This window comes from Strongylocentrotus purpuratus, unplaced genomic scaffold (assembly GCF_000002235.5).
Source record: "Strongylocentrotus purpuratus isolate Spur 01 unplaced genomic scaffold, Spur_5.0 spur5_scaffold_8, whole genome shotgun sequence".
Classification (NCBI taxonomy): domain Eukaryota; kingdom Metazoa; phylum Echinodermata; class Echinoidea; order Camarodonta; family Strongylocentrotidae; genus Strongylocentrotus; species Strongylocentrotus purpuratus.
The window spans coordinates 20,321,698-20,382,645 of record NW_022145614.1 but is presented as its reverse complement, the minus strand read 5'-3'; the positions used below and the strand labels follow the sequence as shown (position 1 = coordinate 20,382,645).

Genomic DNA, 60,948 nt, shown 5'->3' with positions numbered 1-60,948 from the left:
CGGGTGCAAATTGAATTTTTTTTTTGAGGATCAAAAAAAAAAATGTGCTCACTACCCCCCCCCCCCCCCCCCACTGAGCGAATTTTTGGCCGGCGCGTTTTTAAAATTTTCGGGAGCAAAAAAAAAAAAAAAAAAAAAAAAAAAAAAATGGGCTCTGTCATCCTCCCCCCCCCACTGAGCGACTTTTCGGCCGGCGCGATTTTCAAATTTTCGGGAGCAAAAAAAAAAAAAGTTGGGCCCCCTCCCCTAAGAAATCCTGGATCCGCGCCTGGTTGATGCCACAAAGAGTCTACGTTTGTTGACCTTAAATGACCTTTGACCTTGACTTAATGACCTGAAATTTTACTCACATGATTGAGGATACTTGATAACCCTATAAGTCCAAGTTTCATTAACTGAGAACTTATACTTTAAAAATTATATCAAAAATTCAAAAACTTAACCTTAGGTTAGGTTTTTGACGTTGACGCCGCCATCACCGGAAAAGCGGCGCCTATGTCTCGCTTTTTGCTACGCAGGCGAGACAATAAAAGCTTTTATCAACAAATATCAAGCAAGCAACATTACTGGCAGTTTACAAAAAGAGAGGATGTACCACATTCACAAGGTATATTAGTCTTCAGGTACATGGTACTGACAAAGAGTACATTTTTACAGACTTGCACCTAATTGATACTGACTGTGAAAGACTAAGTTAGAAGAATATTACAAATCACGACAAGATATGTAGAATACCTTTAAAGTACAGAATATACATGTAACAGTTTTGGTAAGCTAGGCCAATTTTAATTTTTCAATTAGCATACACAGTTCGATATGTACAAAACTCTGTAGTGAAGGTTCAGGTATGGCATTCTTAACACATTTCCATTGGTGGTCCAAACCACTCGGCAACTATTAGGACTAAAGATGATCTACTTTAACAATTTTCAAATTTGATTTTTGTATGCTTATATGCAGCTAGTTTCTGTTTTTACATAATCACTAGCTTAGAAGATACCCGGCAAACAGATGAAAATCAAAATATAAAGCAAATATAGTATTAAAACAAAAGTATTTTAGCACATATGCATACCGGTAGTACAAGCATTGACAAATATATCTTTAAAATGAAACAAAAATGATCAACTTTGTTACACCTTTTAGTAAAAAAATCGAACACAAAAATATATTCAAAGCACTTTATAATGAAGGAGAGAAACTCTTTTTACAGCTACATGTACATCATACATCAGTTGGCAAGCACAGAGTTGATACTATGTTTTTCTTACATTAATCAAATCTAAAACAATCTAGCCATTGCCACGTAAAAACATACATTCATACATACATACACTCTCAAAACGGTAAACTGAATATAAATATACCCCACATCAGAGAAGAACAGCTGAGACTTAGCAGTTTTAAAAAGTAAAAAAGTATTAAAAAAATGAGCAAATCAAAAAATATCCTCTTTCATAACACATATATATCAATTCAACTGCTTAAGAAAAAAAAAGGAAATATTTATAGAAATGAAAGAATGGCTAAAAAATTCTGCATATATGCAGGAGGAAGAAACAAAAATTTCAGTCACCACATAACAAAAACGCCATCTATTATCTACTTTGAAAATATGGCAAAGCACCATTTATAAAGATTTAGACACAATGTAAATCCACACAGATGTAATTAAAACCCACACTCAGATAAATTAAGAATAATGTGAAAACTGCTCTAATTTACATTGACTGCGTTCTGGCCTGTCTCCAACTCATTGTGACCAACGTGGAATATAGTACGTGGGCATGATTGAGTAACCAAGTACTGTACCTGTGATTAAACTTAACAAGATGATATTCAACAATACACCTTGTTATCCTCAATCAATTCGTGACTGCATTGCTAGATTCATTGAATAGTAGTAATTCATATATTTTTTGGATTCATTGGATAAATTTAGAATCAAGAAAATTCAATCCATCCTCTGTACTCTGTAATATACAAACAATTCAGGTTATCCATGATTTTTATAGAAATAAATAATATATACCAGTATATATATATATATATATTTATAAATTTTCAAGAATTTTACTAGAATTATAGTCATTTGTTATTACATAATACCACATGCATACATATTTTGTGCGTAAAACCTGTAGCACAGCCTGATGTGTCAAAAAAGACAATCAAATACTTGTACAAAATTCATAACAGATTTTATAAATGATTTTTCTCATTTATTATAAAGAATAAGTGGAATTTTAGGCATATTAGATAGGATAAATACAGTCAGTACTTAGAAAACAGTAAGCCTATGTAGAAGTATATTTTCCCCCTCTTGGATGAGTATTTATATCCTGTCCTTCTTGAGATCATTGAAGATTGCAAATTTAGTACAAAGGTCATGGAATATATGATAAATATAAATGTATGTTGTATTGGTACATTTACGTTAAAAAAAGGTAGTTTAATGTGTTTTTATATGCTCTAACTAAATCCTTTTTTAATATTCATCGGAAATGATTTTGAGAGTTTGTGACTGAAGTTCATCCTAGTAATAATTCCCCAATGAATTCATTATCGTATGACACATCCATGTAGGCGTAAATGTTCTGTGAAAAAAGAATGTCATTCTTAGGAAGAATGGCTTTCTTTCCATTCGTTATTGATTTCAAACATGATTTCACCGACTGCTTTTATTGCGCACTTTTTTTCTCGCAGAACCTGATTTGTGCAAGAGAAATGTTTTGAAAGTTAGCGGACAGGTTTCCATGCAGTTCCACAATATATACATTCACACACTTTCGCATAGCAGGACATAGAGCCTCCTATATTCCAAAATAAATTTGTTATACCCTGTATACATCACGTATATACATGTGATAAAATGATTTAAAGATTTAAAGATAACTTGATCTCAATAATGTAGTAACATTGGAATTTAATATGAACAATATCTGTCCTAAAAAGCACAACTATATAAACATATAGCTACATGAATATCAAATACAGTACAAGATTTCGGCATAACTAAATGAATCCTGCATTAAAATTTGACATCATTGCAAAGAAACATTTCCCAATATTCCCAAATATTCAATATTACATGCAAAATAGTAAACTGTATATAAATGACATGTAAAATGAAAGATAGAAGACTTAAATGTTTTTACTTACATGAATGCTAGACGCTTCCATAGGTTCTGAACAAAGTATCATTACAGCATACAGAAAGACTCCAAAGCAAGAATATAAATCATGCTGCTCTGCATTTTATCTCAAACCATTTTTCATAATATCTTATTAAGTAATAATCTCTAACAGATGTGCGTAAACTTACGATACACTTGTAAAAATATAGCCATGTAATGTTTGCACAATACAAGCCTTTTTTCTGGCACAGAATGGCATGCTATCCGGTTTCCTATTTTTGATGGGGGGAAGGGGGACCAGATCTGCAGAATAACGGGGAAGAGAGTCTTGAAAGGATGAAGGGTCACCTAGCAACGCATCAGAAGTTGGTCCGACTCAGTCTACTGGAGGCAGGCCTACCTCATGTCAGTCTTCCTTCTTACCCTGCACCGGACCATGCTGTGGCGATAGATTGGAGGGTGCATCTTCCGCCTTGCTCTGTACCGTTCGTTGCCGTGGTGATAGATCGGAGGATGCTTGACTGGGCATCCTTTCATCGGAGGATGAGGATGAGGAAGGCATCTCCATGTAGCGAGTGAAGAGGGTAGCGTATTCTGGCTTCTTCATGGCGTAAGCTTTGAATTCATCTGACAATGACACATAAACATAGGGAAATTAATTGTGGTGGTGGTGGTGAAAAATTGAGAAACTATATCAGAATATACTGGTACCGCAATGACACGGTTTATGTAATTCCTTTGTCATAACATAGCTTAGTGAAATCTACATGAAGTAGCAGGTAAAAGTACAGCTTCTAGACAAGAGACTGCATCTGGCTAATTTACAGCCATCTTTAACATAGAACATTAGTAGTAGCCATTTGGACTGGGTGCATGTGTGCCCCAGTTAGACAGCTCATAGATAGGGGAAAGATGAATGTTAACTGGCCAGATGAGCTCCTCTGTCAAGACATGGTTTCAATGTGCCAGTATGTGTTGCTGAGCCACATTTACATTTGTAGAGGACAGCCAGGAATCTAAGTAAGACAAGACTTTCAGTTGTAGTGTTGTTTTTTCTTCCTTTCTATTTTTTTTTTCTTGAATCAAAAAGTTTCCATTGAAATTCTTAGTAAATGTACCCTTGTGTACATACATGTATTTTGTCTACTAGTATAAAAACCTTGTAGCTTTCTACTGAGTGCTAAACTAAGAAGGGTTTCAAAGACTCAATTTCGAGTGAGGTGAAAAAGACACATTTTTGCTCACCATATGTGATGCGCTCAATGCCCCTTGTATCAATCTCCTGGTACAGCCTGTCCGACTCCTCTCTTTCCATCCCGAATGCATTGTCTAGAATCTGGAAAAGATCTTCTGGGCTGATATACTCCTTGTCTCCCCCGAACATCTGTAAGTGAGAAGGATTCAATTCAATTCACTTCAATTCATTTATTTTTCCTCTTTCAATTTTTCATATTTACAATGATGGTACATTTTTACATATTCACATATTAATATACCGGTACATATAGATCAATGTGCACAATACAATACATTAAAAAAACATGAAATTGAAAGGGAAGGAGGGCCGACTAAAAAGCAGAGCTTGTAGGGTGTAGCCCCCCCCCCCCCTGTAAAAGTAATGATTATGAATTATCATTTTATGAGAAAAAACTACAACAATAAAAAATAACTGATTCAGAAATACAAAAATAATTTTTAAACACAAAACAATGATATAAGAATAATGGTCACGCTCACTGGATTGGTGAAAATTTGCGCCTTCTTCAGTCTTGTTCTAACATGGCCTGGTAAGTTGCCTTAAATAACCATGGCATATAAAAGTAGCAGGTATGGACACATTCTATACATGCTATTTGTGAGCCATACTCACATATCTGTATCTTCTAACACAAATATAAGAGAATACATTTTGTAAGGACCTTTGTTTATAGGTACAGGTACCCAAATATGCCATTCATGTACATGTATGAACAAAATTGGGGTGGTTTACTCAATAAGATATGAACGAGCCCTAAAAGTCTATCTTTAGTTCTGATAATGAAGCTGTGTTTTCGAGATACACTGGCCTGAGATGATTCTAAATGATTCTTTATACACTAAGTTGGATTTTCACAAACAACCAAAATTTCAGATTCACTGCAAATTATCACAATAAACATATACACACACCAGGACCATGTGTTGGTCAACAAAAATCAGTCTGGACAACTAGCTCTTTCCAAAGGAATCTTGACTTTTGAACATACCACACCACAATGCTCAAGATAATCTGGACAACCTGAAAGAAAACATTGCCTTTGACATCTTTTTGTTATTGGCAGGACAGTGTAAAATTTCTGATACACCTTCTGAAAAAGCTCTTTCCTTGATATCACTGAAATTATTGATATGCCTTTAGTTACATCCTAACCTTCATATTAACTTTTTCTACATCAAGTAACACATAATCTATACTTTAAACTCATCACTCACATTAAATCTCCACTGCACTACTTATAGCTACTTGCGCTCTTTATATAGCAAACAATGCCTAATCGGTGTCCATTGGTCCCCCATGATCCTCTTTTTCTTATGTTAATTGAGAGCTGATTTGATGAGATAACCATCTGTCAGAGACCTTGCAAGGAGGTCTAATCCCCCTAGCCAAACTAGTATAGACAGGCTTTAAATCATCCCTCACCTTAAATGCCATCTGAAACGTGTCTTCTGTGTTCGCTGGTTGACTGACCAAAGCGCATCCAATCACGTACTCTCTGAAATCTATCTTCCCACTGCCATCCTGTAGCAAAGCAAGGACACCAATACAATCGTTTTATTGATCTTGCTTTCAAATAGGTACAAGTGAAATACCAAACAATCCCTACTGTCCTTTCAGCCTTTCAATTTGAAGTTTGTTATAACCAAAGAAAACAGAAATATAGAGATTTAAGAAAATTAAAACTTTATGTAGATTATGAAATCGATATTGATATTGGCATTGCAATTTGTTGATGCACATTTAATTTTTTTTTTGTAATGAATTTTCTACTTAATTAAGGAATCCTTTTGAAGATAAATTTGTATTGCAATGGAATAGGAGGCTCTTTCCTCCTTGGCAAGAATGTATACTCTGTTCTGTGTCACCATGTCTTAAAGTTTAAATAAATTAAAATGCAAGATCTTAAGAGACTAATCCATGAAACTGCAATTGATATGGATTGACATTCCTGCCATTCTGATTGCTTCAAGTTATATGAAAATCTGTCAAAATGGCAGAGCAAATCCCCCACCCCCTCGTACCCCTTTTCCTTATTAAAGGTATCATTTAACAATGTTAAATCTGAGAGGCATGGCCCTATGTGTTACCAGTGTCTGTGATATGGTGTAATATTGAAGCCCTAAAAAAATTGATCAAAATGATCATGAAGTGCCTCAAAAAAGTAAAAATATTTGAGTGACTGGATCACCATACTCATTTCCCCCAATAGACTGCAGTGTTATGAAAACCGTTAGGAAAATACAAAATTTGATTCAGATTTACAATCATAAATATCTTGATAATCAGACAGGCGATCGGCTTGTAAAAGTCATGTGGTTCCTGACTGACCTAAAGGTTTATAATTATCATTGTAGGGTCTAGCATGAGCTAAATCCAGAATTTTGTTTCAGAATCTGAGACAAAGTTACCCAATTAAATCCCTTTAAACGCTTTGTACTATTTTTCTCACCCTGTCATATACATCAAAGACTTCTTGGAGGGCGGGTGAGACAGGCACGTTGAGATACTTGGCAAAGTCTTCTATTTTGATGTAGCCTCCTGAGCTAGCTATGTCTGCATATTTAGTCAGGTGAGTGCGCAGACCCTCGAGTTTAAACCTGCAGGCATTGTGTTGAAAATGGTCAAATGAAAATAAAAATAAATTTTAAAGAGAGTGTGTCATGACGAGATTATGTGTCTTTCCCGTGGCCCTACCCGGGGCTAATCGGTATAATACGACTACGGACGTCGCAACCGCAGCATTTATGTGCGTGCAACATACGCGAAACCGAAGCGTGAAGAGAACTTTGGCCTGTTTCATGAACGCTAGCACGCGCTGACCCAGTTAATCAAGTCCATTCGTTTACGTGCAGCTGTCCTAAAGAAGACGTAGATGGTGTTACCGTATTTTCCGGCGTAAAGGCCGCAGTATTTTCGGGTGAGAAAAAATCAAAAAGTCAGGGTGCGGCGTATACGCAACAACAACAAAATTCAGCGGTCAAAACATGACGTCCATTTGCACGTATGGGACTATAGGAACGGTAGCATGACTAGACAACGGTACAGGACAATTCTAAAATAACTCCACACAACTTACCGACAAGTTTATGTTGCATAGTTGACATGAAGACGAAAAAATTTATTTTTCTAATAAAATCTGCCGATAGATCTAGATCTAAGTCCATACCATTGCATTGCCAAAAAGTAAACAAAGGGACAGGCCGTTACTTACGGAGCTAGCTGCCGCGCTACGCAACTGCGCAGGTCGAAAAATGCTATTTCGGATTACACCGCACATCGAGGAAGGGGTATTGTAGGATACCAAATCTGCGTACGATACAGTACTAGCTTAAAAGTCGATGAAGATCTGCTAAATTATGATCATTTTTGAGGTTAACTTCTTGTTGATTTATAAGAATATTGATGAATTTGGTATAGTTTGTAAAATAAAAAGAGTGTTCTACAAGAAAATTACGATCATTTTGTTTGGTCCGTTTTTTTTTGTTTTTTTTGTTTTTTTTTGTAGTTTTTTTGTAGTTTTTTTTTTTCCTCTACGAAATGTCAAAGTTGGGGGTGCGGCCTATACGGCGGTGCGGCCTTTACGCCGGCAAATACGGTAACCAGTATTTGCCAAGGTTAGAACTGCAGGCGACAACAATGAAATATAGTGTGTATTACAAATATCCATTGTTTTGACTACACAAATGAATATACAAGAAATATAAAATTGTTACTGACTTGGCTTAAAACAGAGTGTTGTATTATCACTTTTGCTTTAAACTACCATACACGTACCTGGGTGAAGGGTAGCAAATGAAGACAAATGTCTTTTCAAAAGAAGGTTTAATTGTTGCAGCTACATGTAGACTTCAATCTTAGACCAATTATTCATTACCCTCATACACCTTTTCCAGTCCCTGACACCTCATTATACAAGTTTTCAAAATCAATATTAGATCATTTGAGAGCAAGAAAGACTTTATCTTTTGGTTTAAGAAGTTATTTTCCATTTGGTTCTAAGCAGATGACATGTAGAACTTTATTCTTTGGAGCCAGAAGGCCATTAACTCTGTGTTAAAGTAAATGAGTTAAGGCCCTTCTTGCTCCAGAAAATACTGACAACTGAATCTAAAGACCTACCTTGTGAAGGAAATATATGATTAACTCTCATGAACATACTAGTTGTCATTTTGATGTCTTACTGAATCAGTAATTTGCATTTGTCATTTGATTCCTTGATTTAATATTAGTTTGTCAACTTTAATTTGTTTATTGTTTGTATTTGAAATGTTAGTAGTGAATCTTTTTGTGCACCATGAGCCTGTGCCATTATAGGCAGATACGTGTGCTGCTATACAAATGTTGAATTATTATTATTATTGTATTATTTAATCCTTTGTATAGAACTCACCCCAGCTTGGAGAGCAACTTGTGGAATTCTACCACGCCCACTTCACAAGGCAGTCCCATAGCTTTGGCTTCCTCCATCAGACGAGTGTCTTCATACGTATGGTCTGTCACTGGGACCTTGTAAGCCCTAGAGATAAGGGGAAAATTGTGAAGAACAGAGCAGTGAAGGTTTGAGAAAAAACAGACAATAAAAAAGAGAGTTATGGATTTTCTAAATCAATAACTTTTCATGAAATATTTCAAATCTGTGAGTCAAATTGGCAACACCGTCTCTAAATATAATGTCAGCCCCTCACTTTTTATCCTTTGTTGAATGAAAGAAATGTCATTAAATTCCATTTTGATAAAAAGATATATTTTCTTCATGCCTATCTCGATCATATATCACAGATAACATGTTTTTTCATGCGCCCCCATATAAGATAGGTCTACTTTTCAATTAACATTCAGAGAAATGGAGATTTTGGGTCATTCTGTCATTCAGATTAGTGGTGAATTGTGAGGGGAGGAAATCACAATTTGTCTCAAAGATTCCATGATTTTCATGATTTTGAAAGATTCATAACTTTCTTATTTGTTGTCCAATTTCTCTCAAACTTTCACAAAATTGTTCCTCTATTTTTTCTGCTTCTATCGATTAAAAGCAATTCAATATTAGGGTGGACTTCCCCTTTAATGCTTGACCATTCTAACCTAAACTGATTGAAATTCACTTCCTTGAAACACCTGAAACTACACTGTACATGTGAAACAACATCAAAACAATTCAGGGTCTTGCATGATGACACTGATTTGTTAGGATACAAGTTGAGAGTGTTTCCCTGACAAGAGATTTCAGCACATCTGTCTGAAACCTACAGAATACATAGAAAATTTCAAGAAAGGAAACCATAGGTAAAGTCACTACCGGTAATCTCAATACAGCAATGGGTGCAAACACATACCGGTATGCATTGGTTAAGGATCCCCAAACCCAAGGTCATGATTGAAAATCAGATGAATGAACACTACATAATGCAATGAAGCCTGCTTCAGCAACCAGCTGTATAGAAAGATCACCTGTGTGTGTAATCATATTTTCTGTTTCCCTTGAATAGTGTCATCATTGAAATGTGTAATAAAAGATTCTGTACATATTACAGACCACATGCATAAAAAGACCATTAGTCTCGTCTCTTTAAAGCAATCTTTTTCATACTCGTTTCATTGTACTAGATTCCAGAAGCCCCATGTACACGAAGAGGTATGAACATTAAAGTGACTCGGTAACATTGCCTCAGATTCTGAAACAAAATCCTTTAATTAGAAACCTTTAAGTCAGTCAGGAATACCCATGACTTTTACAAGCCGATCGCCTGTCTGATTATCCCGATATTTATGATCGGAAATTGAAATTTCATTTTGCGTTTTCCTTATGTTTTTTAATAACACTACAGTCTATTGGGGAAAAGGAGTACAGTAAAACCAGTCACTCAAAGATTTTTACTGTTTTGAGGCTCTTCTTGATCATTTTGAAAAGGATTTTTTTTTGGACTTCAATATTACACCATATCACAGACACTGATAACACGTAGGGCCATGCATCTCAGATTTAACATTGTTAAACGATGCCTTTAATTAGCATACTTTGCCATTACAGCTCGGACATTGCGAGCATAAAGCTTCGGATCATGCTTCTCCTCCTCACTTGGCCTGTAGACCGGCAGGAATTCCAGTTCTAGGTTGTTTGAGAGGTTACAGAGAGTGAGCCAGAAGACGGAGAAGGCTCCAGGTCCATCCCAAGTCCAAGGGAATGTGTTGAGCGCGTTGTTGTAACGCAGGAGGACGGGCTGGACAGGAACGCCAGGAAAGAAGGCACCTGTGAAAAATATAAGGGCTGGATTGTAGATTCCACTATGTAGCAGCCTAGGAGTAAAACTCTGGAATTGTACATGTACTGTATTAATCATCATACCCTCCCATAGCACGAGGAGAGGAAAGGCAAGCATAATGATAGAGGGAGATAGTCGTTAATTTTCATGTGCATTTCTAACTCAAACAAGCATAAAACTTTCAAAAGTCTCTTTTTTTAATTAGTTATAGCTTAAAAATCGTTCTATGCATTATTTTATATTAATTCTATTATTTTAAATCCACATCTCCCCTTTACTGAACACATAAGCATTTGGTAATAAAAGTTCAAACATCCTTTATCAATTTTTGAAAGGAAATCTCTACAATAATGTATACCTCCTTTGAATGTGATGAAGCACTGTCCATTGGTTGTGGTGCCTTCTGGGAAGATGACGATCTGAGGCCACAGGCTGCCCGGTTGAGCCCTTCGCTTGATCTCAGCTATGGTCTTCTGTCTAGAGTCAGGGTCTTTCCTCGATACTAACACCGGCTGCAGAATCTTCGCCAATGCTATGGTGAAAATAGAGGGACATTAAAGGGATAGTTGAGTACTTGTTTTAGACAGCAAAAAGTTCAAAGTGCATGGTTATTGATCTTCTTCTTATTTATGACATTCATAGTGCTCTTTTAGGACCTAAATTTGCTATGAAGGTAATTTTAGACCACAAAATGTGTGAAATTTAGCCAATACGATCATACCAATTCATTTTCTCACAAAAATTGTATTTTGTGTAGCGCCCTCTGCAACAAAACTCAATTATCCGTTTAAGGTACTAGAGCTGGTACAAGCAACATAACTTGGAGGTGATGTAGTACAATGGTTCAATCACTGGACTCTCAATCAATTTGTTTTCTCTTATTCTTCTTCTTCCACTTCTTTTTCGTCTTCCTTTTCTTCCTCTTTCTTCCCTTCTTCACCTTCTCCTACTTATCACTATTATATTATTGTCTTTACTCTTTATTTCTATTTTTCATTTCTTCTCAAATTCACTCTCCTTGTACATCTCTAGAATCTCATACTATACTACTCCGATTTCACCTCCTAATACCTTTAAAATCCAGACCTACTATATTGTGTTACTCAGTACGGGAGCCTATTCACATTCAAGCTATGCTTTTTACTTAGGCTCTCCACATCTTACATTGTTCTACCCAGCCTGTTATATACACATATTTCGAAATTTCATACTTATTTTCCGTACATTATATTTGATTTGAAATCTCGATAATTTTTTTTCTTTCTTGTGTGAAATCTATTCTTATAATAATATACGCCTGTATAATAAAGAAAAGAATATAAACTGTTTTTCTTTGTAAAATGTGGAATAAATAAAACTTCAAAAACTTCAAAAGGTTGAGGGTTCAAATCCCCACCAGCAACATGTCTGCTTCCCTGGGTAAACAAATATTGCTTTCCTGTACAATAGGCAATACTGGTAAATTGGATGGGTGTTGAGATTACCATACTGGCAGCATTATCAACACTATTAAAGGTGAAATCCACCTTAATATTAAGTCGGTTTTAATAGTAACAAAAAAATAGAGAAACAAGTCAATGGAAGTTTAAAGAAAACCTTGAGACAATATTTAAAAAATTATGAATATTCATATTTGTAATTTATACAATGCAAATTGGCAACTCCATAAGGTACCTTTCATGGACTAAGAACCTCTCCCATTTGTTTTGTAAAGAAAACCATTATCACTGTCTCCAACATCACATCAACCTAGTCACACCTGTTGCCTAGTCAACAACTCATGTATATGACTATACTTACTTCCTAAGATGGGTGGTTCAACATTTTCCTGTCTGGACACACCACTAGGGAGACCCGTTACAAAGAAAATAAAGACGTCAAAGAAGGAGACGTGAGGGGCTAAAGCCAGAATGCTTGCCTCATCCCGCGTCACCTGTTGACCTTTGATCTTCACTTGGTGAAATCCCATGCAAAATACCTGGAGCCTGCCAAGGAGTAATATAGGTCCCCGCAATGCCCTGTGGATTAATAGGCGATAAAAGAACATCAAAGAGAGTTTACTCTGGGCCCTAAAAGTGTCAACTTAAAGTGTACAAATCTTCTTCTTTTTTTTTGGGGGGGGGGGGGGCTTCTGATATAGCACACAATGTGTTGTGCGTCACATCGTTACGTTCCTGGCACTCCCGAATTTAATACCCCAGCCATAGGCCGGTGGCCAACTTTGTATCACTCTGGCATATCGGAATCCATTTACACCTGGGTGGAGAGTGGCAAATGTGGATTAACCTGTTGCCAAAGGACGTTAGTACCAGGTTGAGATTTGAACCCTCAACCCTTGGATTGAGAGTCAAGTGAAGGAACCATTATACCACGACATCCCCAGTAATATTGATTTCATAATAAAAAACTGAAGAGAAGTTTGAGTTGTGGTACAGGTGGAAGAAATTGTTTGCTTTTCTCTTTATTTATATTTTTAAGTGGAAAAGACATCGCATAAGCCTCGTCCATTGCCTTAATATTCCAAAAAAGTAATGCTTTGAGCAGGACCCAACACTAACAGGCACCCCAGAAAAATGGTGAAATGGGCACCCAAAATTTAAGTCTAGACCCCCCCCCCCCCCCTCCCCCCCAAACAAAAAATGAAATTTTTACCGGTATGTAGGGCTCATGCATCTTTTATGTTCTTTCACTTCTTTGCACAGAACTCCTCAAACATTTATGTTTGTACTTTCAAGGAGGATTCTCAACCTAGCCATGGGCCTCATAAAGATAATGAACATGTCAAAAAACCTATGTTTTTGTTGGATTTACATGTACAACAGGATGTCTAATCTAGCCATGAATTCATCAAAATAAAACAAGCATGTGGTTTAACATTGCACAATGCAAATGTTCATGTATATTATTGTGTACAATTGATATACATTGTACACATGTACGTGCATCACATCAAAATGATCAAGGTATAAAATTCAAAATCTTGTACTTCAGTTGATATCTCATCATTGGCTTTTATCAGCATAAAAGAAACAAAGGCCACTTCAGGACTACAGTGCTCTGTTATTGATAAGTTAGGATGACTGATACCACTATTCTTTTTATCAAATGTACATGTATGCGGTTTGATTAAAATGACATGACAATCTGACACATATGTTTATTAAGTAAATATCACAGTGTTTCTTATCAGTCAATGACCTAATGAATGCTGATTTTGAACAGTTTTCAAGCCTAATTTCTATTGATTGTTGATTTTCCAAGACATAATTTTGTTTCACCATGGTTTTTTACTTTTTTTTTCTGTTTCTGTACGTACACTGGTTAAGTTCTCTTCATCTGCAAGAAATGAAGTTATGTGTAATTTCAGGAAATATCCAAGCTCATACATGTAACTCAACAATTGTCAAAATACAAGGGCCAATTATTCACTAAGATTGAATTTTCCTAATCTTGCTTCATCTTGGTGATGTTGGAAAATGAACCTTTGGAATAACAAGCAGTCAATAAAAACATCACCCCATATTACTTTCTGGTTATAGAAACTGAGCAATATGTAATATCAAAAAAATGTTCATGCTGATTTATCACTCAACAATTATGAAAATCCTAGGGCGGTTTATTCACTAAGATAAATCATTCCCAAGGTTGCTGTATCTTGGTGATGTTGGAAAATGAAACTTTGGAATAACAAGCAGTATAATTAAACACATCATCCCAGATCCCCTTGGCTAGGATTGCCATCCTATAGTCAAGTGTCAACTGAATATGATATCGGTCTCTTGCACTTTTCCACGGATAGTTAGAATTTATACTTTAAATTCATGCTACCATATATAGAAATTGTCATTATATCTATATGTTAAATAAGTTTTGACATGAACTTCATGAAGTTATCATTGTTTGTATATTTGTAATTGCGTATTTTAAATACACCTTACGTTTACATGTTCTATGTTATCCTGGTTTTGAACAATGAAAAAAGCAGAAATCAAACCAAATCAAACCAAATCAATTCAAATCTTACTTTCTCCATCCTGTTAGTGGATTTTCTTTCTCCTCCCTCTTTATCCCAGCCAGTGCTACAGCACACAGTAGCCAGACAGGCACGAGAAGTAGGGTGAATGCCAGCACACGAAGTGGTGCTACCGTGACAGACATAATGCCAATCTAAGACAAGAAAAAATATATCTATATTATTGTTGATTAGATTTTCCATGACCCTTATATAAAAATTATCCATATTTTCAATCGTTAGGCCTAAAATCGATTTAAAGCCCTAAAATATGTACCAAATGCAAAGAAGGAAGAGCAAACATTTCTGCTATGCAGTGGCATATTTCACCAGAATGCCACAACAAAACTTGCCATGGACCATTTTCGTAATGTATTCATGTGTGCAAAAGTTGTCGTTAAGTACAGAGTTAAATAATATTTCATTCATCTGTAATTGTTACAAATAATTTGTATTTCAATTAATAATAGATATAGTCAGAAGTGTCAGAATGTGAATTGCATGTACATCAATTGTTGCTACATACATGTACAAGTGTAGGTTGCCGCGTTACTACAGTGTAGTTACTAGTCTATAATGTATAGGAGTATATAGCACTAGGTCTAGCCCTCTAGGCCTATAATTTATAAAGGCTACATGTATAGTTACTGACCAGGTGATACTGATACTATTTCATTTGATTTAGATTAGACCAACATTTTTCTCTTCGTTCGTTAGCCTCTGATAATTTGGGTAGGGTTGGCTATGGTTGGCTTCGACTACTAATTAGTATGGTGGTGTGACCAAAGTTTGAGCGTGACGTAAGTTCGCTATCTCAAAAAATCAGTAAGATTTCAAAAATCTGATATACCCGGTAGGTCTATCACCAATGGAAAGAGGAACATAAAATTACCCAGATAAGAAATTTTCTTTGGAATTGGGTACAAAATTGTGAAAATATGAACAAAAGATCGGCCATTTTGCAATCTTTTGCTTTCGTTCCGAAAAATTATCAACTTACCGATAAAGGGCCTGAAAATCTTCAATTTGAGAGCAGATTTCCTCAAAATTGTAAGTAAAAAGTGGTACCAACTGTGACTTGCCTTGCAAATTATTATATAGTCTACCTTATTTTTGATGGATCGCATTTTTTAATAAATCAACTATAGACCTAAACCCTCGTTCGTAAAATTAGGTCTCATTGTTTTTATGACTTTTTTAGATGCAGCGCGCAAGCACGATCCGACATCAAATTTTTAGATCGGATATCTCCAGAATCGACAAATTTTCTAGTTGAACCAATCTGTAGTAAAAAACTTTGCTGTCCATTTGGAAATAGACCCTAATTGAAATAAATAAATTTGTGTAGAATATGAGAAATCATAGATCAAATAGATCTAGATCTAGTCTAGACCGAATTTTCCGTCTCTTTCGTTCGTTAGCCTCTTATTGGGGTAGGGTCGGCCGGCTCTCTCTCTAGAGAGAGCCGGCCGACCCTACCCCACTAAGAGGCTAGAGAGAGAGCCGGCCGACCCTACCCCAATAAGAGGCTAACGAACGAAAGAGACGGAAAATTCGGTCTAGATCTAGTCTAGACTAAATAGCTATCACATTTTGTAATAATATTATTCTAAAATCTGTGAACTTTGGTCACCCCTTCATATTCATCTAAACTAAAGTCAACACAGAATGTATGCAATTTGTATTCTGAGTTTCTGACTAATGAAATACAATGGAATTGACTATTCATAACACATCTATATTCAGTGAACCCTGACTGTGCGAGAGAATGTTCATTACAAATACAATAACACAACAACAACATAACAACAACAACAACATAATACAAAATAGTTACATACCCTTATGTAGTCCCATGTATTCATTTTTAAGACATGCACGAATGGATTCGGTATTTCAGCCACCATGAACGACTGTGCACGCTCTAGTCTCGGTCTTCCCACCGACATCTTTAATGTCACGTCCTTATTTGTCTATGATGGATAATGAAATAACGCTTTTCATTTAAACTTCTTGGAGAAATTCAAAACTTGAAAATGCATCGATCGTCCTGTCACTGTGTGTGGATACGGATATTGATCAGACCGTACAGATAATACGTCGGGCCGGTGGGTGGGAGGCCGAGGGTCAACGCACTTTTACATAGACTAATACTCGTTCGTTCGTGTCTCCTTAGATCTTGATCTTCGGAGTAGTTGCTACAACCGGCCTGCGAATTTTTTTTCCGTACTCGAGAGGGCAAATACCCCATGTGCGCATGCGCGTGGACTTGTGATTTCTCTGCTACTTCCCATACGAAATGTACATGTATTCGCATGTACTGTGCACAATTCGCGTTCTACGAGTAAACGATGGCATAGTAGTCTTCAAACACAGACTCTGATTTGCCAGTTTGACAAAGCAATTACGCATATATCGTGCGTAGCAATAGTACTAGTATTCAAGTCTGAGTAGTTGTATGATTCAGACATTTTAGTGCTTACAGAAATGCATCCCAAATTGAATAGCATGGTATAGTAGTCTGCAAGCACAGACGCTAATCGGACAGTTTGACAACATAGTGTCTTGAGTAGTGCTTTATATTCAAATATGTGTACTGTCAGATTAGCGTCTGTGCTTGCAGACTACTATACCATTCTATACAAGTTGCAATGTATTTCCAAATGCACTACTGGGTCTGAATCATACAACTACACAGACTTGAATAAGCACATCGCGACACATACGCATATTGATTTGTCAAACTGGCAAATCAGAGTCTGTGTTTGAAGACTACTATGCCATCGTTTACTCGTAGAACGCGAATCGTGCACAGTACATGCGAATACATGTACATTTCGTATGGGAAGTAGCAGAGAAATCATAAGTCCACGCGCATGCGCACATGGGATTTTTGCTCTCTCGAGTACGGAAAAAAAATTCGCAACCGGCCTAGACTGAATAGAGCCGACCCTACCCCAATAAGAGGCTAACGAACGAAAGAGACGGAAAATTCGGTCTACAACCGGCCGTGTCAGACACGTTGCCCCGGGGTGCGAGATAGGACTCTTGTAGCGTGCCCCCATTTAAAACAATTATACAATAACAGTTAACATTACATTTAATAATAGTATGAAACTATTAAAATTACTTTCATGTTACGGGAAAAATATTGCATATATATTATGATTTGGTCGATCCAGTTCGATGGCACAAACACGGCACTACTGGACAGAGATCCTAATAATAGACTAATACTGATATATGAAATACTGATAACGACATCAACTACATAACATTTTGACGATCTCTGTAAAAATTGATAAAGGAATTATCTGTCATTTTTGTCTCGCCTGCGTAGCAAAAAGCGAGACATAAAGGCGCCGCTTTTCCGTGGGGAAAAGATATTGTGGGGTTATATTTAGTGAACTCCTTGATATTGAATTATCGATATGAATTCAATCTTCAACAGTTTTAAAGTCTTGTTATTGTTTTTGTGTCGTCTTAGAGTTTCATTAAAAGACATAAACATGCAAATGAAATCGTCCTTGTTTTATGTTCATGTTATGAACAAGACCCATTCTCCCTATTTTGTCATAATGGACGCACCCAGCGATCTGTGCTACGCGCCAGTGCACACTGCGGGACTTGGTACGAAGCTCTGTGCAGAGTTGACCGAGCCGGTGAGCAATCCATTTTATGAACGAATTCGCCCCAAAGTTTTCCATATGCATCGACATCGTTTCTTTGTATGAAGACCACGCCATCTTTCTGTTTGACAGTATACAAACCCCAGTTTGTATATTTACACCATCGATTTCCGTTATTTGTTTGAAGGTCAGGATTTACGCTTACCTTCCACATCGTCAGAAACTTGGGTCTTCTTTTCCACATCGTCAAATCTTGTTTCTTCGAGATCATCAGAAACTCTACCTTTGTCGTCATCGACAGAATAGACCCTAATTGTTTCTTTGACATCGTCGGTTCATCATCATTGACAATAACATCAACGCATTTGACAAGTTTGATGATAATGTAGTGTAATTTGAAAAGCGGCAGTCGTTCGCTTTATAAATAGACTACCTTAATTGTTAACATGTGACTGTTATTGAAATATTTCCCGGCTAGATTTTAGCACGGATTTGAATAAACGCTCATGGTTTAACCCCCGATGATATATCTTGTGTCCACTATTTTTTATTATAGCTGTCTGGTCTCTTGTGAATCACAGTAGAAAGAAAAGGAATAATTAAATTAGGAATTAATTGGGATGTTGACCAAGTTACGATCATCGATCATGGTCATTCAACTCCTAATCCAGTTCTTGCCAAAACTCTATATGCAGCAACATCATTTCAAAAAGCCACAAACATGCTCTGAAGCACTCATTTTTTATGGTAATTTGATCTTGTTTGATTGTGTTTGTTACAAGGACACGTCTGTATAATTTCTGAACGTTTTTTTTTTTGATCCCCTCCTTTTCTTCCTTTCTTCTCTTTTCTCCCTTCTTTTTATTCTCTTTCTTCTCTTGTCTCCCTTCTTTTTATTCTCTTTCTGTCTATTTTTCTTCTTCTCTTTCTTCTCCTACCCCTTTTCCTCTCTCATTCTTTTTTTTTCTTCTTCTCCTTCTGCTTCCTATCATTCCTCTTGGTCCTGTTTCTTGTTGCTTAATTCATCATTCATACTTGTTCTACAGCTTTTGTATGAATGTAGAGTTCAGATAAAATCAATTTGTTTTCTCTCTCTATAATGTAATTTACACATATCAGTCACATCATATTGTTTCTAAATTATATTTATTCATTTTGAATGCATGTAACATTGTCTGTTTGGAGCAACAGTGGCATTGATCTGTATTACTTTGACATGGAGTCGGGGCCCTTGTGACCCTAAACAGACGATATGTTAAACGTGTCTGATAATATTTGTCTACATTATGCATCACGAATTCCATTATGAATAATATGAAGTATTAGCCCTGCATTGTTAATAATAAAACATGACCTGGGCTTCTTCTCTTTTCTACTTGTAGTATCTATACAAGTGTATGTACTATAATCATGATTGTTAATAAAGTGATATTGAAACAAAAACTGCTGCAAAATTTAAGAACCTGAAATTGGGGTTTTCTGCCTACAACAGTAAACTCAAATAGGGCATTCTGCCATCAATATTCATCTTCAAACATATTTGTTTTAAAAATATTGGCAGAAATGTGTGTTAATTTTTGCCACAAAATTTGGGCTGCTAACACTTTACATTTCTTGAAACCTCTCAAAAACTGATTACACTTGAAACGTGTAGTGTTTGTTGACACATGAAGTAATAACCAACACCAAACATGATTATAGTAACATTTGTTAGGTTATTTTAATATAAACTGTATAAACAAGTATGAACATAGGAAAATAGATCTGTAGTTGATACACACAGCTTTTGTAATAGATTTTCAAGAACATTTTAAAAATGTGCTTAAAACGCCCATCTATTCAGTGTGAAAGACAAAACAGAAGAAGTACATTTAATAACATAATTGGCGGTAATGCTTATTTGCAGGGGCGGCGATTTCTTTTCATGACCGGGGGGTGGGGGGGGGGACGAAATGCGAGGGACGGGGGAGAAGTGGCGTATTTTGAACAAAAACGTTGGGGGGGGGGGGGAATCCGCATCCCCACTTTAACATTGTACATGCAGGCCTCGCGGAACGTTTTTCATAGAGGGGGAGGCTAAAGTATTTTATTAGGTAGAGCAAAGCGAGCATAGCAAGTGGAGCGTAAATTGGCGTGTGGTCCAGGGGCGTAGGCCCATGAAGCTCAGGGGTTTTAGGCATTTAATAACGGTCAGATGAGCATCCAGGGGCTCGTCTTAGAGCCCCTGGTGGGGTCCAGAGGGCAGAACCCCCGGAAGCTCAAGGAAAAACCATGCCATTTCAGCAACATTTGTAAATCACTGGTATCGATTTAGAAATAAATCAAGTTTGAATTTTATTAGGGGGCAACTGCCCCCAAGCCCCCCCCCTCATCATTACGCCAAGGCGAGGGAGCAAAGTGAACGAGAGGGGTAGAGGTTACGGAAGTGACTATCCCCTCACAGGTTTTTGAAGTTTTGTTGTATTAACAAATTACATGTACATACTTTAATTAGCAAAAGAATAGTATAAAACCTTTTTCACACTTCACTTTTCTAGAATATTTACTGTACACTTCAAAGAATATTATGCGGGGGAGCGTAGCTTCGGAGCGAGAAGATTTTTGCATTTTTATTTGTCTAAATGCTGCACTCTAGGGCCCTCCAGAGCCTAAAGTTTGTTGCAGTCTTTAGTCAGTATTTGCTATACACTTTTTTTATCACTTTTTCAATTTTCAGGGGGGGGGGGGACGATCCCCCCTAAAAAAATTGAGGGGGGGGGGGGGGGACGTGTTCCCCCTCGTCCCCAAGGGATCGCCGCCCCTGCTTATTTGAGAATGGAAAATTGCAAACATATGAGTATCTTATATGGCATCAAATGACCATTTGCTTCAGCAATGTGAGAGCTGAACAATTGCTAAACAATTTACATGTATAAATAGTGGAGAGAAAACTTTGGAATGAATGCAAATATTTTTTCCCCTTAACCCTTACTGTACTGGGCTATTTTGAGCACCCTCTGACTGGGGGGGGGGGGGGGGGGGGGGGGGGCCTGGGAGGCCCCCCCCCTATGATCTCGGCCGTCGATTGTCCGATGAACACGAAAATTTGCATGTTTGTAGATATTTACGTAAGGAACAAGATGGTATAATTAGTTTTTTTCCGAATATGCAAATTTTTGTCGTTAGCCTAATTAATTATGCAAAATGCGCTAATTTTATGCATTTTACAGAAAACGTGTCAAACTCCACTTTTTGAATGTTGAAACTCATTATTCATATGAAACTTCTTTTCTAACACAAACAAAATTATTTTAATGTAATTAATAATGATAATTTATGCAAATTTTGATGCGATTTTTAATTTTTTTTTTTTTTTTTTTAAGACATGCGCATACTAATTGTTATGTAACGCCTTACAGGTATATCCGATTTCGCCGAAAATGGTATCAAAATGTGCGTGAGACTTGAGGGAAAAAAGTCATGAAACGACAATTCAAAATTCCAAGCGGTTGCGGCGCAATCTCCGAAAATGTCGAGGAGGGGGGGCTCCCAGCCCCCCCCCCCCCCAGTACAGTAAGGGTTAAACCATAATTGCGTATCAATATCATTTCAATACCTTCATTACAACATACATGTATAACAAGAGATCAATGGACCTTGTATTTAACAGAGCCTGTGAAATTAGTGGCCACATCAATTACTATACTATATTACTATATTATCACCTGTGCCCTTGGGTAACTACATCGTAACTACACCGTTTTGGGGGCGGGGGAAGGGGGGAGGCAAGGGCTTCCCCCCCCCCCGAACTACAACTTGTTGGCGGGAAAATTGCAACTCTTCTTCCTCTTCTTTCTTTCCCTTTCTCCCCTCTTTCCCTTCTTATCCTTCTCTCTCTCTCATTTTTTTGCGGGGGGGGGGCAAGGCCCGCTGCCCCCCCCCCTGGATCCGCGCCTAGTTATATACCATCTTTTCATAAATTATACACAATATAGCAAGATATATTTTCCATAGTAAGGAAGTTAGATTTTCAAGATTTTAAGCCATTAAGATATGATATTGTGACCGTTAGGCGTTACGCGAACGATGGCGTACCCTGTACCGGTATGTCTTTTTTAATAGTATATTGTACATTTTATCTTTGATGATTATATGGAGACATCCCCATTACCTTCATGTAGCTTATGAATCTGCCCCGCTCCTGTGGTGACAAAAAATACAGTACAACCCAACACACATATAATCCTATTCACCTATTGTAATTGAACCAAATTCATGACCCCATACCAAAACTTTGTATTACCTTTAATATAATTTTGTTTGCTTATTTAATTTGAATTATGAATAGCGACCCTCTTATTGTATTATGAATAGCCACCCTCTTCTCGTATTATGAATAGCGACACCCTTCTCGTATTATGAATAGCCACCCTCTTTTCCTTTATGAATAGCGACCCCCTTCTTCGATTATGAATAGCGGTTCTTACATGTATGAATAATGACCCTAATGAATAATGACCCTTTTCTCAAATTATGAATAGTGGTCCTTATGAATAGCGGTCATTATGAATAGTAAGCAGATCTCATTTTAACAGACCTTTAGATGAGCATACATGTGGTATGTACACTGCATTTCAATTTTTAAACAAAAAGTGTAACTGCCCAATTCTCCATTGACAAATCTAACAGGTCTTAAAATAAAGTAGTCCTTTTTATATTTAAACTGGTGTCTATTGGACATTTCTAGTTCAAACCTTTACAAATAAAAGTATTTCTTGTGCAAGCTTCATTTATGTTTCTTGTTAACATTGTTCAGATGAGAGAAAATGGTGATAAGGTAGTGACTTCAATGCTCGATGTACATTTAAAGATAATCTGAAAGTTTGAGTGAGAACAGGCTATCATTAATGATCAAAATTTGAAAAAAATTATCTGATTAATTCCGGAATTCTCCCAACTATATTATCGTATGTATCAACTAGGTTTTTAGCAAGGACAATTTTTTTTAAAAGTATTACAAGCCGTTCGACTGTAGTAACACTCCTTCATAAAGAAAACAACATATTAGGCCAGCCCCCTGGGGTTGTTAAAGGGGAAGTCCACCCTGAAATTAAGTTAGTTTTAATGGGAGTAGAAAAGTGAGAGAAACAAGTCAGTGAAAGTTTGAGCAAATTCCGATTAAAAATAAGGAAGTTAGGATTTTTTAAGTTGTGATCAATCAAACACAAATTGGCAACTCTATGACGTAAAATGCGAGCTCAACTTCCATTTGCTTAGTACTAAACAAATCTAAATTTTTCATTTTCCCTCAAGAAAAATTTCAACCATACATGCACCCTAAATATAATAATTGCAAATATGTTTCTATACTCCCCCTGCAAGGAACAAATATATATTCCGTCATCAATAACGAAGAAAACATGATTTTATGGAATATTATGCACAAAGCAAATGAAGGAGAGCTCGTATAATAAGTCACAGAGTTGCCAATTTGTATTTGATTGATCACAACTTCAATAATTCATAACTTTCTTATTTTCATTCATAATTTGCTCAAACTTTCACTCACCTGATTTTCTTATTATTCTGCCTCTATCGAAACCAACTTATTTTTGGGGTGGACTTTCCCTTTAAAGAGAAGGGAATGCGAGGGATATGAAGGGAAACAACATCAGTGTCTGTAACAGCAGCTTAGCAATCTATAACCCATCATTATCTAAGATAATTTTTATTTTGTTATCATTTCAACGCATACACTCAATAAGGATACATTCAGCTTAGTTCCCATCATCCTGAGCTGGTTTATATGGAGTGTTGATACACGGCAGTTGTACTACAAGTTGTAGGGCTTGCTTGCATGAATGCCAACCAGGTAATCTGTTGAATGAATAATAAAAGAAACATATGCAAACATCTAGTGATAAACTTTGCACATTATAAAACAAAAAGAAAAACATCAAAACACTTTTTTTTTTTACTCCAAGAGATGAATTTTTGTAAGATAATCACACTGTGAGTGGATTACCCTTTAGCGTTTACGGTTAGACTTCATGCATCGTAGGACTCTACGAGTTCGCTGCCCATCGACTAAAAAGTTATGAGTCTTATGTTTTTATCAAGTTTATGACAGAGATATAACCGTGTCAGAGGCGTCATAAATACATAGTCAGGATGTTGTCCTTAATCTTGGCAAAGAGGTCTTCGTGAAACATGTAGCGGACAAGTAGCTTACTAAAGCTGATTTGGTCAAGAAGTTAGACTTATGACGGTTTCGAGAAACTGGCCCCTGGCCTGGGTGCTAGCCGTAATTTGCTAAATAGACTAGTAAATACCTAATAGTAATAGATCTAACTTAAAGTGACTCGGTAACATTGCCTCAGATTCTGAAACAAAATCATGGATTTAGCTCATGCTGCAATCATAATTTTAAACCTTTAAACCTTTAGCTTAGCCTCTGTTAGGTCAGTCAGGAATCCCGTGACTTTTACAAGCCAATCGTCTGTCTGATTATCAAGTTATTTATGATTGGAAAATCGAAATCAAACTTTGCGTTTTCCTAACGGTTTTTATAAACTAGGGCCTAAGCCTAGTCTATTCATGAAAATAAGTATGGTAAAACCGGTCACTCAAAGATTATTACTTTTTTGAGCCACTTCACGATCATTTTCAAGCGAAATTTGTTAAGGGCTTCAATATTCAGTAGGGAAGCTGGTACAAGAATAAGGATCATCTGCATTTTCGCAGACGTTTCCAATTTCCAATCCACGCGTTGGTGATGCGAAAAACAGATTCCGCGATGTTTTTATTGATGCATTTTACATTGACTTAAGTTTGTACAGAGACTTTCACATAATAATATAAATCCTTGAGAAGATGGACAACCCATAAAAGAAGATGGCGCTTGTTTAGAAACCAATCCAAAATTTGAACGTAACTCTGGCATGGAGATACCCTACTCAAACATACCCAAAATGAAGTAAATATTCATTAAATGTCCAAATAAAAATCATGAGTTAAAAGTTGTTGTGTTTATTACCTGTTTCGTGTCAATTTTCTTGTTATTTTTGGAGTATTTTTCGAAAGCGCGCTCATTAGGGGGGGTGTGGGTGATTAGCCTACCGCGCGAAGCGCGGAAGCTTAGACGTTTCCTTAAATTATTAGGAAAAGAAGACGATTTATTGTACCGTTCTCGACTGTTAATCCTTGTCTGAATTCAGTTTTGCCCCCCGCCCCCCCCCCCCTTCCGCGCGAAAGTTTTGGCGTTTCATTAAATTATTAGAGAAAGTAGTCAATTCGTTGAACCGTGCTCGACTCTTGATCCTTGTATGAATTCAGTTTCTCCCTCTCTCCCCCGCGCGAAGCGCGGAAGTTTTGACGTTTCATTAAATTATTAGAGAAAGCAGACGATTCGTTGTACCGTTTTCGACTCTTAATAAGCCGTATTTATCTGAATTCAGTTTTCCCCTCTCGCGCGAAGCGCGGAAGCCTTCACGTTTCCTTAAATTATTAGAGAAAGCAGACGATTGGGTGTACTGTTCTCGACGCTTAATTCTCGTCTGAATTCAGTTTCCCCTTTTCCGCGCGAAGCGCGAAAAGCTTAGACGTTTGATTTAATTATTATAGGAAGAAGACGATTCGTTGCACCGTTTTCGACTCTTAATAAGCCCTATTTATCTGAATTTAGTTTCCCCCTCTCGCGCGAAGCGCGGAAGCCTTGACGTTTCCTTAAACTATTAGAGAAAGCAGACGATTGAGTGTACTGTTTTCGACTCTTAATTCTCGTCTGAATTCAGTTTTCCCCTCCCGCGCGAAGCGCGATAAGCTTAGACGTTTGATTTAATTATTATAGAAAGAAGACGATTCGTTGCACCGTTATCGACTCTTAATAAGGCCTATTTATCTGAATTCAGTTTCTTCCTCTCGCGCGAAGCGCGGAAGCCTTGACGTTTCCTTATCGTGACATACTGTATACGTGTAGGCTATACAGTTATACATACATAAAAATTAAAAAAAATAATTTCTCATGCATTATGCTGAAATTGAAACAATCACATTTTTTTCTTCTTCTTCTTCTTCCTTTTTTTCCCTCTCTTTGTTGGGGTAAAATTAGGGGGGATGTTTGTACAGGCCATCCCCCCTACTTCAAGCCAGGGGGATGCAGCCCCCCCCCCCCATCCCCCGGGATTTACGCCCCTGATATGTTAGCTATATATCGACCACACAAAGAGCTCTCTATTATATGATTTATGATGCGAAGTAGATCTGGTCACATACCTCCTCACTGAATGTAACCAGTATACAGTAATTTACTTCTGGTCTAAATGTATCTTCTTTCCATTCTACCTTGTACATTCTTTTGTAATATTCGTGTTAGCTTTTCTTTTGTAAACAGTACATAATAAGGAGAGGGTTTTACTGTCAGTTGTTATACATGTATATATATATGTATTTTTGTTACCTTTTAATCTTTTTTCCAGTGTTCTACTGCTTGTTTCATTTTTGTTTATCTTTTCCACTCTCTATCCCTCTTCCGCTGTTTTTCTTTTTCTTGCCAATTTTTCTCTCATTTTTCCGTGTTTTATCCTGTTCTTCTTATGCCTATAATGCATATTTTTAGATTATACTCAACCGTTTTTGTTGTATATAATTCATTTTCTTTTGCACGTAGTAGGCTGACTTTCTGTATGTATGAATCTTTAAATTATGAATACAAATGATGATGATATACGTAACTATCTTGAATCTAGCGCAGACTCGTTCGAGTATGATCTTGGTGAAGGCAATGACGCTGTCACGAGTCACTGTAATTATTGTACAGAAAGCCAATTCTCTCAAAAGATGAGTAATTCTGGTGATAACGAGCTTTCTTTTCTACATTTTAATGTTCGTAGTATGCAAGCAAACTTTGATAAATTAAATGTATTTTTGCGGAACATATGCTACAGTTCTACGATTATAGGAATCTCTGAAACTTGGTTATCGAGTGAAACTGAAGGAAATGTATTTTCTCTTCCAGGAAGTAATTTAATGATGAATAATCGACAAGATAGGAGGGGAGGAGGTGTCGCGTTGTATGTCCCCACACAGTTGAATTACCGAGTTTTAAATGAAGTTAATGTGATGAATGATTTAATGGAAAGTGTTTTTGTAGAATTGTTTTTTCCTGGCAGACGTAATGTTATAGTTGGGGTCGTTTATAGGCCGCCACAAGGTAATGTGAATTTGTTTATAAATGAAATGCAAACTGTGTTGTCAAATTCAATATTTTTGCAAAAAACAGTCTTTGTCATGGGTGATTACAATGTTAATCTTCTTCAGCACGATGAGAATGCATACGTTTGTGACTTTTTGAACATGTTTATATCTTTCTCTTTATTGCCCTTAATAACTAAACCTACCAGAGTTACAGACACTTCTTCTACTCTCATTGATAACATGTTTAGTAATGTACGACCTCTACCAGATGCGGGTATTATAATTTCAGATTTGTCTGACCACTTTCCAGTATATGCGAGGATGTCTTTTGGTATGAATATCCGTAATATTTCTAGTAATAGATATGTTCGAAAAAGTAATCCTGCCAGTATTGCTAAATTTAGAGATGAGTTGTTAGCAACTGATTGGAGAGAAGTATTACGTGATTATGATGTTGATAGCTCATATGATAAATTCTTAAATTTATTCTTTTTGCTGTATGATAAAAATTTACCCTTATGTAAATGTAATAGTAGAAATCGTAGAACAACCCCTCGATTGCCATGGATTACTAATTCTATGTTGAGGTCAATAAATTGGAAAAATAAGTTGTACTATAAGTATAAGATTAGCAAATCTCAGTCTTCTCATAGGAAATATACTATTTATCGGAATACTCTTACTTCAATCCTACGTGCTGCTAAGAAGCAGTATTACTTTGATCAATTTCAGGCGACACATAATGATATAAAAGGGACATGGAAATTGATTAGGAATGTCTTTAAGCCAAAGCAGAAAGCGTCTGATGTAAGTAAATTAAACATTGATGGGAATGTAGTTGATGATCCAGAAGTTATTGTAGATAAATTCAATGAATATTTTTGTAATATTGGCCAGAATTTGTCGCGTGTCATCCCAGAGTCTCAAAAAACATTTCAATCTTTTTTAGAAAACCCTAATCATAATAGTTTATTTTTATTGCCAACGACTGTAGAAGAATTATTTGATATTGTACATTCTTTAAAGAATAAGAAAAGTCCGGGTTGTGACTTTATAACAAATGAGTTGATAAAAAATGTAATTGTTGGTATTGTCCAACCCCTCGTACATATATTTAATATATCAATGACCACTGGTGTTGTTCCCATGAAAATGAAAATTGCAAAGGTTGTGCCCATTTTTAAAAAGGGTGATGCCCTTATGAATAATTATCGTCCTATTTCTTTGTTGAATTCCTTTTCTAAAATTCTTGAGAAGCTAATGTATACTCGGACGATAAAATTCATGATGAATGCTAAAATTTTGTCTAATTTTCAGTTTGGTTTCCGTGAAAAACACACTACCACTCATGCTATTCTACATTTCGTGGATAATATATATATTTGATACTGTAAATCATTATATTTTAATAGATAAACTGTGCCATTATGGTGTAAGGGGAATAGCATTAGATTGGTTTAGAAGCTATTTAACAAATAGGAAACAGTTTTTTACTTTAAATGGAATTGATTCAGATTTGCGGGACGTCACTTGTGGGGTCCCACAGGGATCCCTTCTAGGCCCGCTTTTGTTTATTGTGTATATTAACATTAACATTAACATTAACATTAACATTCATTTTATTTGCAGATGACTCGAGTGTATTTTTCTCTCACAGAAATCCACAAACTCTTTTGCAGACTGTAAACTCTGAGTTGACCAATGTGACATTGTGGATTCATGCAAACAAGTTGTCTTTAAATCTTAAAAAAAAAAAATATATGCTCTTTAGTAATTCCCTGAAATTATTGCCTGGAAATGTAATGTTCAATGGTGTTGAAATTTAAAGTGTATCTACATTTGAATTTCTTGGCTTGCATATTGATGAACATTTAAATTGGAAGGACCATATTAGTAAACTTTGTAAATTATTGTCAAGAAATACTGGTGTAATATATAAATTGAAATCTGTGTTCCCACTGAATATTTTACGTTTGCTGTACGCAACTTTAATTTTGCCATATTTGCACTATGGTGTGCTAGCTTGGGGCAACTCGTTCAAATCTCAAATGGATAAATTATTACTGGTACAGAAAAGAGTAATACGAATTTTTTGTAATACTCACTATCTTGCGCATACAGATGTTCTTTTTTATAATAGTAGTGTTTTGAAAGTTGAAGATATTTATCATTTACAACTAGGAGCTCTAATGTATGAATTGAATGCAGGTCTACTGCCAGTGGCCTTGGCTAGAATATTTAAGAAAAATAACCAAGTTAATAGTTATTCCACACGTCAGGCGCAAGCATATCACTTGCCTCTTGTTAGAACGCAATTTGCCCTTACTACTTTGGGGTCCACTGGACCTAGGTTTTGGAATTCCCTTGAACCAAGAATAGCGCAATCGGTCAGTATTTATGTATTTAAGCGCAAACTGAAGTTACTTTATTTGAGTCGATATCGTCTAGATTTATAGCTGTGATCAATATTTAAGAAAATTATTTACTATATAGGTCAGCAAAATTCTACTACTGTTTCTCACATCTGTTCATCTGTCCGTCTTTTTTGTTTTGTCTGTGTTTCAGTCGAGTTGCTCTTAGTATTTCCTGTTTCTCTTGTTTAAAGCCATTATTAATTCAGTAGATTTTATTACACTTATTTATGTTGATATTTTCTCAGTTGTTTAGTTAGTTTTAGTTTGTCAGCATTTAAATGTATGCATTATTCTTATCTGACGAGTTTGTTCTTTTAGGACATACTCATAAGCTACTCATGAGGGACCTTAAATCCACAAGCCTTGCTTTCAACCAAGGTCACCTCATCTTTCTATTGTAACGCCATATTATGTTAAACTTGTTATATTCATGTCATATTTGTAAAGTGTGTTATGAAAGAAAGATAAAATAAAAACTTGAGCTAGCTATTTATACATTTCATTTTCTGCCGGATGAAAAATTACAAGATCGTTACTATATGAGGAAATACCCCGACCACTAATCCACCACTACCATCACCAACTCCACTTTATGCTTATGAATTTTTCAAAGTCAGCAAGGTTATCAAAATTCATCAAAACTGCGGACAAGAAAAATGATATTTTAGTGAGTGAAAGAGAATATTAATTCATTCATTTATTCAACCATGGTCCACAAAAATATCGTCACAATGGCTTATATAAAATGAGACGGATCCTTCATTCATTCTGTTGATTAATTCTACAAGAATCATGCATTAAAAGATATGAGGATATAGCCGTCAGTGACCCCCCCCCCCCCCAATCGACCCCTAATCCAACTATCTATTTACAAAAATAAATAGATGAATAAATCAATAGATGCTTGGATAAATAATTATTGGATACATGATTATGAATAGATAAATGAGTTAATCAATAAGTATATGAATATATAACATAAATAAGGATGATCTATAAGTAAATTACTACATAATTATTAATAATGAAGTGAAATGTAAAAATGTTATGCTGCGTGAAGTTTCTGATGAAGTCCTTTCACTGTTAATGGATTCACCCCCTCTACCGTTTCAAAAATTGTCACGTAATTGGTTGTCTATACTAAAATAAAAACATAATACATAGGAAAGGGTGTCGTAGGCCTATTCAAAATTATCGGCACAATGGGGATGCCCTCTTGAAGAAAAGTTCAAACTGGTCGAGCACTAAAATATGTCATCATGTTATTACAGGCGAGACTGTGTATAACTTCTAAATAATGCCTTTGCACTTCTACATATCCCATTTCAGATTCAAAGTTGAATTAGACTTTTCTCTCCTTTTAAAAGTTGAATCGTTTTAACATTTTATGAACATTAAATCGCAAGGACTACTAAAAAAATTCTTCACAATGGTGAGATCTGTGACTCTTGAGCCAGACGGACCAATGCGTTTTTGTCATTTTCAAATGCAACAAAATTACCCAATTGAAAATTAAATGATCTTAATTACCAACGAATCTATAGGCAATTGATAACAATCCGGCAATCGTGAAGTAACAACATCATTTTTTTTCATAAAGTGTAGAATTAAAGGGCCTAAAGCTGACTACTGAGATAAAAGTATTGCTTGAGTTCAATTTTGTTTTCTTACAAAAAACTGCATTATATAATTGTACCAACAACAACAATTCTGACTCATCGTGAAAAAAACATCTTCAATTTACTAAAAACAATTATTCTTGAATACCTTTTCGGTTGTTTGGTTGCTTGCAAATTAAATGAAACGGATTCCCGCACGAAAAAAATATGCGAGAACAGCAAGCGACGGAGACTGTTATTGTTTTTTAGTTGGTATTTTAATTTACTTGGTTTTATAAACTCTAGATTGAAGGCGCAATTTCAACAAAATGACTAAAAATTATTGTGCGTTTCACACCTTTAAATTCTCTCTTTACCAATTTGGGGCCTCCCACGCGCCCCTTACAAGTCGAGATTGGAGTTGATACCCCCCCCCCCCCCTTCCGACCTACACACTAACAGGCTCCCCTCCGTATTTTAATGTTTGAAACAATATAATGTTGTATGGCATGTATGCCAAGGAATCAGCCTTCTTCATTATCATACGCACTCTTCTCTATAGATCGTCTCCCGATTTCCAAATTGCAACATCACAAGATGTGTTGACTTGAGTAGGTGTAAGGAAGAATCGCCTATGCACAGTCACACCTCTCTAGATCAATAGAGGCCCAAAATACGCTACAAATAACAAGTTCTCGGCTGACCATCTTTTGGGTCATTCGAAGTAGAGTAACCTTCGGGGGGACTGTCTTAACAAGGATTGGAATAAAACTCGAATCGAACAGTTAACGTGATGGAGATGGTGAAAGTAGTGGGGTGTTTTGCAGGAAATGTTCCATTATTATTCGTCTCTACGACAATTAATTATTCTATTTTGTAAGAAATTCAACCTGACTTTCAGTTTAATTTTTTTTTCTATAAAATAACATAAATTTTACTTGTCAAATAATTCGGTAAGATAGGCATCATTAAGGTGAGTTACTATTCATCAAATCTTTTGTACGATTGATAAATTATTCAATGAAATAGTTTCAAAGTATGCATTTCATTGCCGGTTTCATTGCGGACCTCCCCCCCCCCCCCCCCCCCCCCCGTTTATCAAAATTTTCTCTGCATTCAAGTAATTATACGAGGTGTAAAAAAGAAAATGACATTTTATCGTTGATACGTAAACAGTTAAAACTCGTATCAGGCGTTGGTCTACACATTGTAAAGTTGAAGGATGTTAAGTGTATTTGGAATAACTTTTGAGCTATTAACGGTCAAACATGTAACTCTTTACACGTTGCACAATCACTCCACATTTTTCGTTGCACAGCTTGAGTATGAAACTATGGTAGGTAGATCAGCGACTGTGATATCTAAACGCGATAGTATTTGTGGAATGCATGCACCTGTTTCAGTGTTATACAATCACTTCTAACAAAGAAGAGCTCGATGACCTAGGCAGCTTCTAGGGAGATGCCTTTAACATTAATCAAAGCGTGTTAATAATCAAAGATGTGAATTGCATGAGGACTAGCTAGTACAGGAGCAGCAGACACGATGTGATTACTGCTGCAAACAACTGAGCTACGCCATGAATATGCACGTGAAGTCAAGATGCGACAAGGCACAATGGTAATTAATTTCTTTAATTTCAAAAATAATATAATTAATTCGTCTTAAAGTATGATTATGCGTACGTGTATAGTTCTAAACGTTCTAAAGGAGCATGCGGGGGAAGGATCGAGCGTCAGATCTAGGTCATGTTGTCTGAACGGTGCATGCGTCCGAATGTTCCCTGAATAGCAATTTTTCGCACGAACACGAGTTCGGAAATCCCTCGGGGATTCGAGACCGGTACAAATCAGAAGAATCCCTGACATTGTTATTATTTATGATGATTAGAGGATAATGTACGTTTCGTGAATTCAAGTAATGGTATTTTGTGTTTATGTTAATGCTTGATAGTACGTGTTAAAGCTTATCTGCCATAGTTTGCAGGAGGGATTAGACCGCCCTACAAGGTCACTGGACAGGTGGTTATCTCATCAACTCAGCTCTCAGTTAACATAAGAAAAAGAGGATCATGGGGGACCAATGGTCACCGATTAAGCATTGTTTGTTATATAGAGGGCGCAAGTAGCTACAAGTAGTGCAGTGGGCCTACAGTATTGTTAATACGACATGTAATACAAATAGGATATCAAATTACCATCAATAGATGATTGAACAATACAATGAAAAGAGAGTTATCGAGCACCCCCCCCCCCCCTCCCCCCCCCCCCTTGGGTTCGCCCATAAAGAGGTAAATCCGTAAGTCAGCAGTCAATAAGATAACGTGAGAGCTAAATTACATTCTAAGAAACAGTAATGACTAATAACATTAACTCCCCCGTTTTGATCCCCCACCCTGCATAACCACATATGACAGCCCCCCCCCCCTTGTTCTCCCGAAGGAAATTTGATCTTTCGGAAACCGGAGGCAAGCATTAATATACGAAGCAATGTCTGTAAATATTTCAAAAGTAATCAAACAGGCTGCACCGAACGGGATGTTCATTAGTTGATGTTTCGTGGAAAAGAAACCTTATTGATTTTACATGCTTGAATGTTGCTTGTACGTGATCTCCCATCCGTTATTCTTGACAGTGTTCTTCTAGTCTCTTCTTCTGTTTTTTCTGTTACCGACAGCATGAATACCAGTAACCAATTTGAGATGAAGGTTAAATCACTCCACAATCTATTGGAAGTTTGTTACTTCCTGTCTCTCCTGGAAAGAGATATGCCAGCGTCCCTGAATTTTGTTTTATTGATGGTCCGATGAAATGCCGAGCCGGTGAGCAAATCAATTTTTCAGTTCACATTCTCCTAAACTTTGGGTAACCTCTGCCTGCCATGGTGTCTTAAGTTGATGGAGAATGTATCGCTCAAAAGTTGCCATAAGGTATTGAATTGTTGCGTAGCATGGGGTGATACCATATGGTGGCAGCAGTTTCACTGTTTTACTATAGGTGGATACTGGATAACATGCAAATTAACAAGGTCATTCTTTTGACACCCCCTTTCTTATCTCCCATTTCTTTCTCTGTCTCTCTCTGTCTCTCTCTCTGTCTCTCTCTCTCGCTCTCTCTCTCTCTCTTCTAGACACTTTTCTTTCCAATGTCCGCCCCTTTTTTTCACCATTTGATAGGGAAAGCAATTGCCCCCCCCCCCCTGTTGCCCTGATACTTATGATGCCTCGTCGCTGCTACTGATTTTGACATGTTCAAGGTGATGTGAATTGAAAGTTTGGATGAAACCTAAAAAACATTTGTTATCCTCTTCAACTGATTCTTTCTTTCTTTTTTCGGGGAAGCCGAGATGAAATGTATGATTGAGGTTGAATTCGACAGACTTATTCGATTTTTTGGAAAGGCAAATGAACTAACCACCTGTAAATTTATATCTATTTCCCACTCTTTATTGCACATAAAATATTCAACTCTCAAAATCAATATGCACAATTTTATGAAAACCTTTTAAATTCCCTATCACCTCTCCTCCGAAATGGCAACGTTTTTAGGTAGCACTTTTATCTTCGTGGCGCCGCAGCGCGCGTAATCATGTTGATCACGTGACAATGAATCGGGTCGTTTCGCACACGTGATCTATTTGATGGCGCCGTATTAATGTCATACCACTTTTTACACGTTTGATTAATGTGCACCAACGGTGTCACATGATCTGAATAGCATATTGAGTGGTTAATCTATAGTTGTTGTTTTGGATTTGATTGGAATATTGACATCAGCTATACACGCAGGTTTATGTATGTATGTGGTACACCACAGTTTATTTCCTCGGTATTTTAGGTGAAGGGAAATTGTGTTGATTCACACTCTTCATCTCCTTCACCGGGTATTCATGGATTAAATAGTCTTGTGCATCTATTGAAATATGCGTAAATGGCAATGCTCTATTACGTAATCCGCACTTAATTTCTATATGGGACATACACATTGAAATCGCCCTTGACTTGATTTTTCGGAAATAGTTGCGTTCATATTTTTTTCTTAAATAGATTTTGAACTTTGTAGCAGATCGTAGTCTTGTGCTAAATAATTAATTTGCTTGACAAAGTCTTCTGCATATACTGCTACTACTGCTGCTGTTGCTAATACTACTACTACTACTACTACTACTACTATACTTTTCTACTACTACTACTACTACTACTACTACTACTACTACTACTACTACTACTACTATTACTACTACTACTTCTACTACTACTACTCAGGCCCGTACAAACTAGGGGTTCGGGGGTTCGCGCGCGAACCCCCCTTAAAACAAAAACAAAAACAAAAAAGGGATTTTGTGTGTGTGTGCTCAAGAGGGGGGGGGGGGTGGATTAAACAAAAAAAGGTGGTTCTCCATACCTCCTTCCCCCCGTTGAGCAAAACAAAAAAAAAGTGCTCACTACCCCCCCCCCCCCCCCCCCACCTTCTTACGCTTACCCATGCGAAACAGTGAAGTCAAATATATTGCGACTTGCACGGTGATCGTTTTCATACTTAGTATAGATAGTATAGATACACGTATAGATAATTAATTAGCCATACAAATAATACTGACAAGGCACCCTTAAAGTGCGGATTCATAGAAAATCACAAATATCGCAAATAGCGTATTACTAGAAACTGGTAAGCTAACAGATGGACATCGTGCAAGTTTTAGTTCAACTACATATCGGGTGATTTATAAAAATACAAATAAAACAACCTCTATAGCATCTGGGATATGCGAGAGATTCGCCGGAAAAATAACGATGTTTTAATGCCGTCACAATATGAACCAACCCTGCCCAAGCACACGACACCCCATAAAGAATGAACATAATTGCAATGCTTTTATTTCTCAAATTATAATGAGTTTAGTGTATATAAATGTGATGGAATTTTACATCATTCAAAAAGGGATATGACCCCCATTCTGAAAACTAAATTCTTTTGTTTGTAAATACACAGGATAGGGGGTAATGAACAATCAAAGAAACCACACTTTCAAATTAAAAAACCTGCGGAATGATAGCATGGACGTCATTTGTTCCCTCTTGAAACGCCGAACATGCCGCGGTGTAGGCCCTATGCAGCTGAAAATACAATGGCGTCCTATTTTGTTTACAAGCGACAGATTCCTTCTCCTTCTTTTTTCCTTGCATTTTTCATCCAAATAATACCATGCACGGGGTTTAGAGTGAGGCAATAGATTAAACATTTCGCCTGAGGGTATTGAAGTAAGAGAAATAACTGAAGAAAAGATGACAAAACAGGCAGTCAAATTGTGTGAGATGTCATGGGACATCGTCTGCTTGTGCACATCATGTTCAACATGTGACGTCATATCTCAGCAGCGACCGGAGAGCTTTTCAGGTGCTATGTCGGGGCTGTATCTAAGCGTTTTGTTATTGTTAATAATCATTACTTTGAATGTTGTCTAAGCATTGGCTTTTGATAACCTTGGCCAATCAAAGTGTCACCTTTGCAATAATGACATTAAAGTTAGTTTTTTAAATCAATGAATCTTCTCTTTAATGTACAAGGTCGTATTTTAGCAACATTTTTCGCTCTTGAATATAATAATAGAAATAATCTGCAATATTCGCTACCCCGAATTCAGTAAGAGGAAAGGAGAGTAGAAGAAAGGGGGTGATAATAGGTTTTAGAAACTAAGAAAGGGAGGGGGTAGAAAGATAGAGATACAGAGAGACAGAGAGACCGACAGGCAGAGATAAGGTGGCAGACATATTAAATATAGAGCGAGTGTGTGTGTGAGAGAGAGAGAGAGAGAGAGAGAGAGAGAGAGAGAGAGAGAGAGAGAGAGAGAGAGAGAGAAGAGAGAGAGAGAGAGAGAGAGAGAGAGAGAGAGAGAGATAGAGAGGGGGAGGGGGAGAGAGAAATACGGAATACAAGGAACATGAAAAGCAAAGGAAGAAAGACCCCATAATCTATTTCCATCTTAGATCCCTGGCAACGTTAATTAAAATGGATGCTTGATATAAGGAAATGCCTACAGAGGTACACGCCACGACCTATTTCATTTCTTTGTTCTTTCCTACTTGCCGAACACTAGACGATCTAATTATCTCTAACAAAACTCCATCCTCGTATGAAAATTATGGCATAATTGTCCCATACCTTCAGGCCATACAAGCACGGTTCATTAGTCCCAATTTTAATATTTTCTGATTAAAATAAAAGAATTTGTTCGTATGTTTGCATTTTACAGAATGTTCCCTAGAAAGAAAGAAAAGGAAATACGATCACTTGATGTCTTATGACCTTTAGCTTCTATCTCAAATTACGAAAACAATGATAATGTTCTGGGTGAGTTGCAGAGGTATAAATAGTAAAAATCCTTCAACTATCAGTCATTTTTATGATATGATTCAATGGAACATGCGAATAGCAACTATATTTCGAAAACCATCATTGATACCATGTTTACATATTATATACAAATTGCGCTATTCATTAATGGTGTTCAGTACTTACTATGTGTCTGTTCCCCTTTATTTTTCTTCTTACCTTCCCGGTTCGTCTTTTATTATTACGTTATCTTTTACTTCATTGTCTTCGGTTGCACTTTAAGGTCAATATACGAAGGTGTTAACTAATCAACACCTTTATCATTTCCGGATATTCTCTCTTTCTTCTTGCAAAATATCCCTACTTCTCCATCCTTTACTTCGCATCAGTTCTCTTTCCCATTCTCTCTATATCCTTCCCCTTCTCCTGACTCACTCCTTTCTCTCCTCACCTCGATCTGCTGTCTCTCTTCTTCACTATCAACCTCTTTCCCTGTTACTCTTTCTTTATAGTGCCCATGCTTTGGGTAATTATACTTTATTTTCTAAGATGTCAACGTCTAAGTATATTTATCACGTATGTATTTCGATTATTACTGTTTTTGTTGTTGATATAATAATAATAATAATAATTACGTTTTATTTACCCAGGGTAGCCACTTCAGTTATGAAACTGCTCTTCCAGCGGGCCCTGCATAACATAATATGTTATTACTACCCTTCTCCAATCTAATATGCTGAGCGCCTAGCTAGAAGGCAGAAGGTACCATTGTTATAAGTCTTTGGTATGACTCGGCCGGGGTTCGAACCCACGACCTCCCGTTCATGAGGCGGGCGCTCTAACGACTGAGCCACCATGCCCGATATATGTATTTTCATTGCTGATCTAAAAATCCCATGCATTTATTTTTATTTAACTTGGACGAATCAAATTGAAATGAATTGAAATTGAATGTCCTTCCGATAGCATCATGTACATTCCCGCGAAAGTTAAAGCACAAATCCATGGTTTCCATCGTTTCATTTTCAGTCTAGTTTTTATAATTTTTTCTTTTTGCGCTGCCAGTGAAATATATTTTCCAGCATGTCTTTAAAAAACGCACTCTTTTCTTGTAGATATTTTGCGAATACATAACATTTATGATACCATAAATTTTGTCTCCACGGTCTATATGACGAGAATCATCATCTGAAAATAAATGTATGCATCAGGCAATATTGCTTGCAAACTAAATCATAATTAAAATTGAAAATAAACAATAATCCGTATTTTGGGGGGGTTATTTTTTTGAATGATTGATTGTTATATTGTTATGGTGTATTCGCTGTGTCATAATGCTCTTTCTAAATGCTTCTTAATTATTACTCGGCCTTCAACTCATATCAATGCAAAGGGTACATAAAAGAACACATTCTAACAGGTACTTACTCAATACACGTGGGTCGATAGTGGCAAGTGTAGATTAATGTCTTGCAATAGGACATATTAATGTCATGCTGGGGATCGAACCCATGACTTTTGCATCCCCGGTCAGTCTTTTCAAGCACTCGAACACAACACATATACATAAAATAAATCAACACCTCAAAACATTACTCGAGTCTTTTCTTTAATTCAAGCGAGTGCGGCTTGAAGGTTATGAGAATTCAATTGTTATTGTTTGACCTCGTACTTTTAATCGTTTCTCTTTTCTTGCTTTGACATTTCCGATATGCCCGCTTTATTTCTGATCGATCTCGATCATGCCGTAAGGAGAAAACTCATCTATCGTCTGCATGTCCAAAGTACAAATGAACCGGCCCAATATAGCCGAGACAGAGTTTTTCAGTCCGCCAGGACAGGCACGGTTCTAGAAGTTTTTATTAGGAGGGAGGGGGGGGGGGCTTTGAGGCTTTTTTTTTTGGAGGGGGAGGGAGGGATTGATGTCCTTGCATTCATTATGTGCCTTGCTTAAATTAATTTGTAATCAAAGAATGTTTTGGGGAGGTGAAGATTTTTCTGCGGAGGTAAGCCCCCATGACACCCCCCCCCCCTCCCTCCCCTCTTGAATCGCTACTCACCGGGGGCAAGTAGCGCTAGATAAGTTCAATAAACTATAACAAAGGATACCCCTCCCCTATATTTAGTTATGCACTAGGAGGAAGCTGTATTGCGATCTATAAAGTTAATTGTTTTCTTCCTTACTTTGATATTTTGATGGTTGATGTAAGGTCTACTGGCAATCAAGCAACCCTTTTCTGCCAAGATTCTCTAGTGCGTTTTATATCCATTCCTACGTGAACTTTATTAAGGGAATGAATATATTCGTATACCTGATTTACTTTCTTCATCGATGTCATGTCATTTTCCGGAGCAGATCACTTTCCTGATGTAATATTTCTTGTATAGTAGTTTATATTGATTTTCTTTTTGGCCTCTGGCTTGATATCACTATGAATATGACAGACAAAGAAAGCGGACAAAATATACAGTTCCTCAGGTAGACAAAGGAACATCCCTTCACTGCCATTATGTAAAAAGGTGAATATGCATGTGACACCTGTTCTACACAGTCAGGTAATACAAAAAACAAAAACAAACAACCAACAATCAAGAACAATATGTTGGATATATGGCGCCGTATACTATAGAGCATTGAAACATGTTGTCACGCAGGGCTCAAATTAATTTTTTGTCCACGGGGGCTCTTTCAAAAAAAAAGAGCCCCCGTGAGCCTTCTCACGGGGACGCTTTTAGTGCTGACGGGGGCTCTTATTTTAAGACAAATTTCCATTGAATTGTTCCCCATGAAACTCCTAAATTCCTTGGTATTTTATCATTATCATTATTTAAGTCGGTGTTTTCCCTCTAAGAAATGTACTTGTTACATAGCTGTTATATATCCCAGTGATGACATTCTCTTCATTTCTTCCCGTTCTGCACATAATGTCCTCCTCATTATTGGAGCAACCTTATTTACATTCTTTCTTTACTTTTAGTCTTTACCATATCCTTCCAAAACACAGGCGGATCTAGCTAAGGGCAGGAGAGGGGGGGGGGGGGGTAACCCAAATATGATGTGGAGCATCGTCCACTAGCCGCGAAGCGTCGAGGCGATTTTTTGGTGCTATTTTGAACCCCCGTTAGTGATGTTTTCCTGGCATCTACTGACATCTAATACTGTGTATAGGTCTGGACACATGATAGCATTTTTCTATGCACATGATAGCATGGTAACCCAAATATGATGTGGAGCATCGTCCACTAGCCGCGAAGCGTCGAGGCGATATTTTGGTGCTATTTTGAACCCCCGTTAGTGATGTTTTCCTGGCATCTACTGACATCTAATACTGTGTATAGGCCTGGACACATGATAGCATTTTTCTATGCACATCACATTTTCACTTGACAGCCCAAGGGGGAGGGGGGGGGGGGGGGGTTTATCCCCGCTAAACCGCCTAGATCTACCCCTGCAAGATCTTTGGCGATCTTCTTCTCAATATTAATTTACTGGTCGAGTTACATTATTTGCTGGTCTATTAGAATAACCAGATTTCAGAGGATTCACACTTTTCACAACGAAAAACTTCTCCATGTTTCAGTCCTTGCGCGATCGTCTCCAGCTCCAGCAGATATTGGGCGTCAGCGTGCACACCAGTACTACCGGCGCAGTAAAGCCACTGCTGACGGGCGCATTAGCTGCACTGCATGCGAGCTTCCGTTGTTTGTATCGGTAATACTCATAAAGATGGGAGGGAAAGCGCGCCATCTAAGTTCCATTTCATTGTTTTTAAATTTGATACTCAATATTGTGTTAAAGTTATATCAGAAAAGATAATCTTTAGTTTATAATTCCACGGGGGCGATTTTTAATTTTGCAATCGCCCTCGTGAGCAACCTGACGGGGGCGATTATGGAGCTCACGGGGGCGAATCGCCCATCGCCCCGTGTATTTTGAGCGCTGTTGTCACGTGGTCATGTAGAAGTTGCTGACTGTCAAAAAAATGTTTCTTTGAAAGATATTTATTGACCCACTCTTACCAAAATGCATTGTAAGTTTGTAACAGTCTCGAATTTTTATTACATTGCTATCCGAAACCAAAATCAAAGAAATCTGATATTTTTCCACCGAAATTCTAAATTATTTTGTTACACTTTGTAGGTTTATGCTTGAACAACATAGATTCAAGGGACGACTCTACGTGCTGTGACCAGAGGCGGTTCTCCCGGGGGGGCAGGGGGGGCACAGTGCCCCCCCACTTTTTCAGATACCCCAAAAGTGCCCCTTTTTACATAGGAAAAGTGCCCCTTTTATTTTGTAAGAAGTGCCCCTTTTACATAGGAAAAGTGCCCCTTTTACTTTGACGAGTGCCCCTATTACTAAATAAAAGTGCCCCTTCCCCCTTTTCACCTCTGACGAGTGCCCTTTTTATTTTTGACACGTGCCCCTTTTCCTTCGACATGTTCCCATTTTCCTTTGCAATAAGTGTCCATTTTCCATTCTCAAAAATCTTGAAATTATCTTTAATAAGTGCCCTTTTTAATCTCTAGTAAGTGCCTCTTTTCAGGTACGAGAAGTGCCCCTTTTCACTTTTGATAAGTGCCCCCTTCACCTCTGATAATTGCCCTATTCAAAACTGAGAGGTGCTACTTTTACTTTGACAACTGCCCCTTTTTTCCTTTGTAAGAATTGCCCCTTCTCCTTTTAATAACTACCCCTTTTTTAAACTCGGATGAGCACACCTTTAATTTTAACATGTGCCCCTTTTTTTCTTCTAATAAGTGCCCCTTTTCCTTATGATAAGTGCCCCCATTAAAAAGAGAGAGCTCCTTCCCCTTCTCATAACTACCGCTTTCCCTTTCTAATAAGTGCCCCTTTTCCTTATGATAAGTGCCCCCATTAAAAAGAAAAAGCTCCCTCCCCTTCTCATAACGGCCCTTTTTTAAAATTTGAACGGTGCCCCCTTTTCATTCAACAAATGCACATTTTCCTTTATTATAAGTGCCCCTTTTACATTTTCATAAGTGCCCCTTTTCATATCTGGTCAGTGCCTCTTTTCACCTCTGATAATTCCCTTTTTAATAATGATACGTGCCCCTTTTCCTTTCTAATAAGGGACCTGTCCCCTTTTCACCTCTTATAAATGCCCCTATCAAAATCTGATGGGTGCCCTTTTTCCGTCAACAAATGCCTATTTCCCATTTTCGTAAACGCCTCTTTTTCATCAGGTGAGTGCCTCTTTTCAGGTGAAAAAAATGCCTCATGTTCACCTCTTATAATTATCCTTTGTACTTTGACACGTGCTCCTTTTCTTTTCTAATAAGTGTCTTATCCCTTTCGATAATTGTCCCCTTTTCATGAAATCATTAAACATGCCCCTTATTTAAAGCGACTAAGAGCAATTTCCCCCAAAGTTCGCTCGCTGCGCTCGCTCGCATTTAAAAATGATATAATTATGTTAGTTATCAAAGGTCTTTACAGTCTTCCGTTAAGAGAATGTGCTTATAACCCCATCACGATTGGCTTTTTTCCTCTTTATAAGATGTAATTTTTCGCACTGCGTCCTCGCAGATCTTTAAAATTTTTCTCGCTCGCTTCGCTCGCTCGTAAATGCATATTCAGACATCCCACCCAACTGTAAAGTATGATGCTTAAGCGATATCTTGTATGATGTATGAAGAGAAACAAATATTGAAATCATCCCTGATAATGTAATCACAATGCAGGGGTATGTACCAATGTCTAAAAAATTGTATATTTTCGCTTTGAGATTTCCCACTGTAGGTGCCCTTTTTTCTTCAGAAAGTGCCCTTTTTTGTTGGTGCCCCCCCACTTTGGAAGTCGCTCGACCGCCCCTGGCTGTGACCATTGTGTATTCCTTTTAATAATTACTATTCTTATTCCTTTCCAGAGAAAAAAGTGTATATAATCATCATTGCATTCACAAAAACTGTAATATCTATTAATCCTCGATTCACATTTATTAGCATTGAGATATTATTGTAAAGGCCATGACTGATACTTAACACCGATAAAAACAGTTCCTCTTTCACAGCCGTAGGATTCGCCATTTTGGTATTAAACCCTGCCTGCTTTTCCGCTTCAGGCTCGGTTTCTCCAGACCTATACTGGTAATCTTATCATCCAAAAACACCATCTTAATAAAGAAATCCAACTCTTTCCACTATCATTCAATGTCGTTATCACACGTGTGGGGGAGAAGATACGTTATTAGTTATAGGCTATATTCATGTCGCACATAACAAAATGAAGACATTAATAGGCCTATGATTGGCGTATTATTGGCCGTTGCTAGAAAGAAAACACGTAATCGCCATTGAAATTAATAAAGACATTGCGCTCTTTAAACTATCATTCAATGTCAGCATGGTACGTGTGGAAAATACGATATGCCATTAGTTAGGATATGGTTTTATTCTATTATACAATTCGCATCTTGTTAGCCCAGCATACTAGGCTTACTATTCTATTAGGCTAAACAAAACAAAAAAAGCCTTAATGTAAATTTTATCGAAATATTTCATTATAAAGACGCAAACTTTCAAAAGAAAACCTTGAATCCTGTAACAGGTCCTCTTTGACTGTTGTATGTTGTTTATTTTTTTATAATTTTGTAAAGGATCATCCCTTCAGGAGGGTTCTTTGTGGTACATTTATGATCCAACCACTCTTTCTTTGTAAATGTTGTGTATTTTTGTTCATGTTCTGTTTGCAGGAAATCTTTTATCGCGTTCTTTAGCTGTGTATTTTTTTTTTTATTGAAAGAGGCACATGCATTAAAAATTCAATTCATGAAAAATAATGCCATTGAGTAGCTCCTATCATGCTCATTGAGAAATGGTAATTCACACTAGAGTAAATTGTGTGATATTCTTCAATTATTTCACTATTCTGCTACCAGGTGACATCTTGCACTCTATATAGAGCCCACAAGTGAGGGGGTCGCGGTGAAAGGGGGCGGGCTTTAGCAGTCCAGTTTTTGTATTAAATAAATCGACACCCGCTCATGGTCTATCATGCCACCTATTGTGGGCATTTCGCTCATTTCTAATATCCTTTCTTATATACATATATATAATCCTTCCGCAACGCCAGCTTTTTAAATTGTTTAGAATTGCGTATAAGACACATGATTGGTTCTGGGTTCCATTCTGGAATGTTACTTCCTAGCCGCATACAAGCCGATATATTTGGGGGATCACTTAGTGAGCGAAGATTTTCTTTGTTCCACATATCGCGTCTCACCCCCATCACAAACACCCCCCCCCCTCCCCCTCCCGCGCCACCTCCGCCTCCTTCGTCTACCCAGCTGCCTTCGCCCGCCACCCGATCATGATCGATATAAGATTGGAATTTGATCGCGGCTACTCGTCTTTCTCGTCCAGGCGACATTATTTGCAGACGATGACGAAGAAAGAGAGAGAAAAAAATTACCATCGTTCATTCCTCTTGAACATTCGTGCGGACAACACATCGTTCATCTTCATCCATCCTCCTACATTTTCACTTCACCCGTTGTATTCTTGTTCTCTTGTTTATTGTTGAATTATTGAACGTCAGGGTGGAACGATCGAGTTACCACCCCCCAACCATCGCCATATTTCTATTTTATTCTCTTTTTCGCTCCCTTTCTTTCTCTCTATCTCTCTCCTTCTCGCCTATCTCCTTCTCACCTCTCTCCCCCCCCCCCTCTCTCTCTCTCTCTCTCTCTCTCTCTCTCTCTCTCTCTTTCTCTCTTTCTGATGAAACTATCTCTCTCTGTCCAATACAGACGTATCTCTTGTGAAGTGCACTTTTTGCTCGGGGACCCTCCCGCCCTTCTCGTCTTCTCCTCGCCAGACGTCAGCTATATGTATTTGTGACCACCGTTTCTAGGTATTGTCCAAGAAGTATCACCCATCATGTGCAGCTGTCATGACATGTATGCTTATTTCAAGTCTGAATTGGGTGGTCATTGCGAAAAATCTTTATTGACAAAAAGGTCGAAGGTTTAAAGCGAATGTTGCGTTTTGGTATTGGGATGGTTTCGAGGTAAAGAGACGTAAGTCTGAATTCGTCAAGCAGAAGATGGGTTCATTGAACCTGTAAAGAAGAAGCAAATTGATGAATCATCATTATTGCGAAAGCACCCTATCCGCATGAAGAAAAAGAAATTAACAAAAATAATGTCGATATCAATTAACATGGCTAGTATTTATCTACTTCGTAATATTAACACCGTCACAAGAAGTTGAAAAAATACAATTTCAAAACTATTTCGGGATAAACGTCGTAATTTATACCGCGGAAGTGATTCATTCTCTACTAAAGAGGTGATAGGTGTTTCTTTTTTTCAATCGGAGAATTTGTATTTGTAGATATCCTTGAATCATTTACGTATAATCATGACCTCCATTAAAGATCAGTTTAGAAGTGGAAAAAAGCCTATTGGTGCACAGGATAGATTCTGAATATATTTCTCTATCGTTACTGGTATTTCACACAAGCAAGTGTATGTAATACAGTTGTGTACAATTGGAATGCTTGCATGGCTACAGAAGTCATTGACTATCAAAGGTATGATAATTCTACTTCTTTATTTTTCTGATTGGTAAACTGAGTTATGAGTGAAAGATAAGGCGAAGTTATGACCTACTGAACGTGTGATTTTAGAAAAGCAGAAGAGTGTTCTTGCATTAGGAAGTTGTTTAATCTGACGACATGACGTTGAAGAACGATTGGAAGAGAGAGAGAGAGAAAGAAACGTTGGGAGAGAGAGGAGAGGGGGAGAAAGTGAGAGAGAGAGAGAGAGAGAGAGAGAGAGAGAAGGGGGGGGGGGGGGTTAGAGGGGTTAAGAGAGAGGGAGAAAGTGGGAAGAAGGAAATAAATAAATATGCATACGATCAGTCCCACCGCCAAACCGACTCCACCCCGACTCCGAACCGATCGGCTCTACGGCATGTGAGGGGTAATGTAATGTTTTGATCGGTTTGTAGTCGGTCTGGTATCGGTCTCGTTAGTGTGTCTGAGGCCCGTCATCATAGCGGTTTGTAGCATATATTTATATATTTTATTCTAATAGATAAATAATAGTGAGCGAGTTTTAGGATATGAAATAGCCTGTTATGGCTAATCATTCCTGACATTTTTTAAAATTTAGAACTGTACCAATAAATATGTTAAAATACCAAAATAATCCCTGACATGTTTGTCTCATGACTCATCTAGGTGATCTATCTCATGCTTTTCACTAATGATTACTGCATCCTCCATTGGATCTGGAGACCCCTTGATTCTTTCCTAACCTACTTTGAAAGAAGATTCATTTCCCCGCGAAGAAACTAACACCAAAGTCGTTAGGAATTAGGGGAATTGGGTCATGCTAAATGCCATTATTGATAACGACTGCCATCGGGTATATTCGTAGATACATTTTTTTAATACAGTTTTCTCACTTTCATAATTATATCCATAACGAGTACATGATGCATGAAATGTGGTGTCGATGTATAGCGCGGCTCTTTTTGATTGACTTTAGAGGTTGCGGGTTCGAATCCTTTCATGCTTGGAGGGGGGGGGGGTGCCCGTAAATTAGACATTTCACGTACGGATGTCTTCCTCATCCCAGGCAATGTGCTGACAATGGTTGCGAAAGCTATACTATGGTTTCCAAAACACTTTTTTGAAACACATTATCGACTACCGAACCATCTGAAATCATGGTTAGCAAAGCCGTTTTCTTTGACTATGAAAACACTGACCCTTTTCAATTGCAAAAACGGGTGTAATTCTTTATGATGCACATAATCAATAGTGTCTATAGATATGACATGATTAAAGTTCCTCTTTTAAAATCAGCAATTCTTTTTTTTTTAATGATTATTATAGTAATAGCAAACATTGAGACTACGAAACACTGTTAATTTTCTTGTACTATTGTCTCCCGTTATGAATTTATTTAGATCTGATTCTATGGTGATAATCAGTGGCGTAGTGTCAGTTTAGATACTGAGAGGGGGGGGGGGGGGTCTGGTATCAAAATCTTGGGGCGGCACTGTTTCTTATTATATCAGGAAATGCGAGTAAACATGCATGCCATTGAGTGAGGGGGAGGTATCGAAAGGGCCTGATTATATATTCGTCGCATTTCCCACCCTACACCTTCACCCCGTCTCTCTCTCTCTCTCTCTTTATCTTTCTCCTTCTGTTATTTAAACAATTCGAAGGGGGGGGGGCGTTTTCCAACGCCACATATTGTATTTCATCTTCTCAATTCCTCTTCCTCTATCTTTCCCCTATCTCTCTTTCTATTACCATTCGATGGGAGGGGCGATCTCCTACCCTTTCAGCTACGTCAATGATGATAACTGTCATCTTGTTGTCATGCTCGGCTAGCCATGAGGCACAATGTTATTTCACACTTTGGTTTCGTCAAGGACGCCAAAAAATTCACATTGTGTGCTTAGAAATAACATCTCCATATGACGTCATAATTAACATTGGTACTCTATTGTCGTCATAATATTGTAATAGATATTTGCATCCTGGTCTCCTAGAGCATTTCGTTGGCTACAAAAATTATTTTGTGTTGACGTTGTGTGCTTAAAAAGAATTATCCTTTTATGGCGTCTTACGAACACGACAAGAACTGTCATAAACGTGACATTGTTAGTACTCTCTTATTATCGTATAGTATTGTAACGAAATTGTTTCGTAGAAGAGTAATATGCTATGAAAAACGATTCTGTGTTACCGCTTTCCAGGCATAAATCCTTGTTTAGACGTACATTTAGATGATTAGAAATACATTCATGCATGTGCAGCCATCCTTTCCTGTCACTATGGCCAAAATGTTAATGATGCACGTTAACCATGTTTACAATATGATTACAATTAGATTTCCATTCATAACTTTTTTACAAAATATTTTGTTTTTTAAAGGCCCGTTATGCATTTCGTTTAGAACTAATTATGTTTTATTCAAAGACAACTATTATAATTTTTTTTAATTCAGTGCCTCATTATTGCTGCCATTAAGAAAGGTGTTTAATGGAAGTTGTTGTTTATATTTTGAGTCGGTGAGAGAGATGCAGAAACCAAAGATATGCTAGAGATAAAGTTTCATTAAAAACAAAGTACGATATACAAAAATATGGAAAGAGCTAGGGCGAGAAAGAGGGAGGGGAGGGGGAGACAGATGGGGAAAAAGGGGGAGGGGTGAAAAACAGTTTTAAAAAAAAGTTTTCTCGATACAAGATACAAAGTTCTTAGTACTTTATTTCCTCCTCTGAGTTTTTTTTAATTTATTTAAGAAAACGGGTCACTAAGTTCATTTTTCAACCCCTTACTCTAGAATAAAAAAAAATAAACCTGCAACAGGGGTTAAAAAAAAAATCTATCTTCGTCAACTTAATTTTTTTTTAAAGAGAGCAATGCTCATACTAGTATCACTCATGGCGCCTCATGTAACTGACTATCCACTGTAGCTTCAAAGAAAAATGCCTCGTGGTGGTCACGTGACATCAGCGGTGCCCTCTCATTGGTCTAGAAGGGGGAAGAGAATGTTGTCTGAGTAAATTAACCTATTTAAACGAACATGAGAAGGGCATTGGAAGTCAGGGACCCCTCCCTCCCTGGGCGTTACATCTCTGTACAGGGCCCATCGATTATGCACACACGTGGCTTGCCGACCCAACGGATACTCTAAAGCCTCGTTCAGATAATGTTTGACGCGGCAAAACTGGCGTTTTTGTATGATGTCGTAAAGTTTCACACTCTTCACATTTCTTAATCTTATAAAGAGATCAGTGAATACGCTCAAGTCCTTTGTTGCGTGCAGTTGCCAGTCATATTCAGGTTTTAAAAGTTAAAAACAGCGGCGGGTTTGGTTTTTTTTTTCTCGGTGGTTTATCTAAACAAGCCCTTATTCATGGTGGAGAAGGAAAACAAAAATTGTCGGCGTTTGGCCCCATCCTCCGTTTCCTCATCTTTCTTTCAAAGACCCCTTTTAATATTTTAGACACCGCCTTTTTAGATTATCGTTCTCTTCTTGCGTTAGAAGCGTTTGGGGATACGGACACAGGATATATCTCCCATGTCACACTTGGCTTTTTTGTTTGTTTTGTGTTGTTGTTGGTTATTTGAAAAAAGGGATTTAACGTATATGTTATGCAATTCACATCCATCTCGACGGTTATCGGATTTAATGGCTATTTCAAATGAAATTGATAACTTTACATTCTGCTTCATATAACCATGTATGAAATCATTATATTTCCAACATCCCTTCATGTGTGTGTTGTTTCTGTATTTCGTTATCCAAGGAAACGATGTCAAGTTATAAGCCCAAACTCGTACGTAAATTATAGATGCACTCTGAAATATTATTTAAAAACACTATAAATCACTTTCATTCCGTGTTGCATTAAAATAACACAAATTAAGGCATAACAATCTTGGAATGAATACACTGAATACTGATTTAGCGGCTTGCTTCAACTCCTCTAGGTAAATTTGCTGAGATATTACTGAAAAAAGGGGAAAACATTTTAACATTCCAAATAGGCAAGAAAAGAGGGATGTGCATTGTTGTATGTTGTAAGTGTTCCACGTATCGGGTCTAAGATGTTTTATATATCTATGGGCTGTTTACAACTTTGGGAAGGTCAGATGAATGACGGGTGGTGGCACGAATGAATATTGGTATTATATGTGAATAAGGTACAGATGTTTTTGGAAGTAAATTGATTGAAAATTTATACATTAATACTGCTGATTGGAAGGCGTGAATATCATTTATTTTCAGGATTTTGAATTCATGAAATATAGAATCTGTGTTTTCTATAAAAAAAAATATGTGCATGAGCGTCAATTGAGCGAGCGCATATAAACGTAATGCTCGTTATACTTCTATCTCCCGTACTATTTTACAGTATGATGAGGCGCGTACACAGGGGGGGGGGGGGGGTTAAATCCCCCCTTTGGTATTTTTTATGTGTGTAAACTCCCCCATAACCCCCTAAACCCCCCCCCCCCTTTGGATTTTTTTTTTTTAATTATTTAAAAAAAAAAAAAATATTCCCATGGCTGACCTAAAAAGGTGACCTACCCCCCCCCCAACGGAGCCAATTGTCAATTTTTCAAATTTTGAGACCCCCCCCCCAAAAAAAAGTGTCCTCTTACCCGCCCCCCCCCCCCCCCCCCCCCTTATTCAGCGGCTGGCTGAGTCGTTGCGAAATTTTCGGCCCGATTTATAAATGTTAAAAAAAAAACCTTGACAAAATCCTGCGTACGCGCCTGAGTATGATGATATATAAGGGAGTATGAATGAATAACATAGTGTCCTTTTTAAAAGAAAATATTCCAAGTTTTATAATATACATGTACCTAAAGCTTTAGAGACAAGAGTACAAATATTATTCATATGGGAATGCCATGTCAAATTAGAATCTATTATTACGCCTAGAAATTAAACTGTCAGTGAATCTTTTTGTACAACAGAGATCATATCAATACATGTATGATCAGCAATAGTGTGGTCTTATCAGCAACTTCGTGTGTAGAGTGCAAACCCTTTTCAAAAATAGTTGTTGGGGGCCAAAAATAAAGATTGTTCATTATTATATTGTATATATTGTGAATAGTGTGGTCTTATAGGTGGTATATGAGATGCTAGTTCTGGACCAACATTTATAAAATAATTATTAACAGCATGTGCAATTTGGGCAGGGTCTTATATATTTTGCCCATTATCACCAGTCTCGTGAATATTTTGCACAATCCTTTTAGAATCAAGAATTGAGTCTATATAGTTTGCCATAATAAGGTATTATTCCCATTACTATCAATTTTATTAGAATAATATAACTTACGGGATAATAACGAAAAATGGAAGTTAATTTATTACGATATTATGTATATTTCTGATAATTTTCATTTGAGGGGTGTCGTAATGACTTCTCATATAAACAATTTCGAGGAGATATTGATTTTAATATACGGTGAGTAATCCATGGTCGTTTAGGTTCATTTTTAAAATTAAATTTACACCGAACAAGAGGTACCTATTGTCACCGATCTTTGGCCCAGTGATCGCAGGACACCAGGCAGTGCAACGAAGCAAACGTGTGACTCAGACTGATCACTTAGCTTGTGAAAGTCCACAGGAGTGGATGAAAGCTTGCATAACAAATTTAAGGTTGGTAAGAGCTTAAAAACTACGTGTTAAGAGGTATGTATATATTTAAACAAAAGTTAGTTGTCAATAAATTGTTTATAAGATTTATTTACGTCCCATTCATTAAATGTCTTACCATTCTTCCTGGCTCAACTCAATTTTAAGAGATTTTATATTTTAGTCAGACTCTTTCCTTTTCATTGTTATATTTGGACGAGTTTGAAATGGAAATGTATTATCTATCATAAATACAGGCATATTATCGGAGATATCATAATCCAATATTCCACTAGACATGTTATTAACTATTGTGAGATAAATGTGTAATCCTAGTTGGTTTATTTATAAGGGGGTGTAATGCATACGTGAAGGATATATTAACAAACCTTTATAGAAGGTATGTATCAATAGTTAAGCCTCCAAATATGTAAACGTTTTTTTTTTTTTATCGGAAATCGTACAATTTTTACGTTCAATTTCGGGGATCAAAACCTGATTATCCATAATATCATTATTCATTGAACAATGTTCCAATCAAATTAATCACATCTTGGTAAAAAAGAAGGTCTTGTCTGAGCGCAACTAAGTGTATTTGAGCACCAGATTACCTTCGTACTGGAAAGGTGATTGTTTGTAACTTTGTAGAGTGTATACATTACAAAAGCCTATAAAGATTATTGTTACAAAATTTACTAAGACTGTTCCGGACACTGCTCTCGATCTCGCTGCTCTTGTCTCGTCTCACTCAGTCTCTCGCTCGCCTTTTAACCAGCCATGCATGCACACACAGCAAAGGTGACAGAAGAGATGGAGTTCTGTAGATGAATACCAGTACCATTCGTTTACTCTTTTATTACTACAATTGAAAGCTGAGTATTTAAGTCGAAGAATCGTGCTCTCTGCGCTTTGTACTAACTACATGGAAAGTAACAGCTTTAAAGTGACTCGGTAACATTGTCGAAGGTTGATGAAAAAACTGCGTAATATTTGAATTAAATTTTACTTATTATTTTCATCCTACTGTTCTAACCCTCTAACATGCAAAAAATCCTGAACAAAATTCTAAAACCACAAAGATATTTATGGTTCTTTTTGAAGGCGTCACTGTGCAACACCCTCAACAATCGTTCTTTTCCATGAAAATATGTCAGGAATGGTAAATAGAGCGAATTCATTGCTTTGTGACGATTTACATTCACCCTCAAACGTAATTGAGTTGTAATAATATGGTTGGGATAATTAAGGAATCGATTAGATCAGTTTTCCCCAATTTGTATCAATAATATTGGTCTGTTTTCACTCCAACTTTCAGGTTATCTTCAACTCTACATTTAGCATTGAAGTCACTACCTAAGCACCATTTTCTTTTATCTTAGCAATGTTACCAAGTCCCTTTAACGAAGGACGCGCAGGCACTGCCAAAAAACCATATCATAAATCTATTCAAGGACTATAGATTTCGACCTGCACCACAAAGCAACAAGTTATACTCAAACAATAATGAACTATGCATGTACATTGTATGTGTACTTCTCATTCATGGATGCTGGACATGATACAGACATATCTAAATTCGTTACACTATAATATAAGAGTATGGGGAAGTGGGGTCAAATTGTCTGCGTAAATAATGTGGAATGGAAAACTATTTAAAAAAGAACAATAATACAATAACATACGAACAGTAACAAGTTTTGTGAGCATTATACCGATTCGATCCCATTCTAGTACCCCACTCGTTCCCGTTGGAACCCAGAAAAAGACAAAAGATGACACCGCGGTCAAGGCGCGTACGCAGGGGGGGGGGGGGGGGATTCGGGGGGTTAACCCCTCCTTTGGTAATTTTATGTATGTAAATCCCCCTAAAAAAACCTAAACCCCCCCCCCTTTTGATTTTATTCATTTTTTTTTTATTATTAAAAAAAAAAAAAAAAAAAAAAAAATTCCAACGGCCGACCTAAAAAAGGTGACCTTACCCCCCCCCCCCCCCCCCCCCCCCCCCCCCAACTGAGCAAAATGTCAAATTTCCAAATTTCGAGACCAAAAAAAAAGAAGAAAAAAAGTGTCCTCTTACCCCCCAATTTTCTATAGAATAGCCTACTAAAAGATAATAATGACATGCGTAATTCAGGTGTATAATATCTGACACTATTATTATCATTTTGAAATTGTTACAGGAGATTTCTAATAAAGAGTAATGTATTATACAAGCAAGGCTAGAAATAACATTAGTACCATCTACATGTATCAAAACATAAAAAGCCAAAGTTACTTTACAAAAATGAAGCAGACTTGGGTGACATTAAAAAAAAACTACGGGGAGACAGATTGGGGTAAAGGGTGTAACACTCTTAAAAGGCATTGTATAACAATGTTTCCAGTTTTACAAATCTGAGATGCATGACCCTACGTGTTATCAGTGTCTGTGATATCAGTGGTGTAATATTGAAGCCCTAAACAAATTGAAATGATCATGAATTGCCCCAAAAAGGAGATTAGATGTAAACACTAATTGTGGTTGAAAGTATGATGAAGAGGATATATGAATTGGCTCTTTACCTTTTACCTTCATTCCGCCAACACTCCGACAATAATTCATTAACAAATAGATAAACTTTAGTGACCTCACTTGAAATTCTACATTCATACCATTCTTTTCTATCAACACTCCATTGATATCTATGAAAATCAAATTATATCAAGATGATTGATATATCACAGAATGATAATAATCATCCTCATTGTCATGAACCTTTTAGAATTATCTTCCAAGTGTTTAACATGTTCAAATTTGATGTAATTAAGGCTAATTATCTAATTATGTATTTCATCATAAAAAGGCAAAGTCTGCTCATCCCGTTGGTCTTCGAAAGCGCAGGGAAAAGAGACTCATATCTGTAAATATCTTTCACTGTAGTAATGTAGTATGAAGAATGGTAAAAGGGAATTCATTTTGAAATAAATAGTATTTCTTGGATTCCAACTTGCAAGCATCTCTCTAATCATTACTTGTTATACGTATAATTCATACTCTGAATCCACCCTTAAATAAAAAAAAAAAGGGAACTGCGTATCCTATATGCCTTCGCCCTTAAATTATTAAAGGAAATGGATGAAATTATTCGTGGCAAATCACAATGAAAACCAAAAACCTAAAATCATATTTCAACTGACGACTGAGATCTTGACCTAGTAGCCCTAAAATTATATTGAATCATCTTCCTCTAACGGCCACGCCACGCCGTCTTCTATTATAATGAAATAATAGAATCGAGCTCCGAGTGAAATCAGGTTTTTGTATTGGTCCGCTAGCTATATGACTTCCACTCAGGGGTGGGGTTAGTCTCAAATAGACCACTGTATCAGTGTATGATATTATATCATTAAAATATAAAATACAAAGAGACAAATCCAGAAATAAAGTGCTTGGACACGATTTAGATTAAGATGTCACTTGGCAATCATTTAATTAATATGAATGACAAATCTCATCCATCAAATCAGAATAATAGAAATAATACAACTTATATATAAATGTTGCAATAAATATAATTGCTAAGTATTCTTAAGAGTTAAAGGGCGACTTAATTCTTACTTAATTAGTTACAGTTTAATGGGGAAGGGGAAGGGATAGGTTAATGGAAATGAAGTTAGTAATTATGGCCACTTAGCTCGCTGATATTTCGATCGAGGACTTGACTTGGAACGGGATGCGACTGGGACGAACTTGGACGAGACTTGGAGGAACTTGACTTGGAGGAACTTGACTTGGCGGGAACAAAGCTGGGCAGGATATGACAGGAACGAAGCTGGACTTGACTTGGCGGGACTGGAACTTGACGGGTACGGGAACGAAGCTGGACGTGATTTCGGACTAAACTGGATACAGTTCTTTTATAATGTGGAACAGACACTTTCCCAAATGACTTGAGCTGGAGTTGACATTGAGTTGACTTTAAAATACGGAAGGTGTATTTCAGAATTTGCTCAACCTCTCGAACTGTCTAAACTGTTGCTCGCTGATATTTCTCCAAAGTCCAAATCTTGAAGTATGTTATATATTTGATCTTAGAGCACTGGTGAGTTAGAGATGGATGAGAAGGAGAAAGGTTCCGGGTGGGGACGTTCCAGGTGGGGATTTCCAAGTGAGGGGATTCCAAGTGAGGATTTCATGCAGGGGATGGGGGTTTTATACCTAATTACATATTCACGATCTCGATTCCGAGATCTGCTCCTACAAAATATTCTTACCCTAAACTTCACTATTTCATTATAATTACAGTAGGTGACTGGGCGGGCATAACACTTGATGGACACTCGAACAGTCGTCCTGAACAATTTATCCCAACATTCTGATTGGGCAAAAGTAAAAATAAGAGGAAGAAGTAGAAAATACAAAGGCTCATTGGACTGTTGGGTATATCCCTGCTACTACTTCCTGCGATGACTTAACTCCTTTTCCAAGCAAACAAAAGCTTTGTCTACCAGCCCAAACTGGTATCCGCAGAGGCAGAGGGACAATTTATATGTTTGCTTATAATCAAAGATTGTCAACATTAACTTCCTCTCTCTGTGTTTCTAATCCTGGGGTAAATAAATCTAAGTCTTAACAGGGAGGTGTTTTAACAGTTCTGGGAACACTGGTTGAATAGGGGCTTTGTCTACTATAGGTCATGTAACTATTCTATGTGAACAGATTTAATCCATCCTTTCCTTCATGTGAATGGACCTAAACTCTAATAACATAATGGGCATTCTCATTATCTACAAACATCCTATTCTTGGAATACTTGGACAAGTGGAAATGACCAGGTTTCATCTTACTATAGTTTGTTGACCTCCAGTAGAGAGGATGATGAAATAGGAGAGAGAAAGAGAGAGAGAGAGGGGGGGGTTATCTGGTTTAAAGGGAGATATCTCTACTTCGCTACATTCCTATAGTAATATTGTTACCATGTTTGAAGCTAATACTTAAATGATTTCTTGAAATATTGTGATAACATTAAAGGCAATACCTCATTTCACAAATTGACCCCTATGACCTTTGACCTTCTTACCTTAAATCTTATGAGACTGTCTTCCTATGGCGATAAATATATCACCAAGTTTGAGGCTAATTTACCTCTTAAAGAGAAGGTTCTTTGATTTTAAACTTGACTGAATTTGGTATCCGTTTTGCAATCGAAAAATTACACTGAGTAAAATTATTACATTTATGTAACTTGTAAATTCGAGCGAAAATTATAAAAGTTGATTAAACTTGAAGAAAAATCAACCTACTCAATTAAGACCCCGAAAACATCGTAATGGGCCACTCAGCTGTAATGATTGTCGACGGTGCGCGATGCATTTTGCGTGCAATTCACATTGCATTGACTCTTGAGTACCGTACCCATGCATACCCAACGTTGTTTACCTTCATCAAAATACCCTGGATATATCGATATGGACGAAAACATACTTGATAATAAGGCTTAATAGCTGGAATATCAGAAGTTGACCTCTTTGACCTTACCCTCTGACCTACTATACCAAAATCTAATCAGATCGCCTTCCATCGTGATGCACATATTATCAACAAGTTTGAGCCTATCTCTAGACTTTCTTGAGATATCGCGATAACGAGAAAGCGGGACGGACAGACACCCCGAAAACATATGCCTCCGGCACCACCTCGGTGGGCGTAAGAAAAGTAGAATGACTTATCAACCCAAGAAATGGCTATACACTATTTATTTATCTGGTTATTTTCATATTGTAACTGTTATTGGTTAGGAGGAATATGACATTATTCGATGATATCTCACATTATCTTTGAAGATTTGATGGTGGAGTGTCCAACACACATACACAACAAAATAATTATGATAATTTTGAATTCACTACCTCTTTTTCAAATGCTTATAAAGTGTACAATAATTAATATATGAAAAGAATGATGTAAAGTCGGAAAATTGAGAATAGAAATGTCTTACAAAAAAACAATTTGGGTGAATTAGAAACTGAATCATGAATGATTCTGTTGAGCTTTTTCAGCTTTGTTTACTTTTTTCTCGGGGTTTTCTTGATCGATATACGTTCAGTATGACTAGTAATCATATCTATATCTTCATCATATGTTTGTTCCCTATCTTCTTTCCTTCTGCCTCCTTTCTTTCCGCCTCCTTTTGGTCCTTCTTTCTCTTCCATACCTTGAGCTCCTTGTGGGGTATGGCTTGTCCCTCTGAAAACAAAATTAATTAGATGATGAAATAGCTTTCTATCTACAGGACATAAATCAAGATTGTTGTATAGGTAAATGGTGTACATTTGACTTCTAAAAAGCTGTTACATGTTAACAGTATATGTGATAGTCTGAAAGAAATAAAAAGAAATAAGGGCAAAAGAAAAAAAATCACTAAATACACATTATAAACTAGGTTTGTGACATAAAAATTAGTGCCATGTGAGAACTTGAAAATATAGACTCTTTAATGCCATGAGACAATACATAAAACCCGATAGCAAATATGTCAATACCCATTATGTCCCATATAACTCGTGTCGAGATTACGTAATACCTTATTGTCATTTTCACACATGTTAGGAGGTGGCAAACAAAGCTATTAGAAGTGGCTTAGGTTAATATTCCGTAGGTAAAATTTGCTATTGTTTAATAACCCAAGTATGTTGGCTTGGTACATGTATGCTAATTAACATCAACAGGAAACTTATTACTGTTTCGTACATCTCATTTATTTAATAAATTGCGATAATGCTTTAAAAAAAACATCATTCGACCAGGAAGCTGTAATGAATGGTGATCCCGTTCAAGAGGCCTCTGTGAAGTCATCCTTGGCACCGCGCGTCTTTTGTTTCCCCTTCCGAAACCGTACAGCTCCCTAGTAGTACTAAGCCCCCCCCCCCCCCGCCCCCCTTCCACCCACAGCCCAGCCCAGCGAGCACGGTGGCTTAATTTTGCTTTGCCGGCACGTACTTAGAGTGAGAAGTGTTGATAACTTGACAACTTCTAACTCTCAATCAACAAATGAGCAAACATATAGCACAATTTCATTTAGTTCTTTAGGGAGATAAACCTTTGGACTAAATTTCTAGCTATGTACAAGTTTCGGAAATTTTCGGAAAATGTCAAGAATTAGATGAGAAAGTCATGATGATGAAAACCTTACATTCGCTCTAACTCACGATTTCCTTGGTCGATTTCGCTGGTTGAAGTTGCTATGTCTTCAGTAGAGCTATCCGAGCATTAAATAGGCATTTGATAACCAATAGAAAGTTGCATTGGTCATTTGTTGTGAATTCTGTATTTTATATGTTATAGCTAAATACATCTTCACTGAACATGACCTAATTGTTGCTACCACGCATGACTTCTAAGTTCGATGCCTGCATATTTTTGCGACCGAGTGAATAGAGAACTTAGGGAAGCAGACGGCGCTGCGTAACATTTCGTAATATTTGGAATGCCAGAGAGGGACTGTGCATTGATATGGACAGCTGTTGATGGAATTGATGGCTGGAGAGGGTTAATCTGGAATATTTTTCCCTCGGAAAATTATTTCGAGGCGGTATCTCCATTCATTACATCTTCCTAATTCGACATCAAGTAACAACTACACCTGTAATGGAGTAGAAATTGTACTTACTGTCTAATTCGGACATGTTCATTCAGAGACTCTACAATATCTGCATACTTGTAATTTGTGCCTTTTGAGTATTCACGTATAAGTATAAATCTCGCTCTTGCGGTTATTTGAGCCGTGTCTGTAAAGAAAAAAAGATAAAACAATTGAATACTGACATGCATTACCATTTTTTTCGACAGGTATTTTTACCCACCTAGGCGCGCCTCTGGGTCAAGGCAAGATGTGCGCACGTTCCCTTGAGCCTAAAAGATAGTCAGGCCTCTCAAAGCAGTCGATATCTCTATACAGTTGCAGTTGTCCTCGGGGGGTAGTTGCCCTCAGGTATAATGTTCGGGGGGGGGGGGGTAATTTTTCTTGGGGGGGGGGGGTATTGTCGTCGGGAAGTAATTCTCCGTGGGGTAATTTTCCGGGGGGGGGGGGGTAATTGTCCTAGAAACCCAAATTTCAGAACTATTATGAAGATTCTCCTCCGTCCCGGTCGAGTCATTAGGGACTTTTAGATTGAGTGGACGAGAACACGACGAACGCCGACTGATCATGCGCGTCAACGTACTCAACTACCCATGTTGACTACAATTAGAAATCTTTCAGATTGCGCTCGACGATATACATGCATGCAGGAATAACACTATGAACATGACGGACAAAGAAAGAGGACAAAATATACAGTTCCCCATTCTACCCACAACAATTTTGCTGTGGTAGACAAAAGAAAGTCCCTTCACTGCTATTATGTAAAAATGTGTAGAACAGGTGAATATGCATGTGACACCTGTTCTACACATTTGTACATATCATGCATAGCAGGGAAGGGATGTTCCTTTGTCTATCTGAAAAACTGTATATTGTATGCGCACGCGGCATATAGGCCTACTAGTACCGTACTAGATTTAGGAAAATCAAGGTTGACGCATTCTCGATCGCCGACTGGGACGACGTGACGCATGCGCAGTGCCTTAAAATGGCGTCACACGTACGTTGCAGTCAAAGCTGTCGACGTGCAAATCGAAAAGTCCCTATTAAGGCAACCTGCGTCCTGCACCACTTCATCCGGAAGGCTAGCAACATCCAGGGAACATCATCACTTCTTGACATCGAAAAAGTTTCTCATCAAGACCGTGATTGACGCGCTCCGTCCTTCCAGAATCTTCAGTCAGCTGGGAATCACAGTTCAAAGGATGCCCAGAAGGGCCAGCAAGTACACTGTACGTGAAAAGCTGACAATGTATTTCTCTACCCCCTGTTGGTGCAGTATTTTGGCAAGTAAATGCCTGCTTTGGACATGCAAAGTATACTATGAATGAAATTTAATGAGTTGGACTTGACTCTAGC

The 60,948-nt window shown here is 37.3% G+C and overlaps 1 protein-coding gene across 1 annotated transcript; it reads right to left on the bottom strand.

Moving 5' to 3' along the window:
• Window positions 1-592: 592 nt before the first annotated feature.
• Window positions 593-16,807, bottom strand: LOC579107 (lysophosphatidylcholine acyltransferase 2). The gene is made up of 10 exons (XM_030975354.1): window positions 16,509-16,807; window positions 14,680-14,822; window positions 12,456-12,673; window positions 11,014-11,187; window positions 10,411-10,642; window positions 8,786-8,911; window positions 6,845-6,992; window positions 5,818-5,916; window positions 4,383-4,521; window positions 593-3,764 (listed from the first exon to the last, which is right to left on the bottom strand). Exons 1-10 carry the CDS (start codon window positions 16,614-16,616, stop codon window positions 3,544-3,546), a joined length of 1,608 nt encoding a protein of 535 aa, XP_030831214.1. The 5' UTR covers window positions 16,617-16,807; the 3' UTR covers window positions 593-3,543.
• Window positions 16,808-60,948: the final 44,141 nt, after the last annotated feature.

Bases quoted from the DNA above. Each gene is read 5' to 3' on its own strand.
- LOC579107 (XM_030975354.1), bottom strand. From the start codon at position 16,616: ATGTCGGTGGGAAGACCGAGACTAGAGCGTGCACAGTCGTTCATGGTG. The intron at 14,823-16,508 runs GTATGTAACTAT...TTCTTGTCTTAG, and splicing joins ATACATGGGACTACATAAGG to ATTGGCATTATGTCTGTCAC. The intron at 6,993-8,785 runs GTGAGTTCTATA...CAATGCCTGCAG, and splicing joins AAGTTGCTCTCCAAGCTGGG to GTTTAAACTCGAGGGTCTGC.